This window comes from Sander vitreus, chromosome 8 (assembly GCF_031162955.1).
Source record: "Sander vitreus isolate 19-12246 chromosome 8, sanVit1, whole genome shotgun sequence".
NCBI classification, from domain to species: domain Eukaryota; kingdom Metazoa; phylum Chordata; class Actinopteri; order Perciformes; family Percidae; genus Sander; species Sander vitreus.
Genome location: NC_135862.1, coordinates 28,843,487 through 28,914,853, shown reverse-complemented (window position 1 = coordinate 28,914,853; position 71,367 = coordinate 28,843,487). Strand labels below are relative to the sequence as shown.

At 39.8% G+C, this 71,367-nt stretch overlaps 4 protein-coding genes across 6 annotated transcripts in view; 1 reads left to right on the top strand and 3 right to left on the bottom strand.

Annotated features, from left to right (window-relative positions):
* ano10b (anoctamin 10b) overlaps positions 1–13,850 on the top strand; it is a 17,243-nt gene extending 3,393 nt beyond the window's left edge. The window contains exons 4-16 of the mRNA XM_078257740.1: positions 1,854–2,027; positions 4,401–4,538; positions 5,646–5,762; positions 5,885–6,001; positions 9,169–9,495; positions 9,783–9,965; positions 10,173–10,228; positions 10,342–10,416; positions 11,670–11,834; positions 11,921–12,112; positions 12,214–12,351; positions 12,435–12,551; positions 12,637–13,850. Of these exons, the coding sequence (XP_078113866.1) occupies positions 1,854–2,027; positions 4,401–4,538; positions 5,646–5,762; positions 5,885–6,001; positions 9,169–9,495; positions 9,783–9,965; positions 10,173–10,228; positions 10,342–10,416; positions 11,670–11,834; positions 11,921–12,112; positions 12,214–12,351; positions 12,435–12,551; positions 12,637–12,657 (1,820 nt within the window). The 3' untranslated portion in view covers positions 12,658–13,850. The remainder of the gene's footprint in view (positions 1–1,853; positions 2,028–4,400; positions 4,539–5,645; positions 5,763–5,884; positions 6,002–9,168; positions 9,496–9,782; positions 9,966–10,172; positions 10,229–10,341; positions 10,417–11,669; positions 11,835–11,920; positions 12,113–12,213; positions 12,352–12,434; positions 12,552–12,636) is intronic.
* A 4,145-nt stretch (positions 13,851–17,995) lies between these two features.
* On the bottom strand, positions 17,996–40,396 carry snrkb (SNF related kinase b). Its single transcript, XM_078257739.1, has 5 exons — positions 40,120–40,396; positions 38,640–39,035; positions 37,927–38,321; positions 23,183–23,324; positions 17,996–20,586 (listed from the first exon to the last, which is right to left on the bottom strand). Exons 2-5 carry the CDS (start codon positions 38,873–38,875, stop codon positions 19,521–19,523), a joined length of 1,839 nt encoding a protein of 612 aa, XP_078113865.1. The 5' UTR covers positions 38,876–39,035; positions 40,120–40,396; the 3' UTR covers positions 17,996–19,520.
* Positions 40,397–41,902: 1,506 nt separating this feature from the next.
* On the bottom strand, positions 41,903–57,123 carry LOC144522559 (putative E3 ubiquitin-protein ligase HERC3). Of its 2 annotated transcripts, XM_078257737.1 has the most exons (23): positions 56,736–57,123; positions 55,143–55,260; positions 54,541–54,617; positions 53,723–53,929; positions 53,507–53,598; positions 52,552–52,682; positions 51,872–51,996; positions 50,334–50,404; positions 50,084–50,202; positions 49,873–49,932; positions 49,685–49,790; positions 48,333–48,528; positions 47,136–47,284; positions 46,896–47,012; positions 46,605–46,703; positions 45,810–45,923; positions 45,510–45,650; positions 45,190–45,359; positions 45,027–45,087; positions 44,523–44,593; positions 44,231–44,414; positions 44,045–44,141; positions 41,903–42,965 (listed from the first exon to the last, which is right to left on the bottom strand). In XM_078257737.1, the coding sequence occupies exons 1-23, from the start codon at positions 56,950–56,952 to the stop codon at positions 42,748–42,750; spliced, it is 2,940 nt and encodes a 979-aa protein (XP_078113863.1). In that variant the 5' UTR covers positions 56,953–57,123; the 3' UTR covers positions 41,903–42,747. The 2 variants fall into 2 exon arrangements, with proteins under 2 accessions (XP_078113863.1, XP_078113864.1); XM_078257738.1 differs by lacking the exons at positions 55,143–55,260; positions 56,736–57,123 and having other exon boundaries at positions 52,552–52,699.
* A 1,533-nt stretch (positions 57,124–58,656) lies between these two features.
* Positions 58,657–70,819, bottom strand: LOC144522558 (putative E3 ubiquitin-protein ligase HERC3). Of its 2 annotated transcripts, XM_078257734.1 has the most exons (23): positions 70,536–70,819; positions 70,251–70,368; positions 69,975–70,051; positions 68,455–68,676; positions 68,197–68,288; positions 67,746–67,876; positions 67,448–67,572; positions 67,277–67,353; positions 67,079–67,185; positions 66,888–66,947; positions 66,294–66,399; positions 65,797–65,995; positions 65,011–65,159; positions 64,751–64,867; positions 64,524–64,622; positions 64,136–64,303; positions 63,885–64,031; positions 63,529–63,695; positions 63,343–63,409; positions 63,143–63,213; positions 59,902–60,085; positions 59,663–59,771; positions 58,657–59,298 (listed from the first exon to the last, which is right to left on the bottom strand). In XM_078257734.1, the coding sequence occupies exons 1-23, from the start codon at positions 70,762–70,764 to the stop codon at positions 59,081–59,083; spliced, it is 3,039 nt and encodes a 1,012-aa protein (XP_078113860.1). In that variant the 5' UTR covers positions 70,765–70,819; the 3' UTR covers positions 58,657–59,080. The 2 variants fall into 2 exon arrangements, with proteins under 2 accessions (XP_078113860.1, XP_078113861.1); XM_078257735.1 differs by lacking the exon at positions 69,975–70,051 and having other exon boundaries at positions 70,536–70,627.
* Positions 70,820–71,367: the final 548 nt, after the last annotated feature.

The window sequence follows — 71,367 nt, the reverse complement described above, 5'->3', positions numbered from 1 at the left end:
AAGCCGTTCCACTCCCTATTCAGCCCCATTGTATCGAATTTGGTTGCAGTTCCACCAGAGTTCCACTGGGGGCGATCGCGGTGCAGTGCTAAATGAATGGGACTCTATGGAGCTAGACGGCTAAATTTGTCTCTTTCGCCTGATTGTCGTTAAGAAATCTCAGATTTGATTGTAGTTTTTGCAAGTTCAACATGGATTATAGGTCAAAAGTTGAATGAACGAGTACTAGTGTCCTTTCGATTTCTTACAGGTTGAGTCGTTGTTGCCCATAACACGCTAGCATTCTGCTAATGAATGCTGATTGGTCAGTGAAGGACTGATTACGATCGGAGATCCCGCTTGACGCCATCCAAAGCAGAACCAGAATGTCAGAGTGAATATTTCGGCGTGGTCTTTAAAACATTAGCAAACCTCTTTCTAGCACATGTATTAACAAGGAGAGCCTAACCTGTCAGCTGTGTTGTCGATGCTTCGAGAGAACAAAGGAAGCGACTCAGAGCTTGCCGTAAAGCAGTATCCCTGGCCGTATATGTGTATGACGTCACTGACATTTTAAAAGGCTTTTTAGAACAAAAAAGCCACTTTAAAAAAATCTAACACCCAGCAGTGTGTATTTTCTTAGCCTCCCCTTTCGAATGCAACATTCAAATTACTAGACAAAAAATGATATCCTGAGAAAAGTGGATTTTGAGGGGTATAGCTCCATAGAGTCCCATTCATTCTGCACTGGCCTGTGAGCGCCCCCTATATGGAACTCTGGTGGAACTGCAACCAGTTCAGAAGCCGGAAGTAACGAGAGAGTGGAACTTCTTCCCTTATTAGAAATTCTTTGGTCAAGCATTAGCATTAGCTACTTGTCAACCAGCAACTTTACAGTAGGCACTCTAAAGTTGCTTACACTCTTCGGTCCCCCTACAGGTTGGAGGCGAAATTGTCCATTACTGTTATCATTACCATTATTGTTATTTCTCATTCGAACGAGTTGATGAACCACTGAAACGATTTTGGAAACATTATTTTAAGGTACAAAAGAATCTTTGGTGTTGGATTGATCGATATTGAAATCTATCAATATCAATAAATAAGGTCTCTGTTGTATTACTGCAAAGTGGCATGTAATCAATGACAAAACGATGCCATGTAGCAAAAAAAAGTTGTATTATGTTTACTGAGTAAATGTAATACCCCCCCATTAAAATAAATAAATAAATAAAAGAATCAAGGTTTGTATTGAATCGTGGGTCAAAAATCGTGATACGAACCGAATCGTGGGTTTGGTGTATCGTTACATCCCTAGTATACTGTAAATGATGAACAAGACATTTAGAATATTTCAATTTGATGAAATGGTGTGATCACAGCGTATTTCACTAAATGTAAACATTGTGTAATTGTAGTTGGAACAAAGCAATACAGCAACATACAGTTCATACATATATTCCTCTTCTGTTCTTAGCTCTTAAAGGCTTTTGTTTTGACAATTCCACCTTTGGGCTCTTCTTCATTATCATTTATTTGCTGATGACACTCAACATTATTTTTCTTTTCTAACGAAAAGACATGCATCTCATTAGTTGAATGTCACATCAACAAAAAAAAGCTTGACCTAGCTTAGACATAACTCCTTAATTTCTCAGGAAATCACACCAAAATCATGCAAAACCCAGTCAGTTACCTTTATCAGCTGCCAATGTCATTAAGTTAAAATCTTTACCACTACCTGTATGTTTGGATAATATATCAACTACTGAAACAAAGTTTGTGAAGGAATGTGACCAATGTTAAGTCTGTCTACAAATGACAAAAAAATAAGTGTTTCAATACTCCCTCTTTTCCAACTCTTTCCCCCCCAGGTGCTGCATTACTGGCCCACCCAGGCGAGGATGCCAGTGGTGATCTCATCGTTGTCTCTGCCCCACGCTGTACGTTACTTAAAGCCACTGAAGAGTTAGGTCTATGTAAGACTTACCGCAACAAAGACATGGAAGCCTTTTCCTACAATGACAGAGACCACTTTAAAGATTCAGGTACAACTGTCCAGCTTTGAATGTACTTTACATGTTGAAACCATAAAGAGAGAGGGAGTGTATTTGAGTTGTTTTAAGGTCCAATATGTAATATATTTTCTGTATTAAATCAAAAAATACATCATCAGATATTAAGGAAACATGCTAAGTTGAAATACTATCTTCTCTGAAACAATGCTAACCCCAGTATTTTCTCCTTTGAATGTCTGTTTTTGTTTTGGTCTGTGTGTTATGGCCCATTTTGACAGGCCTGTACTACGAAGCAAGATTTGGCCTTAACGAGGTAACTTCAGGTTCAACCCAGGGTTTTGTGTATCACGACGGTGGATCATTTGTTACCGGGTTAAATCGCAGTGGTAACTTATGCTGAACACCTAACCTGCTCGGGAGCAGGTTATGTTGGAGATTAAAGATCAACCAGTGTAAAAGCACCGTCTACTGACCAATCAATACTCAATTGATAACGGCATCAACGTTCTTGTCTTGATATGGTGGAGCTCAGTGGGCGAAGAGAGAGGTGCGCTCATAAAAGTTAAAACATTTAGAGACCAACAACCCCTTATGGGTATTTTTATGAAAGATATAGATTTTGAGCGGAGGGAATTACGTAAAGGCTATTTGTCGGCTTCGTGAGCTGTGTGTTGCCAATGTGCACATCGGTTTGAATTATGTTTTTATATTTTGTATTTGCTCTCACGATCGCTTACCACTGCCAGGGTTGCAACTAAAATAATAGGCAGTTTATGGAAAGCACAAGTAATTATGGTCAGATCTTGTGCCTGACTGATAGGGAAGTGATATTGATAAGCGTTGTGATTTACGCATTTATGCTTTTTTTTGCCAGCTTTCCTTCCTGTTTTAGGAAGCAGCAACTGTATTGTGTTTTGCCTGTAAAACCGTGTTTGTGTTCTTCATATTTATGTAGAATTATAGTTTGCTCTTCTTATGTAAAATGTGCGGCTCTGGTAGATGTTTGTGATTGGTCATGATTGGTCCTCTTTTATGTGAATGCGCACGTTGCTGGATTGGGAAATTCTGGGTTGACTGAACTAGTTGATAACCACCGCCGTGACACTGGTTATGCAAGACCGCGGTTGTTAGATTAGGTGAAGCCGGGTAACTGAAATAAATCCAGGGCATGTTGATCTTGATTTGTAGTACAGGACTCAGGGTTGCCAGACATGAAACGCAAACATGCAACGACAACGTGCTCCAGGCATGGTAGAAGCAACTGGATTAACAGAGATAGATTCATTCTACCCAACCTAAAAAAAAACTCGCCATCTTTCTAAACAGTTGCATGACCAGAGACGTGGTAAAACATGGGTAAATAGTGGTGTTAATGGCACAGTGGATATGACACATGGTGTGGGAGATCTGGGTTTGATTCCCACTGCGATACATCAACCAATGTGTCCCTGAGCAAGACACTTTAAAACCCCTAGTTGCTCCAGAGGCGTGCAGCCTTTGATATTTAGCAATTGTAAGTCACTTTGGATAAACGCGTCAGCTAAATGACATGTCATGTAATGTTAATATTGGAGATGCATTTAAAAGATGGAGACAGCTAAGAGCCCAACAACGAGCCCAAAAGGACACAGAGTTGACTAATATCCTCCTGAACAGATAAGCATTGAGATTTACGCTAATTTATCATGGCTACTAGTGGGGATGGGCATTTTCAGTTATTTCAACATTCCTGTGCTCTCATGAAATTATATAGTACTTGAGTTAGTTACTAACCAAAAGAAATTGAGACACTGTCGGTGAAGTGATCCCGACCATTGCTGGCTAACGCCGCCATGCTAACACATGCTAACTGTTAATGTTACCGGAGGACCGGGGTAAGCGCGCCATGGCTATTTACAACCACTTTGACAGAAATATGACAGAAACTGTAAGTTTGACTTCCTCATAATGGAAACATGCAATTTAACTTTGGCAAAACAACGGTGTAGCCTGAATTGTTGAATTGGGACATGGCTTACATTTTCAACAGGTCGCTCTGCAATGTATGGTATGTTACGTTATGGAATATTCGGTAACCTCGGACAGACCCAGGGTCTTGGTAGGCGGTGTCTGACGGTACCGGTTGGGAGTGTGATGAACAGTGGTAATAATAGTCACAATAAAAAACTATGACTAGAAATACTAGTTGTAGTAGTTCATGGCGTAGCAGGGCACTGCAGGGCGTAGTAACATTTTAGCATGTATACATACTAAACATCTGCATACGTACTTACAGCCTAGCAGCATGGCTGTAGACTCTTAGTCTTGTTCTTTTAAAAACTATATTTTTCAATTTGGTGTGTGTTTGTTTCCATGCAGCACTGGCTATATTTATGTATCTGTGTATATCCATGTGTGTGACAGACAACATGGAGGTATTCCTGACCCTGGCGGAGAGGCAGTACATAGTGAGGTATGAGCTGGACGGTATGCGGGCGCAGAAAGACCTGAGAATACCCGGCCTGTCTGACAGCTACATACTGCCACATCGTGCCAACATCTGTGAGTTCTTTCGCTGTGTGTTCAAAACTGTATGGGAAGACAGGATGCACACAAATTTCCATCGAGATAAACACTTTATTTATGGAGCAATGTAAAGACAATATACTAGTGAGGGGGAGGAATTCTGTGTTTTCAATTTATGACTTACTGTATTTTGATAATTTCAATGAATCGATCCAGACAAAGATGCAAATACACAGACACAAACAACAACTCAATAGATGAAGATCACCACATGTTAAGACTTTCTTTATAATGCACACATCTCATCACATTGTAGACTCCCATTCAGTTGTGTTGAGAGCAATCTAATCATCAATTAGGATTGAGGTTTTTGGACATAATGACAGCAATGTTGTAAATATTATTTAACTGCTATCTCCACATTCAGCCAGTATCCAGATATACTGACCTCAGCTGTTATTCTCTTCTCACATTCGATCAAGAAATTGCTTCAGTCAGCATCACCCTCAGTGTGTGTGATGTACTGTATACTGTATGTGTGTAACTGTATATGTGTGGATTAGTTGTTGCTACTGTCCCTCTTTTACCCATGTTCTCAGGTCACTCTACTTCAATCAGGAGAGACTTTGTTGCAGATATGCAAAATGTATTTGTACATATGCAAAATATGAAATGTACAGAGTCTTTGCAGATTAGACTCCATCGTTATGAAATATATTTAAAGGGGTAGAAAGCCAAAAGATATTCCCCCCGATGGAGTCTAGACACTGGTGGTGGTGTGAGGGAGCCCAAAGACCGGACCGAGGAGCCGACGGGAGCGATCTGCCAGAGGAGGACCCAGGGAGCCGTGTGTGATGAAGACTAGAGGTGGAAGGGGAGGAGGAGGGTTGTGCTCTCTGCCTGAAATGACAACTGAGCAGCAGAGAGAAGACAGGTTTAAAACAGGGATGTCATGCTGTGATTGGCTCGTGAAATTCATGGCCCCTTCTGATTGGTTAAAAGAAAGTGAACGCCTCTAACAGCTGTTCAGTTTTAGAAGAGAGAGAAAAGTGATAAATTAAGAAGTCTTCCTGAAGGAATTTGTGCTGTGCTTCATTTGTGAGTGTTTTAATTTCATGTGTGTAGAACTTAATGTTGTTGCAGGGCGCAAGCTTGTGTCAGCTGGTGTTATTGTGGACACGTTTCCCCTCCACAACCCGACCAAACTGAGGGATCTCAGTAAAGCTTGGTACTCTGGGAATCAGCTGGCTCAGCCGCTGGGTGGGTGACACACATAGAATTCACAATAGATGGCTGTGTGGGTGACAGTTTCTTTTTCCTGCCTGTATGGCAATGAACCATGCATGCACTTACACCAGTCACCTGTCTGCTACTTTATCCAGATTCAGTCAATGAGTATTTTGGAAACCCTGTGGCTTTCTACTTCAGCTTCCTTGATTTCTACACCTGGTCTCTGCTCCCACCAGCGATACTGGGCCTGTCCATTACATATTTCTCAGGTAGGTGTGTGGATTTATCATTTATTTTTGTTCATGTATGGCATTTATTATTTACATATTTAGCACTCAATACATGATTTTACCATTAGAATATGTATTCTTTTCAAGGATTTGCAAGCAACTAGAGTTCCTTAATCACAAGCGTATTTGTACCTTGATATGAATCTTATATATACCATATATATATATATATATATGTAGATACCGCCTCAGGCTTGTGGCTCTGCCGCCGCCATCTTGGGACAGACATCTGACCCGTTCTGACCATAAAGACTCATAGAAAGACGTGCTGCTTTTGGATCTTCATGTGAAAGAAATGCCAAACTAAGCAACATGGAATAACATTTCACAGATGAAAAAGGTGTTTTACAAATTTCTGTTACGAACATGTTTAATTTAATATCACAAGAGGTAATGTTAATCCTTCTTTTGTCAGGTAAAGTACTTTGGATTAAGTAATTAGTAATATCTCAGTAAGATGCTGACAATGAGCATGTGTGTGTTAAAGCATTAGTCTTGGGTTGCCAGACAGCATTCCGGGATGGGAGAAAAATGTGCTCTGGTTTATTGGTATTTCTTTAAACCAATCACAATCGGTCTTGGCCAGCGCTAAGCGCTGGAAGGAGCAACTGTGCCTCTGCAAAATAGCTGCAAGAAGGAACTTGTTTTGGTGGACCATGTGTACGTTCAACAGTTGTTTTAGTCATGCAACAGAAAAATTTGATTTAAGCTGAACTGCAGTTCCTTGATGCGAGTCAATCCCCATAGACTCCCGTGTTAAAAAAATCCCAACTTTACAGCAGAAATAAACATGTTTACACTCTGGTAGAAAAAACTGTTTTGGTCTCTATATCTAACTTCCCCCCTTATGACAACTGTACGGGGGGTGAATTGTTATATAACTCACCCGTTTAAATTATACAAAGGCTTAAAGCCAGGTACTACGGTATCTATGTATATACATAGATATATGTGTGTATATATATATATATATATATATGATATATTACAATATGACATATTACAAGTGAAGCAGCTGTTTCAGCTTGAAAAGACTCAGTACTATGACGCTCATTTGCACTGGCCAGTGTGTGATGCTTTACACCAAAAGATACAGGGGACAAGAGAGGATTGCACTAATACCAAAAGTCTGCCTTGCTAATCTTATCAATGGAAGCCAAGGATGGTTGTTGGAATATTTTTTTTTATTTAATCCTGTTATCTGAAAAACTAGATCACAAGCTAATTATCTTGTTTTTTAAGATAAGTATTCAGTATCAACAGAAAACTTTAACAACTTTGTTATCATGGTAATGGTAATTAACTCATGATCTTGATAATTTTGATAAAATGAAATGATTGCAGCCCGGCCATTTTTGGCTTCCATACCTATCTTTCACTACTCCTGGTAAAAAATTGTTTTGCTCACTCATCTGTAAAGCTTGCCCTGAGGGTGGTAACAGAGTAAAAATGACTTTTTTAAGTGTTAGCATGTTAATTGCCTATAGTTATTGTCACAGGGGTGAGTGCAAGGCAGAACGGAATAGGACCCAAATGCAGACAGACTAGGCAGACGGGAAGAGTACAGGTGTTTATTGATAAAATGAAAGCACATGAGCTCACTGGCATGGATAGAAAAGTAGCCAAACAGAAGTAACAGAGTCCTCGGGTAAATAGGAACAAGGCAGGAAAAAGGTGCAGGCAGGCAAAGATTCCCATTAGGTTCAGGATTCAGGATTCATGAACTCAAAGTCGCTTTACAGGGCAGGTAGATAATAAAAACAATGCACAACAAAGCAAAACTTTCAAATTTTAAAGCAAAAGATTCAGGCACAGATGAAAAGGGAGAGGGCGTGGGGCTATGGATAGGCAGAGGTGAAGAGATGGGTCTTGAGGCGGGACTGGAAGATGGTGAGGGAGAGATTGGGGGAGTTCCAGAGCCTGGGAGCTGCCCTGGAGAAGGCTCTGTCCCGAAAACTGCCGAGGTTGGACTTGTGGATGCAGAGGAGACCGGCTGAGGTGAGTAAGGTATGAGGGGGCCAGATGGTGGAGGGCTTTGTAGGTGAGGACCAGGATTTTGTAGGTGATCCAGTTGGAGATAGGAAGCCAGTGGAGTTGTTTTAGGAGTGGAGTGATGTGGTGGGCGGCTGCGTTCTGGACCAGTTGGAGTCGGTTGATGTTGGTAGAGCTGATGCCAAGGAGAAGTGAGTTGCAGTAGGCCAGTCGGATGGAGATGAAGGCGTGAATGAGTCTTTTAGCAGTGCGGGGTGTGAGAGAGGGTCTGATTTTGGCGATGTTGCGAAGGTGAAAGAAGGAGGTTTTAATGACATGACGGATGTGGGGCTCAAGGGAGAGGGTGGAATCAAAGATCACGCCAAGGTTGCGGGTTCTGGGTGTCATTGGCGTAACAGTGGAAGTCCAGGTTGAAGTGGCGGAGTATCTGACCAAGGGGGAGGATGTAGATGATGAAGAGGAGGGGGCCGAGTACGGAGCCTTGGGGAACACCTTGAGTGACTGTGGCTGTGGCAGAGGTGTGGTTATGGAGAGAGATGAAGTGGGATCTGTTGGAAAGGTAGGAGCAGTGCCAGCTGAGTGCAGTACCGAGGTCTTTGAGTCTGGTGAGCAGGATGTTATGGCTCACGGTATCGAAGGCTGCACTCACTTTCAAGGAGGATAAGGATGTTGAGGGAACCGGTGTCAGCAGAGGTGAGGAGGTCATTGAGGACTTTGAGGAGAGCGGTTTCTGTGCTGTGGAGGGGGCGAAAACCAGATTGGAGAGGATCAAATTGGTTATTGGCATGTTGATGGGTTTGTAGTTGTGAGGCGACTATACGTTCCTGCATTGGCTTCCGCTTGTCAGAAACGCACACGGTGAGACACTTGTTTTTTTAATTAATCTTAATTAGAGCGCTGAAACGACAGACCTTAAGTCATATCACTACAGGGCTAAAAATATCAATTTTAGTAAATCCATCTTTCTCTGAACAGAGGGCTGCTCATTGGTGTTTACAGCACAGTCTCTCATTGATGTTCCAGTTATTGAGGATGGGATGCTCAGCCCCACAATGTAATTCAGGCTGATTGATGATGTATTTTAACTTGAGTGCTGCTATAAGTTGAAAAACAAACCAACCAACTGGACACAGAGTTTTTCTTGTCCATCACAGGTGAGGTTCAAAGGGAGATAGGGAAGCCAGGCTCAACAAGTGTTGAAGATGACTCAGCACCAGCTGTCACCGGTCACATGATCCAGGCGATCTTTAGCATGCTTTGGTGCACGGTGTTTATGGAGCTGTGGAAGCGTCGGAGCTCCACCCTGTCCTACCGCTGGGGGACCCTGACACTTGCTGACCGCTTCGCAGAGCCTCGACCCGGTTTCCACGGCGACATCGGGCTCAACCCAGTGACAGGTCGTATGGAGCCGCTCTTTCCTGATTGGCAGAGGGACCTGCGCATGGCACTGGTCTCAGTGCCAGTGGTGGGGCTGTTTCTAGGTACAACTTGAATTTTAAATGTGAATTGAATGAACTCATCAGCGCACGCTACTGAGCTAAAAGGTATCATGATATTATCATGATATTAATAGTTGATTTATAAGTAAAAGAAGTATCAGTGACATTTTCCAAAGGTCTGCTGCGTGACCAATTTAGGATGAAGCAATCCAGAAAGTGTTTGAATCATATGAAAGCACATAGATGCTCTGCTCTATAAAATTAAAAAACACTCTTCTCAGCTGTATCTTCGTCCTCATCATGTCTCCTGCCCTGTCACATCTCTGCAGGGTTGGTGGTACTGGGGATGCTTTGTTTCTACTGGGGGGAGGCCCAGGTGCAACAGCTACACAAAGACTGGGACTCCCTGCTGTCTCAGACTTCGCTCTACATACCCTCAGTGCTTCACATCGTCTATACTAATATGCTAGGAAATGTTTACAGGATGGTGGCACAGTCTCTGACTGAATATGGTGAGTTAGATGGAGGGGATGCCATTGGGAGAATGAAGAATACATGAATACAGTGGCAATAATGTTTGTCTTATATATATATATATATACAGTACATAATATACGCTTTACAGAGAGCAAAAAAAGAATTGAAGATAGTCATTCAGCCAATAGTATTGTTCATAACGCTTATGATTAGCCAACCCTTTCCCTTATATTTCCCTTTAGAGAACCACAGAGAGGAGTCTGCCTTCGAGAACCATCTGACAGCCAAAGTCTTGGTGGTTAGTTCCTCTCCTATCATCTCCTCTCCTCTCCTCTCCTCTCCTCTCCTCTCCTCTCCATTAGCTCTTACCCAGCAGGCTTTTTAACCAGGCTCTTGTCTCTCTCCCCCCAGTTCACCTTCTTCAACAACTTTGCAGTGCTCTTCCATATTGCCTTCTTCAAGCAGGATGTGCCTTTGCTTCGCAAGGTAACAGCTCTACACTTCTTCCACTGGTCTCTGTAAAGTGTTGGGACAGCAGGGACAGTAATTTAGTAATGCAATTTAGCCTGACAGTTTTCATATTAGCCATATTCCTGTTGTCAGGGGGGGTTATTTGTTTTCTTTTGCCCTAATCAATCTATATCAAGTGATGTAACCGTCCTGCCCGCATTATTTCTAGTTGACAGGAAAGCTAGCGTAGTGTTTGCTGGGACAAATTAACATTTTTTCATTTTTATATAGTTAAAATTGATTGATTTAAGAGTAATTATTTCTGTAAGTGGACCTTTGTCAACTTTTACAGCCGTGTCACTTGTTTACACTTGTTGCCATTTTTCTGTTGCCATTTTCATGAATGAAGCTAGGTAGCTAGCTGGCTATGTAGGAAGATTCCCACTTTTAACCGCGCCTACAAAGCTTTGATTGGTCAGTTGTTTCTCTAACCTGTGGAAACAGCTGTCAGTGAGCACAACACCAGGCGTATTTGGGTCACTTGATAAGTCTGAGATGTGGGCGGCAATTCAGAGGTCTGGAACCAGAATAGAGCAGTGCTCTTCATAAACTTCATAAAATCTCCATGTGTAAAATCAGTGCCTTTCAGAATGAGTGTGACCAAAAAAAGTAAGTGAATGAAATAAAAAAGCTCTCTAATTTATTAAAATTTATTGAACATTTTCTGGTACAGGATATAAAATCCTCTATTTCAGACTCAAACAACACAAAAACAAAAATGATATAAACAAATTTGAAGCACATTGATTTCATGATTAAAAATTACTTACATTTCATAAATAAGTTACATAAATTACAAACAAACTTTATAGTTGTACATTACATCTTTTGACAGAATACAAAATGTAATCTAACCTATTCTTGAAAAAGTTAACTGAGGGGTAGTCTATATCCTCGACGTTCCACTTCAGGGATTGCTCCAGTGCCGCAGGAAATTCCGCCGGATGCATGTATTTTCGCCAATGTCCGTCACCCTCCGCTTTCTTTGTGTTGGAATTTTAAACTCCGGTGGATTTATTAGGACTATGGTTAACTGAAATGCCAATAAACCAGAGCACATTTTTCTCCCATGCTGTGTGGACTAGCCAGACCCTCCTCTGCACTGTGGAGGAAGGTTTGGCAAAGCGAGACTAACTGAAGAGGAACTCACAACTTCTTCTGGAAGCTCATTCCGCACAAAGGGTCTCTGAGTGACAATAAGTTCATATATTCTTTTTGTCTGTCTGAAGCGTTTAGCGTCTCTGCTGATAGTGTCCCAGCTGGTGAACCAGGTGACAGAGGTGGTCATACCCTACCTGGTGGACCGCTTTATCAGCGCCCCCAATAGAGCAGAGAGTGAAGACGACCCACAGGAGGACAAATATAGGAACCAAAGCACCCTGCCTGTTTTTCCTGTGAGTGTACTGTATTCAGAAAAAGTCAAAACAGGGATAAGAAAACACTCTGGCAGTGTATGACACAGCTTCTTGTTTTGTCACAGGGCTTGTTTTCAGAGTACATCGAGCTCCTGGTGCAGTTTGGGTATTTGAGTCTTTTCTCCTGCGTGTATCCTCTGACGGCCGTGCTGCTGCTCATCAATAACGTAACGGAGATCCGAACGGACGCCTACAAGATCTGCAAACTCTTCCGGAAACCCTTCTACGCCCCTGTGGCCAACATGGGCGTGTGGCAGGTCAGCACAAAAACACACAACGCACAATAGAAATGAGACACAGCCAGTATGTCGCACTCAATTATGAGTAAAACAGCACACATCATTGTCTTGTGTTTCAGATTGCTTTCGAGGTCCTGAGTTTTGTCTCCGTTGTGTCCAACTGCTGGCTGCTGTTGCTGTCACCACAGTTACAAAAGCTGGTTCAGGAGGGCGGGATGAGCGGCACAAACATTCTGCTGTCGGCGATTTTAGTCGAGGTAAGGGGGTTGGGGGGGGGGTAGTGAGAGTCACATAAAGAGGAACATCACCCTGACATTTTTACCTCTGTGTGTGTTCGCAGCATGTGCTGATCTTGGTTAAGGTGGTCTTGGCGGTACTGATCCCTGATGAACCGGACTGGATCCGGAAAAAGAGAGAGCGTATTGAGTACACGTCCATGCGGGCCTTGAGAGAGCAGGTTAACCCTCCAACATACATTTCATTATTAAGCATTTTGGCGTTCTGCTTCATTTATGTGACAACCTTTCTTTCTTCTCTTCCAGAAACCGCATCAAGAGTCTTGATTGCGTTGAGGTGTTGCTTCATGTTGTCACACCAGAACAGAACATAGTACCCACTTCAGCGTTGTGTGGACTCACAGAGGAGAAGAGTCTTAGATCTCTAGCAAGCTAACAACGCATACTGCTGTGCCCCTAATTCACTCACCCTGTACACTTTAGTGTTTCTGCTGCTCTCACTTATTAACATGGTGCTTCTGCAATGTACACCATTTTAAATGCACACTCATATTACATGTACACTGCAAGTGCAATTGAAATAGCAGCAAAATGTTTTATTTTTTTTTATTTTTTTTCAATATTAGACTGCAAATTGAATTGTATTGGTTATGTGTGCTGAAACAAAGAATTTAAAAAAAAATGTTATGATAATGGAGGCTTTCTCAGGGTTTGTTTAGATTTAATGAGGGGAAACTGGAGAGCTCTTTTAAAATCACTATGGCTACAGAATGTACAGTCAATATTTACAATAGTAAGACAGACAGGACAGAGTATTTGATGTAAGGGCAGGGTCAAAGACCATTTTTTTTCTTTCAGGAGTGTTTTTGCTCAGATCACCTTGTCATAAACTACAGTGAGTGTTTAGGATTCATAATTATTATAAGACAAAGTTAAAACTTTATTTAACCTGAGGGAAACTGCTGTGCAGCAGTTGCAATACAAAGTGGGAAGAGTGCAAATATAAAAAGTGCAAATATAAAAGTCTGTAATAGAAATGAAAGTCTTTAAATCAGCTTTAATCAATCTTTTTGTAATAGGGTAGGCTCATAATAATAAAACCACAGATAATTATCACCCATCAGTGCAGTTCCTCTCAGCTGAACAGAGAATTTTTTTGCATCTTTTAGCTGATTGTTTTGGCTTTCTGGCCCGCAACTTTGCTGTTTTGATCGACTCTCATCAGCCTCAATTGAGCTGTTTTCAGTAAAAAAACAAAAACAAAACTCTGATAAACCCACTGTAGGCTACCAAACAGCAGACAGAAAAAGTAAGAAACTAGCTGGTGAACATAATGGAGCATTTAGCAGCTAAAGGGCCAGATATTCCCCTCTTGAGACCAAAGACAGAGCTAAAAGGAGAGTTAATATTGGCTATCAGATGGACAGAAACTCTAAAGGAATGCTAATGTTGTTCTGTAACTGCTGGATGTGTAAATAAACAACTGTTTGCTAACAAGTTAGCCATGTTAACCTCATAAAGGGATACTATTTAAATGTTGTGTTTACAGTGTGTTGCCCCCAAGTGGCCAAAAACAAAACTATTGCAGCTTTAATTTCAGAAAATCAATAATTTTGTCTATGGCCTCATCAAATAGAGAAAAAAACAGATTGGATTGTAATCCTTTTCAAGGGGCTGTACTCGACATTGAGAACATTAAAATAGCAGCAAACTAATATTTGCTATGTAAAGAGAAAGTGGAGTAATGGCGTCTTGAGCAGCGAATGAAGTCACACTTGGTCTGTGAGAGCTGTGTGGAGGCAATCCCAGCCTGCTGTTTTTTTTTCTACAGTATTTCGAGTACAGCCTCTTCAACTTAAACTTGCAGTCTGTGTTTTCAGTAGAAGTATGGTACCAGGTGAGTTTAGTGATCAGTCAGTTAACTTTAAGAAGTAAAAAACTGAGTCCTTATAGAGGGAGGTAAAGACTTTTATAGTGGAGTATTTTACACATTTATTTATAATTGTTTATTATTTGTTGTGCTGAATTCTCTTTCCTGTCTGAATTGATGTTTAAGAACTTAAAGAATTTGCTACTGTTGCGTAGTTAGTAGAAAAAGTTGCACTTGTTCCCTCCCTCGATGGTACTGCCCTCTCCTTAAATAATCACAGTATGGTTATTGGACCATGGCACATCTGTAACATGAGAGTATTACAGTGGGCTATGTGCCAAGATTCAATCTGCATTGAGAGTGATAGGGAGCTACCAAAGGACCGCTTTGTGCTTTGCTATTAGAAATTTATATTTTTATATGTGTGTATTTCAGCCTTAACTTGCTTGGCAATCTGTGGTGTGTCTCTAAGTATGACTGCTTGAGCACTGTGCTACAACTAATTCACCTTATAGTCTAACACTTTTGCATTCATACTATTAGTGTTGTTTCACCGTTCACCGCAGGCAGATTTGACTTGAATACACCGGGTAAGTCCACCATTTCTTGCTCAACAGTGGTGCATTGTTTACTACTGTATAGGAGTTATTGATTTTAGGAGTTAATATTCTTTTCAGCCACCAGGAGGCACTATACACCTCCCTTGTTATTCCACATGCAGCTTTTCACAAGGCTGTAGAAGGCCTGCCTCAGTAAAAATGCAGATGGCTGGTGAGACTTCTTCATGCGGCTGTACATCTGCACTCCTGACACTGACACTAATCATATTTGTGTGTGTGTGTGTGTGTGTGTGTGTGTGTGTGTGTGTGTGTGTGTGTGTGTGTGTGTGTGTGTTTGTGTGCTCTATTCTGAAGGGTTGTGATGAGTTAGTGATAAACATTTAAGTAATCTGGTCCCAGGATCAGGATTAAACAATGTTTGCTTATTCTGTCCTGCAATAAACTCACAGAAGGGAACTGGTTGTTTGCTGTGTCTGCTCTTTATGGAAAGTAAGTCGGTGAAAGGAAACAGTGGCCAACAGGAGCAAACGCACTGCAACAAAAAAAACAAAAAAACACCTGCAAATAGACGAAACACAAGCAAATTAAGAAAACATCTTCATTAATTTGACAACACACGTGCAGCATTTAGCAAGCCAGCTGCAAATACACAACACAACCAAATATATAAACACGCTGCAAATACAGAAACCACGCAAAATTGACTGTAAATATTAACAGTCTATGGGTTTGACAAGAGGCAACATACAAATGTGCATATTCATTTTTACGTTTGGCCCTAGTCTTTTACTGTATTATAAAAGAACAACAGGTTTACGTAGCTACCGTGTTAGGGACTGACTTCAACACTATTAGCCCATATATATTAGCTTATAGGGTAGGTCATTCAACATGCACTGCACTGCACTTACACAAATGACGGATGATTGGTTGAAAGAAATTGATCAGAGGAATATTGTGGGAGCAGTACTGCTAAACTTCAGTGCTGCCTTTGATGTCATTGATCACAAATTATTATTGAAAAAATTTGTATGTTATGGTTTTGCGCCATCTGCTTTATCATGGATAGAAAAGTATCTATCCTATAGAACACAAAGAGTTTTTTTCTTGAATGGAAGCTTTTCCGATACAAAAACATTTAGAGTGTGGAATTCCACTTTACTTTTTTCGATTTTTATTAATGATCTTCCACTTGCTTTAAAAAAAGCCCATGTGTCCTTGTATGCAGATGATACAACAATATACATGTATGCACCTACTATGAATGAAATAACTGCAACCCTCAACAAAGAGTTGCAGATAGCACTAGAATGAGTTACTAGCAATACATTATTCTTAAACATGTCAAAGACTAAAAGCATTGTATTTGATACAAATTATTCGTTGAGCTCTAGACCTCAGCTGAATTTGATGCTGAATAATGTAGTTTTAAGTTTGTGAGTTTATTTGATTAGGACAATGCACATTAATCAACATTTCTGTAAATGCGCCAGTGTTAGCCAGTCGGCTAATTTTCAACTGTAGTCCTAATTACCTAGCATGCATGGTGGGAAGAAACCGGAGCACCCGGAGGAAACCCACGCAAACACGGGGAGAACATGCAAACTTATTAAAAAAAAATTTTTATCCTTTCTCTGACATAACCTCGCCTTCCGTTGTGTTTTTCTGTTCAGCAATTTTAAAATTTGATAATGAATAACTATTTAAGTCATATTTTAAGCAAAAATGTCAAAATATTCCCTTGTGCTAGACAGAAAACTAAATATCGTTGGGGTTTGGACTGCTTGTTGGCAAAAACAAACATGTTTAAGGTGTTACCTTGGGCTTTAAGAAATTATGATAAGCATTTTACATTTGATACAGCAGATTAATTGATAGAATAATCTACAATAAAAATATTCATTAGTTGCAGCCCTATACTTAAAGGTATAATATGCAGTATTATTAAAACAATGTATAGACTAATACAAAAATAACCCTATGAGCTTATAAAATACAGCATGATGGGTGTGATTGTTGTAGATGAAACCACCAAACAGTAGATAGAGTGATTAAGATGAGCTCCACCTCCACCAACTATGACTTTAAAATTCCACTTACATGTTGCTCACGTTTCCTGGTTGGTTCATTTACCAGATTCCGGTGCTGACAAAAGTCCCGCCGGATGTCCCTCTCCTTCCGCTTTCTTTGTGTTCACTTTAAACTCTGGTTGCATCGAGCAACATTAACTAGAACCTCTAAACAATGTGATACACTGACAATGGCAAGTTTTAAAGAAAATTTGGATTGTGTAGCAAGACAGGCCTGCTTGGTTCTTTCAGACCTTCCTCTGCAGTGCTGTGGAGATAGATCTGGCAATGCGAGACTAACCGGTTGGTAATCCAGTCTTGTGGAGAACGGGATATTGAGTTTCTGGTGTGTGTGGGAGAAACAACACTGTACTCACTGTCCACATTCTGTATAAAAACATCACACTGCACACATTCATCCTATTGATTAAATCCATTTTAATAAATAAATACAGAAAAATAAGTTCATGGCTCGATAGAGACGTGGTCCTAGTTACAATGTAGGTCAGTAGACACAGACACACTGAGGAGAGACAGGCTGTGCAATCACACAGGAACAAATAATGGGATTTTATCCCTCTTCTGCACAGATTTTATGCTTCCATGGCTAATGAAATATGCGTGATAATCAAATTTCACGTGACATCCGCTCCTTAGCTTATTGTACAGCTTTGGCCTTCTTTAACCTAACAAAATGTTTCACTTCTGGTCTCAGCTTCTAAAGAGGAAAAATACAGTGTGCATGAGAAAATATAGGAACACAGGCATTATATGGTAAAATAATACCATACGGAGGGACTCCTCAGCTACACAATAACATATCATCATTAAACATACACATCATTCGGGCCAAATGGCCAACACATCTATCCATCAGTCCAAGAATACTGCTTGTAGAAAGCTACCAGCTACAGTAGTCATACTGTGTGCAATTCATCATTCAGTGGGTTACCTCAAGGTACTTACAGTTAAACAAGAACAATGTCCTGTCAGATCCAAGATACATGGAGGTATATTGTGATAAATAACAGTAATAACATGCACAAAGTCACATATCTCTTCAGAGAATTAATATCTTTGTCACATTATATAAAACAAAATCAAGAAAATTCATATATCTGCACATCCAAAATAAAACTGTTATGATCAAATATTATTAAAATAAAAACAAGTTCAAATACAACGGAAGACCTGCATCCCAATCAATGATCCTATCAATAGTAGTATACAGCATGTTAGGACACGGCATTATATCAATTAGACTTCAGGATTAATAGAACAGAAAATCATATCATCTTAGGCATATATTACACAGTATCATATAATATCATATATCACATCATAACATTCTCAGTCTTTCTTTAATATAGCTTATAGCTTATATTAAGAGCTTTTAAACCAATGAGAGAAGCAGGTTGTGCAAAGGGAAGAGAGGAAACAAGTGCTACTCTGTAGCAAAAGCTGGTTCATTGGTTTATTCTAATTCATATACTAGAAATTATGAAATCATGGATCTACCGAGTGCTAGACCATTCTGTCTTTTAGAGCTTTTTACAGTTAGAAATAAAATGACACAGTGGCCATGTACAGTATGAAACCCATTTCTTCGTTGTAGGCACCTTTTAAACAAACAAAACAGACTTAAAGCTTATTCAATAAATACTGTTGCCTATCTCTTGCCGTCATCATCTTTCTTCATTCTCCCTCCCTCCTCCCTGTAGGTCCAGTATTGTTTCTAAGCTACCAATTGGACACAGTCTAGTCATTGTATCTCTACGGTTGCTCCTGTAACAGGAACAAATGTGCAAGGTTCTACTGAGTCTGACTACTGTGTAGGGCTGGGCAATATATCAATATTATATTGACATTGATGATATGAGGCTAGATATCATCTTACATTTTGAATATCTGCTCGTGTAGTATTCTATTATTATTTCATGTATATTGTTTGCTATTATTTAATGTTTACTCTGTATGTGTGTCTAATATTTTGCTGCTGCAACACCGTTATTTCCCATTTTTTTGGGATCAATAAAAATCTATCTATCTATCTATCTATCTATCTATCTATCTATCTATCGATCTATATCGTAATATCGTGATATGATACAAGTGTTGTCTTTTCCTGGTTTTAGAGGCTGCATTACAGTAAAGTGATGTCATTTTCTGAACTTACCACACTTACTAGCTAGTTTTATTATTTGCCTTTAGCCACTTAGTCATTGTATTCACATGATTGGTGATTATTTATCAAAACTCTCATTGTGTTAACATGTTGTGAAAGCACCAATAGTCAACCCTACAATATCGCCGCAATATCAATCGTTATCGATGTGTTTGGTGAAAAATATCGTGATATTTGATTTTCTCTGTATTGCCCAGCTCTACCACTGTGCTATACACCACCGCTAGCTTAACACAATGTTTATTACATGAGCAAAATTCTAGAACTCAGTGTTTGTAGGTATGAAGCTGTACATGTCCCATCCTGCACGTTTGGTGTTTGCATGCTGAGGGCCTCTGCTCTTCTGCCTCAAGGTCTCTGTAGCAGAAAGGCTCAGCAGGGAGCTCAGCCGTTTGCCATTTCATAAGGTGTGTGCTCTGTAGCCAGCCACCTGCCCACTGCTAAACAGTCTGCATGTCCCAAGTGAGCAAGCAGCACACCGCAGGCAGCACAGAGGCTGCTTTCACTTATAGCACATGGCAGCAGTTGTACTGAGTCAGCGGCAGGATCTTGGGCTTGTTGTGTGTCGGTATGTTCAAGGCCAGAGCTTTCTCACACAGAGGAAACTGAAAGAGTCTCTCACGCAGCTTTATGCTATGTCGTTTCCCCTGCTCTACCCTCGGAGCAGCCTCATCCCGGGTCCCCAATGCATTGTGGGATTGAGATCTGTCTGTTAAGAGGTCATCTCTTCCACCCTCCTCTGCTTTCTCGTCTTGTTCTCCTTCCCTTTCTGTTTTTTGTGCCTCTTTCTCGTTCTGGATGAGTCTGGAAGAGGATGCAGGGAGGAGAGGAGGAGGTTTGTTGGTGTTGTTGTTAGGTTCTGTCCCCTCGTCGTTTCCTTCCTCAGGGCTTGTGGAGTCTGGCTGCCCCTGACAGCACGGTACCCCCAAACCAGGCAGAGATGATGGTGGGGCTTCAGGTGTCTGACTGATCGGCTTGTCTCCATTTCTGACTGGCTGGTCTGAAATCACACACCCACCGTCTTCTTTCTCTATTTCCATCGCCATCTCTTCCTGCTCCTCCTCTTCCTCCTCCTCTATTATCTCCACTAAGCTTCTTAATTTCTGCTTTTCTTCCTCTTCCCTGCACTCTTGATCATCTGCACCATCAAGCATCTCCTCAGCTTCTTTCTCTGGCTCTGCTACTAAACCTTCACCCTCCTTTGCCAAACTGCCTTCCTCCTCCTCCTCCTCCTCCTCCTCTTCTTCTTCTTCTTCCTCCTCACAGATCTGCTGTAGCGCAGGCAGGTTCTTGGTGGCCGGAGGCTCTTCAGCCGGAGGTGGACGGAGGGTGAGGCTGGGCTGCCAGGGGCCAGGGAAAATCTGCTGAGGCGGGGGCCTTGCGGCGAGCAGGTCCCCACATTCAGGTACTCCTGAGCGGGGAGAGCAGGGGGAGAGGGCCCCTGAGAGCCAGTGTGGGGGGGCCTCTGGGCTGAGCAAGGCGTTATCCAGCCCTTGCAGCCAGTGATGAGCCTCGATCTCCTCGAGTGAGGCGCGGCAAGACGGGTCCTTCTGGAGCATCCTGGAGATCAAACTGACCGGGAAAAGACAGAGAGGTTTATTGTTTCATGGAAAGGATATAAGCTGCTTGATTGTTTGCTTTACATTTTGGTGATCAGCCATTACAGCAACTGAATTGGCACAGAGAATTACCCGATTTATATCTGATCTAGGTCATCTCCATGCATAAGTATACTAAAATTGCTTGAAGCCTGTATGAGTTCCTAATGTCCAGAAGGTTGTTCTGTTCTATTCTGCTCCTTTTCTGAAATCAAATACACCAATAAATGAAAGGCGTTCATTCAGGGAGCTTTCAGAGCAAGAACTGCATGCAGATACAGCTGTTGTATCATGCACCACACTAACCACTTTGTCATGTTTCACTATTTTCAAATTGCCAATTTCAACATCCTGGGTGTATATAAGCTCATGTTTAAAAGATAACGTTGGTTTTGTTCAATATTTTTCTCATTGCCAACAAAGCCAATCCAATGAAAAGACCAAAACAACAATGTGTTAGTCCGTCTCTCAATACTTTCTGACTTTCCTTCCCTGTCTTTGGTCTTTTGGTCCCATGCCTATTTATTCCTGCCTCAAGATGTACATCTTACATTTAATTTTTTAAGTCATTTCCTAAAACAGCTGGGCACTGTTGATTGTACCAAACATTATTCAAACATGATTAAATAGTCTATTTTAGGGGAAATACTTTCAGCTGCAGATTAAGATGCATGTGTTGCTCTAGTGAGTATTTATGCCACCATATTGTTGTAGGATTAACTAAAAATAATACAGTCTACGGTGTTCATGGAAATGAAGGAACATGACTTGGGAGTCATGTTCCTTCATGAACAGTGTAGCTCATTTATGTGTTTTTAACACAGAGGAATACGATACATCAGGCTTACTATACACAGACTTTGAATCGAATCATTGGTTGGTTTTGGTCTTTTCACTTGGTTTGTGTGGAGTAGCCTGCTGCACCATCTGGTCATTACCTACACATTTTCACTTTACCTCCAGGGTTTCTGCCAGGTTCACCAGGTTAAATGTAAGATTATTTAACACCTTTTTAATACCACAGAATGCGATTTCATACCTGTTTCACGGTCAAGCACATTGGAAAACCAGTAAAGACAGAAAATTCTCAGCAGTATATAACAATGATTCCTAATAATTCATTAAATTCAGACAACCTGGATAAGCAGCAGAAACTGATTGGAGGGATTAACCAATAAAAATGATTAATTTATAGTAGCAGTAGTACAGTGCTTGCTAGAAGTCTGAGGGTGTTGTCTGAACAGCCTGCTGCGCATGCAATCCACTGCCGAAACAATCCCACTATTAGTTTATAGTGAGGCCTGCAATCAGATACAAAAAACATTTTATAACTAACATCCCTGTCTATGACAGGCATGAGAAAATGATGAAAAAATACTTTTGTAAATTACTTTTTAATACCTTCTGGGGACTTTTTTGAGGTGACTTTTAAGGACCTGCAGACACCCTGTACCAGTGTTTGGATATCTATAGCATATGTAAAAGGGGTCAGCGCTTTTTTAATGTGGATCTGAATTTTTATTTGGATTTGATAAACACCTGCTAACCATCCACTTCCATCCATCCATCCACTTCCATCCATCCATCCATCCGTCCGTCCGTCCATCCATCCATCCATCCATCCATGAAGCGGGGTACACCCTGGACAGGTCGCCAGGCAATCACAGGGCTGACACATATAGAGACAGAAACCATTCACACTCACAGGAAATTTAGAGTCAACAATTAACCTAACATGCATGTCTGTGGGCTATGGGAGGAAACCGGAGAACCCTGAGAAAACACAGGGAGAACATGCAAACTCCACGCAGAAGGGCCCAAGGTGGCCAGTGGGTTCAAACCCACTGTACCACTGTGCCACCCCCATCTACTTTCTCTATTGATTATTTCTCTGTTAAGTCAATAGTGAGCTAGTAACATTATCTGGAAGATAAGGTGAGCTTTTTTTGTTTTTTGTTTTTATCTCAGAGTAAATGTAATTTACTCTCCAAAGCTGCAACAACAGATCAAACTGTATTGATGTTGACCCTAATGTTCTGTGAGCTGAGCACAGTGTGTGTGTGTGTGTTTTTGTTGGCGGTGTAATGAGTGGAAGTGAAGTGGAAGACACATACATATGAGTTTTACTTACTTTCAGAGGTGTGTGTGCCTCTGGCCAGATTGAAATATGGTTTAAGGAGATAGATGTTTTGTACTGAAGAAAACAATAGCAACTATTTGACAGATAACACTCACTGTTTAAAGCCACTGTATTTGCAGCCTCTGAGATAACTAGGACACTAACAGTATCTGAAACTCACACTAATGAGATGATTTTACGGTCAGCAGCTTCTGAAGACAGTGTGACCCACAACATCTATTCCACAGCAGAAAATCTCAGAAAATCTCTCTGGGAGCAGAATAAACCTTTAAATGAAGAATCAATTTACAATCAAGAAAATAAAACCTGCAAAGATAATAAAATCATTTTATGTTACAGATAACCCTTTGTTTTCTGAAGCTGTGATGAGTGAGGAACCTTAATCAACCGTTGCTATGGTTTAGCCTTAGTGTCATCCATCAGTACTCACTCTCTGCAGTCGTCTGAAACATGTTTGGGGACGCAGTAGCGACAGTCCAGAATCATGACCAGCGTCTCGCTGTCGTTGGTTTCCTGGAAGGGAGGGACTCCACACACCAACATGTACAGGATCACCCCAAGGGACCAGATATCTGAAAAAACACAAAAACGTGCCTTAAAATAGCTAATCATGTCATCTCCCTCTGCTATCAGATCATATTTAGAATTCTTTGAACATCATAGTCCATGAGTGATATTTAAAAATAAATGTCCCTTTTAAATATGAATTGAAAACACCATTGCAATTATTTTCTAAAACACACAGATGAGGTGAAAATCTGATTCTGTCTTACAAATCTACATAAAAGGATCAACTGTGGACACACACACACACACACACACACACACACACACACACACACACACACACACACACCCTGGTGCTGAACGACAGTGCTGACGGTGTGTTCTTTTCGCGTCTCCTCCCTTTTCCTTCCTCCTCACCCCCTCCCTCTCGTCCTCATGCAGATGCTGTGAGAGGAGGTCCATGCAAACTCAGAACAGCCTGAACCGGGCGAGAACACTGTGGCCACCGGTTCAAGGAAACACACACACATACACACACACAGAGGAAAGGCAGCTGAGGGCTGAAGGCCATAACAAACAGAGAGCCTGTTGTGGTGTTGTGCTATTCTGAGAATGATCAAGCTTACTCTCTTTTTTCGGTTTCTCCTTGTGTTTCTCCCAAACATTGCTGTTCACACTGTGTGTTAACCCTGATGTAATACTAAATAGAAAAATGGTGGATAATTGACATTATTGACATAATTGACAACATCACTGTGCATGTGTTTATGTTCTTAGCCAGAATTCAAAAACATACCTACTGAACTAAAAACCGTGATCCCCAAACCGTGATGTGAACCGATCCAAGAATTTTGTGAACTGCTCCACCCCTAACGAGCATACATGATCTTCAGAGGATGACTCCTGTGATCCCTGACTTTCCTTCTTTTCTGTATCAGGTCAAATTTTCACTTATTCCAATACTTTCTTTTATGACCAAATAAATACCTGCAAATCTAATAACATTCCATCAGCCTCAGCTGTACTAAATGTTTAGAGCAAATTAGCAACTATACCTGCTTAACATCAGCAAGTTAGCATTGTCATTGTGAGCATGTTAGCATGCTGATGTTAGCATTTATCTCAAAGCACAACCTCACAGAGTTGCCAGCATGGAAACAGTGTAAGTATAACTAAGCATTTTGACATTCATTATTGACTGCTGACAAAAGAAAATCTTGGAAATCTTGATATGAATTTGTTAAAAAAAGAAAGTTGACATCAACATTCTTTTCTGAGAATATACGTACTATTTAGATAAGTTTGAGCTATCAAACTAGTTCACACTATTTAATTTTTTTTTTTTTTAGGTAACAACAATCATTGCATTGCAGAGATCTTAGCCTCGCATTGCCAAATCTATCTCCACAGCTCTGTGGAGTTAAGTCTGACTACACCACACATACGTACATTCTAGGATAGGAGAAAAAAAAATGCTCTGGTTGTTTGCATTTCTTTAAACCAAACACAATCGTCTGGTGCAGCGCTAAGCTCTGGACGGTGGCTCTGCAACATGGTCTCTGGAAGGAACTTGTTTTGGTAGAACATTTGCACCCCGCTAAAGAAAATGCCACATACAATATTAAATGAAGTTAACTGTTCATACAATACACTAATGTGTGCTATTTAAAGCTTTAGTGCTAGCTTTTTGATAATGAACGTCCCTTACATTCAAGCCATTTCCAAATGAGGTGCTACAAAGCTTATAAAGACTATGAGCTCCACACAACTCTCTCTGTATTTGTCAGTATGGCTATGCGCAGAAACTCGAGTGAAGGTAATTACCTCCTCTGAAGAGCCCATCATGTTTTTTTAATCCTCCATGTCCTTTGTGGCTACTAGCAACTGCGTGGAGGAGGGGTGGTGCGCGATCACGGAAGGCTTGTATCATGCTGATGCGCCGTCAGTTTTGTTTGTCATTCCTCATGGGAGTGACAAAAACTATGCACTACAGCTTTAAATTAGCTGGATACATGGTTAAACGTATTTGCTCTTACCAGTGTTTCGCTGTGTGTACTTCGTCCATAGCAATCCCCACTAATCAGTCCCAAAACATCCCAGTTAGACATGAAATGCTGTAAACATGTTCTTTAAATCTTAACAATCATTTCCCAAAAGAACCAAGCAGGCCCGACTTGTTGCACAATCCAAATTTTCTTCAAAACTGGCAATTGTAGCTCGAAGTTTGTTGTTGTTTCTCTGAAGCGAAGGGATTTTCAGAACGGCAACACACAGAAAGCAGAAGGTGAGGGACATCACGCTCTGGATGTCAGGCAATTATCCTGGAAACATACTTACGTTGATCCATACTACAGAGATCTGGACTATCTGCATTTTCATGACACTTTACAAAGAGATTAATAAACAATAGTTGTATCAGCAAAGACTTGAGTGGCCGAACACAAGCCGGTGTGGTTGATGGTGTGTCCTCAAACTCATTACTTATACAAAATGGTGTCCCTCAGGGGTCCATTTTGGGGCCCATTTTATTTACTATTTATATAAATGACTTGTGTCAGAATGAAACAAAAGCAAAGTGTCATTTTTATGCGGATGACACCATTTTGTATTGTTCTGCCTCATCCGTAACAAGGGCCTCAGAGGACCTGCAATCTGCTTTTAACATTATTCAGAAGAATCTCCATAAACTGAGACTTGTATTAAACTCTGACAAAACTAAAATGATGTGCTTTTCTAAATCAAGGAACACAGACGATGCTTGTCAGATTGTTTCACTAGATGAGAGAGTAATTGAATGCAAATATCTTGGCTTCTTCTTAGAAGGAAGTTTGTCCTTCAAGCAGCATATAGAGTGTCTAACAAAAAAACTTAGAGTAAAGTTGGGTTTCTATTATAGAAACAAAGGCTGTTTCTCTGTTAGTGCGAGAAAAACACTTATACAAGCAACATTTCTGTCAATGCTGGATTATGGTGATATTTTATACATCTTCTCTGAAATTGCTGGACTCAGTATACCATGCAGCACTAAGATTTGTAACTAATTCTAGTTTTCGTACTCATCACTGTAGCTTGTATGAGAGTGTTAGTTGGCCTTCTTTGCATAATCGCAGGTTGGAGCATTGGTATATTTTTCTTTTTAAGGCCATACTGTGTAAACTGCCTCCTAACTTATGTTCTCTCCTGACTCCTAAAGTCACTACCAGGAAATATAATCTTCGATCATATGGGCAAATCATGTATGACATTCCCCGAACGCGAACTGTTTTCGGTGAAAGTGCCTTTACATTTTTTGCACCCTCATCCTGGTATAAACTGCAGAATCATCTTAAATTAGACTACCTACCAACATTGATACAGTTTAAAATCAGGATAAAGGATTATTTGAGTACTAAATGCACATGTGCTGCTACTGAGCGCTGCTGGCGATTATGTTGAGATGATGTTAATTTGCCAACTGTTTTTTGTGTTGTTTGTTTTTGCTGTATATTTTAAATATGGAACTTTTGTACTGCTGTCTTGGCCATGACTCCCTTGAAAAAGAGATTCTGAATCTCAATGGGATTTCTCCTGGTTAAATAAAGGTTAATAAAAAAAATACACAAAAAACACCTGCCTTTGTAAATAAACTTGTTATAATATCCAAAGCAGATTAGATTAACAGGAATTAAAAAACTCTTTCCGAACACAATTAAATTCAAACACTGTAGTTCATTCAGATCCCTATCCATGGATTCGCCCACGTACCAGTCCCATGTGTGATAAGCATTCAGCCATTGTCCCACATTATACTCATGATGGTCCAAACATCGGCCCTCAGTCCTCGCCACACTCGTGCACGCTCAATTTAGTCTAAAGACGTCTCATGCAACAGAATGATGAAGCCACTGAGTGCTGGGACTGGGAGTGTACTTTTCTCTGCTCGATGGGGAATATCACATATTCTCACCATGTATTAGTGGACTGGAAACAACGCACACACGCTCATACAAGCACGCACGCACTCACATACTCTCACACTCTCTCTCTCACACACACACACAACAAAAATTTGCCTTAAACTGCAAATCATGTCAGGCCTAAAAAGCCTACAATTCTTCTGCTACAAGATCATATTTACAATTCTGTGAACATCAAAGTTCATAGATATTTAAAAATAAACATCCTTTTAAATTTGACTTGTAAACACCCCTCTAGTTATTTTCTAAAGCAGCAAACAGATGACGTGAAAATCTGATTTTGTCCTACAAATCTAAATAAAAGGATCAACTGTGGATTATGGTAAAAATAACAGCATTACTTATTAAATCTATTATATCTTGCCTCCACCATATCATCAACAGAGAACTCAAAGGTCAGGGTGAACAGAGTGCTTTTCTTGCCGAGTGGTACGAAAGATTACATTAGGTTATTTCTCAATGAGCTGAAAATATAGGAAAATGCAAGGAAAGTGCATGAGTAACAGCACCAGTTCTATGTGTCTACAGTTTGAGGCTTAAGTTGCAGATTGTGGCAGGCTTGGTGCTTGTGCTTGACCCCGGACTCAAACACACACACACACACACACACACACACACACACACTCACACACTTACTTCCTGGTGCTGAACGACAGTGCTGACAGTGTGTTCTTTTTGCGTCTCCTCCCTTTTCCTTCCTCCTCACCCCCTCCCTCTCTCGTCCTCATGCAGATGCTGTGAGAGGAAGGCCATGCAAACTCAGAACAGTCTGAACCGGGCGAGAACACTGTGGCCACCGGTTCAAGGAAACACACACACACACACACACACACACACACATACACACACGCAGAGGAAAGGGAGCTGAGGGCTGAAGGCCATAACAAACAGAGAGCCTGTTGTGGTGTTGTGCTATTCTGAGAATGATCAAGTTTACTCTCTTTTTTTCTGTTTCTCCTTGTGTTTCTCCCAAACATTAGAAATAGGAACACTGCACATGCTGTTCACACTGTGTGTTAACCCTGATGTAACACTAGAAATAAAGCCAGATCACGTCTTATAACTGCACTCCATTTATAAAAAGTGATTAAAACACAGTAGCGCATTAATCTTAAAAGATTGTGGATAATTGACTTATCACTACATTTTCAGTAGTTGAAGTTCTTTTAACCGTCAATTTGATAATTTGTAGGTTTCTTCACACATTTTGTTTTCTCCCCTGGCTGCTGTATTCAGTTCCGAACAAAAAACTATTTTAATTTTTTTTTTACTTTAGAGGGGTTCTATGCATTTTCCACAAATTATTGCATCTACATGTACTGTATGCATTTTTCATGTGTTTATGATTAACAACAGCACATTTTGTCTCATTATTTATTAGCCATGCTATAGCTGTAGCACTATAGATGGCATTGTTGGTCAGTCATTCAGTCAGTCAATCACTCTGGTCTGGACTGAAAGATCTCAATAACTATTGGATGCATTGACATCAAATTTTGTATGAGCATACATGATCTTTACTATGAATAAATATTCCAATACGTTGATTTATGACCAAATTAATACCTGCAAAACCAATAACATTCCATCAGCCTCGGCTGTACTTAATGTTTAGCGCAAATTTGCAAATGTTATAATGCTAAACTGATGGTGAACATGGTAAACATTATACCCGCATGTTAGCATTGTCATTGTGAGCATGTTAGCATGCTGATGTTAGCATTTATCTCAAAGCACAGCCTCACACGACTGCCAGCATGGAAACAGTGAGTATAACTAATCATTTTGTCATTCATTATCTTAGATTGCTGACAAAAGTGGAAGTACTTGTTTAAAAAAAAAAAGAGTTGACATCAACATTCTTGTCTGAGAATATACGTTCTATTTAGATAAGATAAGGATGCAGCATCATTGCTTGTGCAATCACATTAGTTCACACTAATATGACAATATAATAATATATGGCCATTATAAAATACATATAATAATATGTTTTAGGTCACAGACAACCATTGCATTGCAGAGATCTGGATTATCTGCATCCTCATAACACTTTACAAAGAGATTAATAAACAATAATAGAGTCGTATCAGCAAAGACTTGAAAAAATGGCAGATGACGTCAAACACCTGCCTTTTTAAATAAACTTGTACATTATAATATCCAAAGCAGGGTAGATAACATAGATAACAGGAATAAAAAAAACTCAACTCTTTCAGAACCCAATAAAATCCAAACACTGTAGTTCATTCAGATCCCTATCCATGGATTCTCCCACATACCAGTCCCATGTGTGATAAGCATTCAGCCATTGTCCCACATTATACTCATGATGGTCCAAACAACAGCCCTCAGTCCTCGCCATACAATGTACAGTCATGTGCATGCTCAATTTAGTCTAAAGACGTCTTATGCAACAAAGAAGAGAAGCCACTGAGTGCTGGGACTGGGAGTGTACTTTTCTCTTCTCGCTGGGGAATATCACATATTCTCACCATGTATTAGTGGACTGGAAACAACGCACACACGCTCATACAAGCACGCACGCACTCACATACTCTCACACTCTCTCTCTCACACACACACAACAAAAATTTGCCTTAAACTGCAAATCATGTCAGGCCTAAAAAGCCTACAATTCTTCTGCTACAAGATCATATTTACAATTCTGTGAACATCAAAGTTCATAGATATTTAAAAAATAAACATCCTTTTAAATTTGACTTGTAAACACCCCTCTAGTTATTTTCTAAAGCAGCAAACAGATGACGTGAAAATCTGATTTTGTCCTACAAATCTAAATAAAAGGATCAACTGTGGATTATGGTAAAAAATAACAGCATTACTTATTAAATCTATTATATCTTGCCTCCACCATATCATCAACAGAGAACTCAAAGGTCAGGGTGAACAGAGTGCTTTTCTTGCCGAGTGGTACGAAAGATTACATTAGGTTATTTCTCAATGAGCTGAAAATATAGGAAAATGCAAGGAAAGTGCATGAGTAACAGCACCAGTTCTATGTGTCTACAGTTTGAGGCTTAAGTTGCAGATTGTGGCAGGCTTGGTGCTTGTGCTTGACCCCGACTCAAACACACACACACACACACACACACACACACACACACACACACAATATATATATATAAACCAGATGTTGAGATAAAAAGCTTGTGCACAGAGTTCAGCAGTACTGCAAAGAGGAACAGAGTGAATGATCCTGTTTCTTTTGAGGGCCGCCCTTTTGAAGTGCACATTTCAAGACCAAATACGTCATAAGGGGTCAACCAACTCAGCTCCATTCCAAAGGGACCTCTAAGTTCAGAAAAAAAAAAGTTCAGGCCTTTTTTGCCCACATATGGAAGACAAAACTGACTATATCAGCATGAATTGCATGGTCATAACATTAAATTATGCATTCAGGTCATCATCACTGATAAACATTCTATATGTTATAAACCGGACCAAATTAAAGCCATTTTTCTCATGATCTCGACAAAGTCCATTTTTTTCTGATATGATTATCTTCTAACTCTGATAGAATGATCCTGATAAAGCTGTGAAGCAGATGATTATTATGTACATGTATTGTGCATGCAGATGTGCATTTTTCTTTTATAGGCATCATTGTCACTATTTATGTTGTGACCTTCTAGTTACAGTAGAGTAGCACAGGTGTGATAACCACTCTGATTTAACATTGCATTATTTCTTGGGAATCAGATGATTCATGGATAATTTAAGACATGTTACGTGTTCTTAAAATGGGTGTGTGTACAGCGATTTAGTACTGTACCTACATAACTGTGGGGGATTTGCGAGAGACAGATTCTAACATAATTTTGAATTTTAGTCTCTATTGTGAGTTTAGCTCCAAAATAATAGATCCTACATTTCCTATAATGCAACTCAGTAGCATATATTGTTAGACCCTCCCTGATGTCATCATCAGGGTTATTTTCTCAAACTTTAGAAATCTTCTCCAAAACCGAGAAGACATTACACAACTGTTTTCACAGGCTTCGTACTCTCCATGACAAGTAAACTGATCGTCTTATGTAATATTGGTGAAGTGCCTCTGTAAAAATTGAACAGACTTTGTTATTCAATAAATGCAACATGGTTTTGGACAAAACAGAAGATTTCGTGAAATAAAATATATTCAAAGTACTTCTCCTTTAAGTTTGTAGTCAGAATCAATGAGGTGGACAGTTGATGTCCACTTCATGTGTCTTAGAGCAGCTTTACGCACTCACACACACATGCTGCTCGCAAAGGACTTATTTGTGTTTTAAATTTCCCCCAAAGTGATGTAAATGTTTTTGGGATTTTGTTGCTAAGAGGGATGATCTGCACTGTTTTATTTCTAACTCTTGGTGGTGTGTTGGTGCTGGGCTTTGCCAGCTTTGGAAAAGTCCTTGTTGATATGAACAGTTGAGCCTTCAGGTTGATATGAAAACATTGACAAAGAGGTTTTGTCTGTAAAAAACCTTCATGATTCCATGCTGCTTCCAGCTGAGCAACAAGCAACCATCAGCTGGAGCAGAGAAATTAGTGGAATCTGCCATTTACTGTTTTAGAAAGTAGCTTTTTCTCCAATTAAACTCAATTTCTGCTGCACTCAAAAATATGTAAGTGGTGTAGCATTGCCTGCTTGGCTCAATTATCCAAGTTTATAAGACAAGTGGACCACATAATAAATAAATAGGCCCAGAAATGAAACCATGACCACATGTCACAATCACATTCAATGCTATTGAACACCTCATAGCCTAAAAAAGAGTGTGTAGCTGATGCCCAGAGAGGCTTACAGTATCTGCCAAAAGCAGAACTTTCTCCTGCTCAGAACATAGTCCACCAATTAAGGTCCCCCTGTCTTCTTATCTGACATTTACTGTAGGGGTGGGGGGAAAAAATCGATACAGCATAGTATCGCAATATTTTCCATGGCAATACTGTATCGATACACAGACATCGATCTTTTATTATATATGTCTTGGTCAGTTTATCTGCTTGACAATCCCATTTTGCAGCAATACAATTGAAGTGAGATAAACAAACAGAGACATTTATCTTTTTAGATAAAACAGATGTTGACAAAGTTTCCTTTAGGGACATAATTTGAAATTGGGAAAAATTTGAAGTTGGAAAAAAAGGTAATTATTGCAATATATCGCAGAATATTGCAATATGTTGAAAATTGCAATAATATCGTATTGTGACATAAGTATCGTGATGATATCGTATCGTGAGGCCTCTGGTGATTCCCACCCCTAATTTACTGTAACTTTATTGCCAAGCACTTCTCCATCATAACTCACCAAACCTTTTCATATTTAGATTCAGGCATAGCACATTCATATACATCAGAGATGTTCACAAGTCAAAGTTTTTGGAAGTCCAAGTCGAGTCTCAAGTCTTTGAGCTCGAGTCCAAGTCAAGTCTCAAGTCTTTGAGGGGCAAGTTCAAGTCAAGTCTCAAGTCTTTTGCCACAAGTCCAAGTCAATACTGAAGTCTCTGGCCATCTGATCTAACACTGTTTTGTTAAATCTTATGAATTAAAAGCACATCCTGTAGCTACCTTCCATACAGTAGGCCAGCAGAATCAAAAACATTTGTAGGATAACTTTATGGGGTCTACTGCAATGTAGAGATGGTCCGATACTCATTTTTTGCTTCCCGATACCGATTCCGATACCTGAACTTTCAGATCGGGTCGATACTGAGTACTGATCCGATACCAGTGTGTCATATATTTTATTATGTTTTAACAGCTGTATACTACTATCTCTGTATGGATGCGATATTATGTATAACAGCTGTATACTACTATCCCTGTATGGATGTGATATTATTTCTATCTTTGTTGTCAGTCTGGCTCAGGTTAAACTTTTTCTGAAACATGAACGATGAACGCCCCAGAACCTTCTTTTATTCTGCAGTTTGACAATCAGTTATAATGGAAAAAGAACATAAATAAACTACTTTAACGTAGATTTTCTTTAGGGCTTTATTACGTGGTATCGGATCGGTGTATAAACTCCAGTACTTCCCGATACCGATACCAGCGTTTTAGGCAGTATCGGAGGAACATCTCTACTGCAATGCAATCTGAAGAAACACAAATTAAGAACTCTTGTTTTAATTTCATAACTGTATTTTTCAACATTTTGGTATCTGCACCAAAGAATGCATGTTTGTCTGTGTTACTAACTGGCTGTAAAGCCCAACCTCAACATGCATTACATTTTTCAGTGTTCAAAGTTTAAGGGAAACATCTATATCAAAAGTTAATAGAAAAACATAAACAAAATAGAAAAAAATAGAAATACATGAATGAATTTAGATTTCAAAAGCAATAATTGCATGAAAACAGGTTGTTGACGAGTCTCGAGTCTGAGTCAAGTCTGTAGTCTTTGGGTCGAGTCGCAAGTCAAGTCTGAAGTCAGCTGTTTGTGCGACTTAAGTGCGACTCGAGTCCGAGTCTCAGACTCGAGTCCCCATCTGTGATATACATACAAACTTTAATTTGTGGCCTCCTTAGTCTGTGACAAACCATACCCAGTTCTAACAAATCTTAAGTTGTGATCACTAGAACAAAAGACCATTTGGCCAAGACAAACATTTATCATTAATAACTATTGTAGTCTCCATTGCCATACCTATCTCCACCACGCTGTATCAGTACTGGAGTATGGTCTGGCTACACTGCTTATCATTCTGGGAAAGAGGAAAAACACTCTGGCTTAATTGCATTTCTTTAAACAAATCACAATCGTCTTGCACACGTTGGATGCAGCAACGGTGCCCTTGCAAAACAGATAGCGGAGATAGCAGAAGGGGGGAAGAATGCCTGAGCGCAGGATGTCAGGCTTTATCCCAGCACTGTACATACGGTAAACCAGACTACACCACTAGTGACGTCCTTCCACTAAAGTCTGTGAACCTAACGTGAAGCCTAACATTAACACTTAGACCTCAAAAACGCACATGCTCAGCACAGTAATGGGCCGATATAATGTAACTGTAGTATTAGTAGCAGTGTTTATCTTTGTCAAAGTCAAGAGACCCAATTGACCCACGTGTCTCTCCTCCACATCATATGACTATCATCTCTCGTACACATACACGCACGCACACACACGCACACACACACACACACACACACACATCCTATAACAGAGCATGCATATACTGAAAAGACTCCAGCAGTGAAGGAACCACAGTGAATTAAACCACATTCTGTTTATAGACAGAAATATCAAAGAGACACAGAGAGCAGCCTCTGTGTGTGTGTGTGTGTGTGTTTGTGTGTGTGTGCGTGCGTGCATGCACGCATGTGAGTGTGTGTGTGTGTATAGAGATGGGTTTATGAGTCACCTTATTAAGCTGAGATCACTAAGGGACATCTCTTCCTCTGTGCAGCTAAGGATTATCACCAGACCCGGACTGGCCATCGTTAGCACCGGGGGAATACTTGGTGGCTAGCCAGCTGATAGGCCCGGAGTGTCAGACCAGTGTTAACCCTAACCTTAGAGACCTGTGGGACCGCCGGCAATTTCGGCCGACATTACTGTCTTTATAAGGCTGTAGCGGGCTCTTAGATGAAGATATTTGTATCATATGAAACTAGACGATCTAAGGAATTAATTGGTACCAACCAGGTAAAGCTAGCCTGTCTGAATGGGAGCTAAATAACGCTATAAGGTTAGGCTAAATTTTGGCGAGGGAAAAATTGGCAAAGCCATTTTCTAAAGGGTCACTTGACCTCTCACCTCAAGATATCTGAATGAAAATGTTTTTCTATTGGTACCCATGAGTTTCCTTTTTTACAGACATACCCACTTTATGCAAAACCCATGCCGTCTCATGCAGTATAAATGTGTTATTTATGCCAATTCTAAAATGGTGTATTTTAATATTTCTACATACTGGGGTTGCTAAACAGTCTTGGAGCTGCATAAATTGAATATGGCTGCAAAGCTGAGACCCCTGTGGATTAAATTAGCCCAATTGTATTCATGTGTGATACTGTTAGTCCCCATTGTACCCATTTTATTGTCGTGAATCAATTTTTAGAAACTTTACCTCACTGTATAAATCTACCTATTATGACCTCTAGGATAATCACAGCCTCATAAAACTGTACAACCACAAACTTGAGACCTAGCGCATTCAGAGGATGTGTGGCTTTCATAGGTATATTGACAATAAGGGGGTTTCTCAGCAGTTTCCTGAACATAAGCACTCGCCATCCAATTGAAGAACAATTCTTGCAGAAATCTCCAAATGTCAAAGGTTTTTGATACCAAATCACAACACATATTTTTCTATGGTGTTTCCCAAGGTCTTGATGTCTTAATGTAGTATTTTGGAGGGATTTCTGACCATTTTTGTCAATTCTCACGTGCCCAAAAATGGTTATATTTCAGCATCAAATCCCTGTAAGTAATGCTATCAACCCAAAAGTTGCTGCAACAGCTTATGAGACATAATTGAGCATGATAATGGCCATCATAAGAGTAAACAGAAAAAAAGCATAACAGCATACGTGGGCTGTTGTGAATGTGTGAATATTGGCCTGGACAGCTGTTAGATTCCTGGCCTGAATCCTTCATCATCAGTCTGGCCCTGATTATCACACACACTATATGTACAGTATGGGTGTGTGTGTGTGCGTGTGGGTGATGGAGGTGTACATTTCTAACAAAGTGATGATGTAATCGTGATATTCACAGGTTGAATCATGTTAAAATAGAACCGAAAAGTGCACTAGAGTTGAGGTGAGGCAGAAAGCAGTCTTGGAGGATGTAATAACATACACAAATGGATTTAAATGGACGCCTTTGTGTGGACACTTTTAGAAACAGGAACTCACATGAAAAAAGGAACTAATGCAACAAATAAGTCATGTTGAAGTTATGGATGTATGTGAGCAGTGTTTCTTCATCGCCACTCCTTCATCATGCCATTGGTTAACAAAGAAAAAACATTACACCAAGACTATTAGGCTATAAGCAAGATAATATGAGAAAAAGAAAACCCAAGACCATTAGTTTCTTAAATAACACTTTCACTGGCTTTAACACATTTGCAACTCATCCTTGCCATAGGCAGTAAAACAAATGCTATAGATCTGTCCACAAGAACACCTAATTGCAGTTGGGAAACATTTGTATTCAGTGTGGATGCTTTTGTAGTCACCAGAAAAAAAAAGAGGCCAAACCCTGCCAAAATCCATCCTAGTCCAGCTTAGCAGACAAGACCACCAACCTCCCTGAATCCAACATGCTGTGTGTCCCACCAGGGACCAAATCCCTCAGTTTTCCTTCTGTTCCTATGTCAAATCCTACAATCTATTGGCCAGCCTCACCTCTAATGTTGCACAGATCCCAGCAGTACAGACCAACCTTTCTACTATGGATAAACAGTGATGCATAGCACTATCTCTTTCTGCCATCTATCTCTGTCTATCTCTCTCTTTATCACACACACACACACACACACACACACACACACACACACACACACACACACACACACACACACACACACACACACACACACACACACACACACACACACACACACACACACACACACACACACACACACACACTTGCTATGCAGTGTGAGAGACCAGTGGTGAGCTGCAGTGTTTGGTTCTACTGCAGAACTCACTGTTGGCTCATGACTGGCTGGCTTGCTTAGACTGACCCAGATACACACACTAATCCTTTATGGACATACACACACATAGTACAAACAAGCATAGATCCATATACACACAGGCAACAAACAAATACAAACTCATAATTATGAAAGGGCATACAGAGCAGGATACACACTTAATACAAGAAAATACACACGAGGGGTCGGGGGGTTGAGGGCGGGCGCACACACACACACACACACACACACACACACACACACACACACACACACACACACACACACACACACAAAGAACCAGCCCTCCAGTTGAATTTGGCATAAGGACTATTTGTCATGTTATTAATTTGCCGTTTTTGTTTCAATGCTCATTCTCTGAAACACCACATGACAATAACAACTTCACCTCATCTGATAGTGTTCGAAAGCTGCACAACAGCCGAAGCAGCTTGAAAGTGTTCAGAACAAAATGGAAATCTGAACATCTACAATTACATGACAACTTGGCAAAACTGATGTGAGAACTAATGCGGGTTCAAATGCTTATCTCAGAACAGAATGACTAGGATGTTGCGTATAGCCCCTGGCTATGATTTGAATATATGCAAATGTGTTATGTCAGAATCAGCAGCAAAAACAATGTGTCTAACTAGAAGCTTGCACATATTGCTTATCTAAGCAAGTGGTTCCAACCTTTTTAGCGTGTGACCACTTGTCACTGGCTACTTGTCGTAAATAGTTTAACCAAAGAGTTTTTTCTCCTTGTATCATATAAATCATTCACCATAGGTAAAATTGTCTAGTAGTTCCAGAATAGGAAGAAATTAAGCTATGCTTAGAGGAAAGTCGGACATATTAAACATAACTGGATGTAGCACATGTATTTTATGCTTTTCTTTTCTGTTGATGACTGAGTTTTCTAGTTGGTTTCTGACCCTTCAGATTTCTCCTGTGTCCCCATGTGGGAGTTAGGGTTAGTTCAGTTAATGCCCAGATGCAAAAAAAGGTCACATTTTCGGTATCATTATCTGTTTCTCACCCACAGCTGGAGCATCATACTCTTCTCCCAGCAGAATCTCTGGAGCAGAGTACGCCAGCGACCCACAGCTGGTGGCCAACATTGTCCCGGGTTGGAATAGGTTGCTGAACCCAAAGTCTGTCAGCTTCACTGCCCCTTGCTGGGGAAAGAACACCACATTTTCGGGCTTCAGATCCCGGTGCACCACATGGAGCTGGTGGCAGTACGCCACAGCACACACAATCTGGGCAAAATGGCGCTTGGCGGTGCCCTCAGCCACGCCTCCCTCATGACGGAGGATGTAGTCGTAGAGGTCGCCCCCCTCGGCCAGCTCCATGACGAGGTACAGGGTGGTGGGCGTGTCGATGACCTCGTAGAGGCGAACCACATTGGGATGCTGCACCAGCCTCATGCACCTGAAAATAATTAGTAAGGAGAGTAAGATAATTGTCAAAGTAATCCGAGGAACTAAGAATATTACCTATTAATAGAGTTTTAAATAAGGATGATTTGAGTGATGCAACGCCTTCAGGGCACCTTATAATTTAGGCATTCTTTTTTTGTTTGTTCCATGTTTGCTCAGATTAGATTTAGATGATCAAACAGTCTGCCAAAAAATTGCTACAAAGTGCTCCCACTTTTGTTTTTCAACCAGTTTTTAACCTTTTTCTAAACTTTCTAAAATATTATATTATATATATTCAATATAATAATACTTAATTACTATTATTTACCTCACTTCCTGTAAGAGGTGGCTTGTTGCCATAACATCAAGTTTTGTCTTGTCAATCATCTTGACAGCAACCAGTTGCCCAGTGTTGACATGACGAGCCAGTTTGACCACAGCAAAGTGGCCCCTGCCCAATGTCCGACCCAGTTGGTACAGTCCGCTGAGATCAGAACGACTGGGGCTGCGACTGGGGTCCAGATGTCCATCCTGGGCTGAGGTTATTTCTCCAGAGGAGTCCATGTTTGAAACAAAGAGGGGGTTCGGAGGAAAAGAGCAATTGAACTGGAGGGCTTTAGGAAGATGGAGAAAGGGGCAAAAGGAAATAGTAGACGGAAAATAGTTAGAAAAATAGGGAAGAGAGGGTGCAGGGCAGCAAAGTTCCTCACTGATAGGGAGTTTCCTGTCAGGACAAAGAAAAGACAACGCAATGAGACAAAATGACAACATGATGATGATTTTGGCCTTGGCCCAAAGGGAAAAGGGCTTAGATTAGGTCAGTTGACACTAATGCCTCATCCCTTCAAGCACTGGACCAAAAATAGATTGATATTTCACATATTTTAACAAAGGCAGAGAAGACTGAACAAGTTCAAATTAATTGGTGAAGACTAGATTGCAATGTATACATTGCATTGTAGTAGACTGAGAGCAGTAGAGGGTAAATATTATTTTATTGTCTGATATTGAAGGGGCTGTGTTTGTCTCTATCTCAAATAACACCCAGCCAGCACTAATGGCATGCCAAATCAATACTGTAACAGGAAACCATAATGTGTGTGTGTGTGTGTGTGTATATGTGTGTGTGTGTGTGTGTGTGTGTGTGTGTGAGTGAGTTTGTGTGTCATTAGTTTGGCTAAGAGGGTCAGAAGGTGGCATTAGACCTGATGATGTCATCATCAGATCTTCCCCAAGGTAACAAGTTCAGCTGCCATCATTATCTTCATTACCATGGTCATCATCAATACAATTACCACTGTCAACTTCATTGAAGTTCTTTATAGATAATAGATCTTTATCCTATTCATCCTCATCACTGTCACAGCTCACCATCAACATCATCTCTTATTTATCACTATATGGCAGCACCACTATTCCCATTAAAGGCAACAGCAGCCTTTTCCCACATGTTTAAAGCCCCTCTCATAGCTTTACTGTGCCAATGGTACAGAAGTAGGCTACGTTAGGCCTCACCGTGTTTAAATGCGTTGATATCCTTGGCTGTACAGTTTTATCAGATCTAAAACACTGCGAAAACCTGCCTACGGGCTGCTACCCTTGTGGTAAGGCCAGCTGCTCTCTACTTGGTCTTAACTGCAGTCCCGACTTGGCACATACGCATGTACAGTAGTCATCCTCCTGGCTGCTGCTCAACACCTCCAAACAAACGCTACTAACAACCTCACTGACAGCGCCACAGGAATATAATGCCGCTGCTGGACAACAGAGGCAGCTATAAAAACACAGTAACGTCGGTACCAACTTACCATTGTTGTGCAAATATCCCGTAGCTGCGAGCTGTTAAGCCAAAAGTTATTTCTGTCACCCACAGCCTCACACTTGGTGTCACCGCTGAATTCAGACGTAGAAAATGACAGCACTGCCTTTTCGTTTTCTTTCATAATATTCCATGTTTGCGGTCCATGTGTGCACATACTTTTCCCATAAGTGTCTGCCTTCTGCCTCAATTCATTCCAGAGGCTCGAGCTGTGTGACCGCGCGCCCGCTTCGCGAAACGAGATACACACAAGAGTGGGACAGAACATTTCGTGCGCGCGCGTGCACGTACATACGCGCGTGTGTCCAGCTTCCTTCTGACGTCAATACATTCCAACTCGCTCCCGCGGCGCAGCAGCAGCAGCCAGCGGCCGCGAGCCTATAGTACGCATGCTCGTTGTCAGTGGAGCGAGGAAAATGACTGAATGAATGCTTAGGAAGTCCAAGAAATTATATAACTGACTAATATGTGGTTTTCTTAAAATAGTAAGGAGGCACAATAAGCTATGCCATAACACAGCTATACCGGTAACGCACATTCCTGAGATGCTTCAATGACAGGCTAGTAGGCCTAATGACTTTATTAATTTGGCCGGAATTCACACACAACCACACAGGGCCACGAGGGAAATGAAGACCTAAACAAAAAAGTGTTTTTTATTTATCCCCTTTTTGCCCTTAGAATGGGAGCGTCCTATGGACAATTCGAATAGCATTCCTGTACCATCTATATAGGGAGCCAGTGTGTATAGTATTTAGTGACCTCGTGGAAATGTAAAAAGTGTGTGTGTTTGTGTGTTAGCCTATTTTAATGTTAATTAATTATATGATGTTATATGTAGCATCACCTTACAAACATTCACATTCTTAAACGTCCTGCATATTATGTATTTTTGTTATCTTGTTTTAGAGTTCAAGCATTGTTATATTGAAAATATATGCATTAGTCTGATGGATGATCTCATCCCAGCTGCTCTTTGTTTCATCTAACCAGCCAACCTGCAGAATAACAGGGCCATCTAGTGGTCCCTTTCTTTCTTTCAATATTATATCTGCCTGCAACCTGCACACTATACAAAGGATAGGGTTTATATGGGGTTTTGGGTTTCTCTCTCTCTCTCTCTCTCTCTCTCTCTCTCTCTCTCACACACACACACACACACACACAGGTTTGTGGCACTATCTTTGTGGGGACCCGTCATTGACATAATGCATTCCCTAGCCCCTTACCCTAACCTTAACCATCACAACTAAATGCCTAACCTTAACCCTTGCCCTCACCCTAACCATAACCTAATTATATCCTTAATCCTACAACCAAGTCTTAACCCTCAAACAGCCCTTTAAACTTGTGGGGTCCAGCATTTTGGCCCCACAAAGCTGTCGGGACCCCACAAATATACTGGACTCCCGGTTTTTGGACCCCACGAATATAGTTAAACACACACACACACACACACACACACTTTTCAGATTAGGAAACAGCCACACACCAGTAGCAACGCCAAATCAGGCCTGATGTCAAGTATAAATATAAATACTTGGCAAAGTATTCAAAATGCCTTTGTGGTAGTTCCTGCTACAATAGTTAGACATTCCATTTCAACATAAGAGATAATATGTAGCCTATTATTGTTTTTGTATCCTTAAAATTGGAGAGTATTTGACATGTTTTGACTTTGGCGTCATCTAGTGGCAGTACCAAGAATGCATTTATGTCACTGCCTGCAGCCTGCAAACAGATAAAGGTAATGAAGACTCAGTCCACCTCAGTGAAAGACAACTTTGCATTTTTTTCAGAAAATTACAAATCGAGGAATATATATTGTATATAGTTTAAACATTTTGTGAAAAACAATAAGTTGTTTCTAATTTGTTGGTTACATGGTATGATATGCAAACAAAATATACAGTCATGACAAAACAATAAAACAACGGGCCCTTGCAGGAATGGAGTGCAACATAAATTTCCGAAACAAAGGTTGAACATTTTCTAAATAGACCCCTAATGTACACTATTGGCTTATCCGACTGTCATAACAATATTTTCTCCAACCCCATTTACTGTTCTCAATATACAATACAATTATATAACAGAACCATAAACTGGAAACACACCAACATTACCATACAGTTTAACTGACACCTTTTTTGACACATAATCAGCTAGAACATTAATAATCTTCACAAAGATAAGATAGTGTTGTATAGAAGATAGTGTTGTAATGGATTGCATTAGATTCAGCAAGTGTACCTAATAAACTTTTCCGTTTCCGTTTCCTGAGAAGATGTAAAAAATCATGATATTAACATAAATATCTTAAATTATCAGTTAAAAAACAACATGTTCTATTTTCAAAACAAAAAAAATCCCATAGAGCTTTAAAGTGCCTTCTGTTATGCTGCTATACCGTAGCGCTGCTAAGGAAGAATGGCTGCAAATTTGGTCATCCTTTTCAATGTACACACTTTAAAGTCATCAAGTCATGTGTATTCAGTACAGTGATTTAGTTTTAATACTGAGGTAGGGCAGGGAATGTAATCCTAAAATAGCAATCAGGCCCACCTTTTCCCAGCATAGATACAGTACACACTCCTGTACAGCTGTTGGTCCGCCATCACAAGAATCCTCTCTCTGTTATCAGGGCCTCTGTCAGCCTGTCTCGCATAATCTCCTTGGATGAGTATAAGGGCAGGTCCAGAATAGAGTAACATGTCAGAGAACTAGGGAAGTGCTGATCGTAGTGCTGACCGCCCTGGATTTGCATAAATTGAACCTTCATCTGGACCTGGTCCATGCCAAGAATAGGAACCCTTCTAAAACCAGTCAGGAACCCTGTAGAACAACCGTGGAGGGAAAGTAGGGATCTTCAAGTTACTTTTTGTCTATTACCATCTTTGTGCATCAACATCATATGCTTAGCACAGCAGCTATAGTAGATCCTTTATTTATTTATTTGAATGGATGGATGATAATTAACTTTATACCATAATCTAGGTGAATAATCGATTCTGATTGGCTGCAGGTGGTCCATTAAAATGTGATAAGAGAGGACACCTACTAAGAAGTTCCAGTGAAACTGTCTGTTTACCGTTCTAAATGTATTAATTATTAAAATAATGTCACAGAAACCACTGAGAGTGAATTGTGTTTTTTGGATGTTATTATCGTACTGTTGGTGATGTGTCGGTGTTTTTGTATGGGTGCTGCCTGCTCTTATTTCGCTGAGTCTGGAGCTCTGAGCACCGCAATTGCCTAGAAAAGGCGGCCGTGTCAGAGGCACAGAGGTCCCCCAGCACCACAGGTAGACAATAACCTTATTTTTTGTTTCATAAAACATAATCCGATCACAAGTGGTCCCTCAAGACGCATGTGGAGTGAACAATGTTTCCACTGCATAAGAACCTTATGAGATAGTAATGATTGTTCTAGGTATTTGTCAAACCCTCATGTGTTACCAGGGAAATTGAGTTATTGTTTGAAAACACTTTAGATTTTGATTGCAAATTGCATGAAGAAAGATCATTAAAAATAATTATTTTGCATTTGACCATGGTATAAGTGGGTTAATGCTCCCTGTGGTCCATTACTTCCTGATAATGGACACCTCGATGGGCATTAACCCTTACATAATGATAATACATTGGATACATTTTTCTCCTAACTCACTTCTTACAAATATTTGTTTTGACTTTTCAAGCACAGGTAACGAATTATGTTAATAATGGCTGCATTCCATTTAGGTGTTAAAGTTCCTATGCGCGGTTTCTGTCTATGCTGGCTTACTAGGACACTACCACAATTAACCATAATGCTGTTTGTAAAAAGAATATATTTTTCAAAGGCGCACATATCACTTGTTTGGTTAAAGGCCTTTGCAATTAAAAGCTGTTAACATTAGGTACAATACTTACAAAGGAAATCTTTCCTCTGGTCTTCAGTCAGTTCATCAAAAACCTCCCAAAACATCTGCCTGGTGGGGTAGCCAACACGAAGATCCCACACTGTGTTCTAATTAAAGTTTTTTTTTTAGAAAGCATGTGAAAATGTAGTAAATCAGTTGCAATGAAAACAAGAGGAGTTTGTGATTGGAACAGTACCTGTTTCAGTTTCGCCCAGTCATAGACATCTTGGCCCACCAACACTAGCTGCAGCTCCTCTGGCCGAAACAGCTTCACTAAATCCCTGTCACACACCTGGAAGAAGCCCCGCTTAAACTCCTGAAACACACTCTCCACTGATGTGTTGAAGGCATGACTCACGTAGGCATCCACAAACTCCTTCCTGTTTAGCACATTTAAGTTTCAATTCAACAAACATTTCTCTGAGACAGAGCTGATCTGGCTGCAGGCCACATACACAACTTTGATTTAAATATATTTAAAGTCTTACTTATTTTGACCTGTCACAGCCTTTCCAGGATTTCGGGGATCAAGGTCAATGTCTGTCTCATTCCAGTTAATCTGTTAATCAATTATGAGAGAGATAGGAAGTTAGTGGTATCGCTGCAAAACCTTTGGAATACTGTAAGAAAGATAAACTTTATTAAAAATCAACATTCAAACTCAACATTATTTAACACGATTAATCATTGACCTTTGGAAAGATGTTGAATTTATTGAACTTAAAAAAACAGTTAACAGTTAAACAAAGCAACGGTGAAAACGCCTTAAACTGTGAAATTTCCCTTAATGCTTTTCCCATTTGAACGTTTTGAATTCCCCTTCTGAACACGAGACAAAATAAGAGTTTACTTGCAAAATGTAATTTAACTTTTTCTGGATTACTGGATTTTTGTGATGGTTAGGAGCCGAAATCGAAAATGCGATCAGAATTTGATTAATTGCACAAGACACATTACTGGCAATAAAAAAAAAAAAGAAGTAAAACACCAACCAAGAAACACATGTCCAGGTTTTCTAGGTCATCTTCATAGTCCAAGACGTACTGCAGACTCCTTAAATACATAATAAAAAATGAAATAAAGAACTCAAATATTCAGGCACCAATATAAAACCAAAAATGTGTATTACTAAATTTAGATGAATAGGCTACTGACTTTCCAACACTTGGGCTGAATTCCACCATATCCTCCAGTGTCGGCTCTACATCGAGTAGCTTCTTGAACAGAGCCAGTGGGAATGGGAAGTGTATGACACTGTTGTTGTATAAGGCCAATCCACACAGAACCCCAACCAGGAAGAATTTTGTCTTGTCCTCTTCTGTTGCCTGTATTGATAAAAGTAATCAATGATCATGTATGGTGACTGCATATTGTTCCATTGTTGCTCATCATCATTTGAGGAAATATGTTAAATAATGTAAACCCTGAGTCTACGTTTCAATGGCCAAAGGTTCCTGTAGGATTTAAAGTCTTACTGTGGAGGGGAACCATGCCAGCGTTTCGGAGTCGTTGAACATGAACATTCTAGCTTTAGTTGACACCATTTCAAGAAACAAGTGGTGAAAAAGGTCTCTTTTGTAGACTTCTGTGAGCTTTGGGTCCTCATCAAAATAGACCTGAGAGACACAAAGTTATAATTCTTCCTGTTAGGTTAGGTAGACACTTAGATGAGAGTGAGAAAATAATTATAAGATTATAAGATACAATAAGGTAAGATACAAATATGTACAACATTTGCTTATGCTTCAACCATGAGGTCAAAACTAAATATTTACCACGAGTGGCTTCTTGAAGGCATTGTGATCAGCAGAAGCCAGTTGTTTGAAGGTGCCTTCCAAAAGTGATGCTCGCTTCAGCTTCAGTTCAAAATAAGGATTTTCCTGGGTAACCTGGGGAATTAGAAGGTCTTGAATCAGCCTGAAGGCGGGCTCTACATTATCCCATACATAAAGTTGTTATTGCAAACTTAGCAAACATTTGCATTTGCCTACAGTATTTACACATTCAGACAGAGCAACATTAGCATTCATTTGGAGTTGTGTTGTGTCTGTCCACCTGGTTAACCTTACTGCCAATATTCTGCCTTTGCTATCTTCTGTTTTGATCTCTACCAAGTCCTAGGAAAAATATTAATATTATAAATATTATTAATAGAAATATTAATAGTAGCTGCTAATTGCTGCTGGAGATGAGGTTGATAAGAGCGGCAAGCGTGAACCAATCCGGTAAAGATATAGGCTGTAAAACCAAAACAATGAGCTGAAAGATGCTTAAAGCTTCTGTAGAGCGGGGGAGACTTTCACATTACACGTTGTTATTTGATCCTTTGGTAATTAAAAATATTGATTAGTGCAGTATTACAATGATATTGATAGCGTAAATAGTTTGTCAGGTTAAACATTTTGCTCCTTTGTTAATGTAATAGGACAAACATTTTCTTACATTAAAACTAACTATAAATCGATAATACATAATTATCAAAGTTGATTTATTGGAGATTTCCTGACGACCCTGACAATATTGTTTGTATGGTTTACCTAACATAAGGTAAAGTTCCAGGCTCAAGTTACCTGAGTGCATATGGCATTGATGTGAAAAGCCATTATCTTTGATTTCAGATCCATCACAAATGGGAAGTTAAAAAGGATAAGTGGCTGATGATCCATATCCTGAAAAAAAAGCATATCATTTACTCAACGTTTTTTTTACTTGATGACCACAGGCTTTTACAAGATTTGGTGTTTTTTACATGAATGCACACTATATGAAAAGTGACCAACAACGTGAGAGAGAAGGAGGGAATGACTTGACAGCCATCCTTAGATGGGTTTAAATTAGTATTTTGTTTAATAGTTTTTTACCTTGATTTTTGACATTGAATGCCAATTCTGCAAATCCTCGCAAAGAAATGTTTCGCTAATCCCCAAACAAAAAGTTTTTTCTGGGATTCTCTGACGTCCTGCAATCCTGTTGTTGGCCTTTTAAACAGGTATATTTAGATAGTTAGTTATTTGAAGGATTGGTGGAAAATAGAAAACATTATTTGTAGAAAAGCTGAGATAGACATTCACAGGAAAAAAATCAAGACAACTGATACTAACGTTGTACATGTACTGGAGGACTAGTAGCAGGTTTCTGACTCTCGAGTTGCGAGAAACAGGCTCATTGGACAGGATCAGTGAGAGGGCCTGCTTCCACACCTTAACATGTCTAACCATGGTGGAGGATGACAGTGAGGCCCACCAGTCCCCTGTAAAAAGACAACATGGAGATTTGTAGACAATGTCAGAGCAGATGTCATAAATATGTCTGGAGTCTGGAGTGTGCTATCAGAATAATTATAGTTAAATATGAGACTTTACTTGTCTTAAAATATAATCAATCAATACATTCATAAAATAAACAATAATTATGAATTAGGAAAAATAAAAATGCATTTAATTATTTGCCTCAAACAACTCAAAGTTTAAAGCTACAGTGCGTAGTTTCTGTCTCCCCCATGAGGAATTCTAAGTAATGACAACAAAACTGTCGGCGCGTCCACATGATACAAGCCTTCGGTGATCGCGCACCACCCCCACCCTCCTTCACGCAGTTGCTAGTAGCCAAGGAGGACACGGAGCATTAAAAAAACATGATGGACTCTTCAGAAGAGGTAATTATATTCACTCAATTTTCTGCGTGCAAAAGTCGCCGGACGACACCATTTTCTGAACATAGCCATACTGAGAATTACAGAGAGTGTTTTGTGGAGCGGAATGGAGTCTTAATTAGTTTGTGTCAACTCATTTGGCAATGGCTTGAATGTATCGGACATTCATTCATATAAAAAAGTTACGCACTATATATTTAAAAAACAGTTTCAAGAACAACAAAAAAAGATTCAAATTTTACTCTTGGTTATTTCAATAACTAATACTAGTGCAATGCATGTTCTAAACATGCCTGTTTAGAATGGCCAATTGCTTGGCCTCAGTTAAATGCACATTTGTATAATTCATAGTTGCTTTTTTCAATTCATGATTGTATTAATTGATAATAATCAGAGAAAGTCTATAATTATTACATTGGCCCACTCCAGACTCCATACATGGACACAACTTATTACAATGAATGTACAGCATCTTATTAAAATGAAAAAACAGACAGGGCTGGGGTGTTAAAAACATTTCTTTTTGATTTTTTAGGTTTCACAATAGCTTTGTAGGATGTCCATGTTTTACTGTAGGTCGGATGAGCACACCATATCCTATTACTTGAAACCTCTCAAACATTCAAACAGTTATCTCTCACAGTACCTATGACCTGGAGGCTTTCAGCAGACAGTCTTTGCATGGCAGCAGCGACCGCCTCAGCGAGCTTCATGCTCAGTAGCAGTTTGTGTCTCTGGATCACATGCAGGAGCTCATTGAGAAGCAGGAAGATCCTCAACCCCTCCACTCCCACAGAATTCTCATCGAAAGAGAGAAGCAAGTGCAGGACAGCAGCCTCAACCTGTTGAGAACATATAATGTAATAACCAGTATTGGGCAGTAACTAATACTTAGTAATATATTACTGTAATATTATTATGCACTTTACAATAAGGGTACATTAATTAGCATGAATTTGATGCATTATTTACCATTAGTTATTGCCTTAACTAACTGTTAACTACAGTTAACTAAGGTGTCTATTTTGCCATTAGTTAATGCAGTAATACACCTTAACTAACTGTTAATAACAGTTAACTAAGGTGTCTATTTTAACATTAGTTAATTTACTAATAAGCCTAACTGGAAATAACAGCTAACTAAAGTGTCTAACTATCATTTACAAATGTTGTTAATGTTAACTAAGGTATTGATTGATTCATTGTTTAATGGTTTGTAAGATGCTATTTACATTAGTTATTACAGTAATAAGCATCACTTAACAGTTAATCATACAATATTAAACATTAGGCAAATGTTAACAAACGTCTCTTGATAACATCAACTAAGGGTTTACTTGTTAATTAAGGTATTTCCTAATATTACTAGGTGATTGATAAAGATGTTTGATAGCATGTATGTCTTAAGGTTCACAGCCAAGCCATCTCATTATGAGAAAACTGTTATTATTGTTTATTTACAGGTTATGGTTGTCCACATACTTTTTGTCCACTATATTTGTCCATCCTCCAACGTATGACTTACTTTTGGTAGAGGGTGAGATCAGTGAAAAGACTCCATATACTCCATGCAGAGGTTTGCTTGTTCCTTTGTTTTCATGTAGACATTAACTTAAAGCCCAACCTATATAAATTATTGTGCATGCTATATAAGCATTATTTAACCATAACTGGTCACTTGAATAATATATGATAATTTTTTGTCCCAGGTAGGCTTTCTTATACGATGACGTGACACGTACGCTTGTCATAATTTTGCTGCAAAAGTACAGTAAATACAGTAAGATAACGAGTAACGTAACGATACTAAGTAATATTGTTACTTTTTCAAGGCGTAATAAGGAGAGAGTAACATATTACATTTCCTGAGTAACTTGCCCAACACTGGTAATAACTGAGTAGAGTATTACTAAAAGGTTTTATAATTAAACTTCCCACTCTTCCTTGTTAATTACTGATCAGATACCAAACATACATAGTCACATTTTAGTTTCATACCTCTGCCAAAACATAATCTTTCTTCACAAGTTTCTCGAAAGCAGGTTGCACAAGTGACAAGTTCAAGCCGGAGTACTTTGGTGAGGTCTGGAAATGTTTATCTTTGCTGTGAAGATAACAAGTGAATTTATTTGTAATTTTACTCATCAGATACAAAGATGAGAAGAACATGCACAGATGATGTTTACCTTTGGTCAAGGAAGACTCGATTCATACAGGATGCAGAGGAAAACGTCCTGTGGATTTCCCTGTGAGGTTTTCATACAGTTAGTCAATAGCACTGAGAATACTGCGTCAATGGCTTAGGAGCCAAATGAAATAACAGTCATAAAACACTGCACTATTCAACCAACCAGTTATATATTGAGAAAATAAAAACTGCTACTGCATTATACTTACTTTTTTATCTTTTTTGATGATTTTAAATCACATTTAGAAACCCATTTGTCAATCATGTCCTCAATAGAGTGCTGTTTGACATTGTTGACACTGTCAGTGTTTGACTTCTCATCAGCTTCCTGTGAAAGAAACAAGAAAGAGTTAATGTTTCGTTTAGGGAAATAACTTTACAGTAGAAAAATGATTGGGGTTAAGGTATTAATACACCTCCCACAGTTATGGTCTGTATTGTACGTATTTGTGTTGGTACCTGAACAGGTGTGCACGTTGCAAACGAACAGTTCCCTCCTGCGTAGATGTTTCTAAGTATGGGAGTGGTGTCTGGAATAATAATAGAATACAAGTTATCTCTATCCTTGAAATAAGACTACTGTCACTCTCTTAAAGGTACAATATGTAACATTTCTGCATTAAAATGTCTAAAAACCACCATACCTATGTTATATAATTTTTGGAGTTGTGTTCTTACAAATGTTTCCACCAAATGGCAAACCCAGAGAAATCTGTTATTTTATTTTCAGACACGGCACGTTTCATTTAGTCGCCCGTCAGTGGCGTCATATAACCTTTCACCCTCTAGTTACTCGTAACTCCCGTCAAAACATGGCACCCAGATGATATGTTCAGGAGTAATTGTAAATCATACAATGTCACAGTAAAAAAATACTTGTAACCGTAATACTGCTTTTTCTGCCACAAGGCATCATTTTTTGATTAATTACATGCCACCTTGCAACACAGTAATACAACAGAAACCTTATTTATTGATACATATCAATATCAATCAAGCTTAACGTTACTACATGTGTTGGTTGACAAGTAGCTAACGTTAATGCTAATGCTTGGTGGGTAACATCATAGGGTTACAACATTGTTCATCACGCTCATAAAGTTATTAGTAGTATGATTGTTTTGACTACAGATAAAAGCAGTGCCAGACTAACCCACGAATAAGTTCACTAGTAACGTTAACGTTAGATGTATAGATAGACGACTAATCTAATGCTAATTTAGCCGACTAGCTAGCACACCCTGGTCTGTCTGCCCTGGCGTAAAGACACTTCATTCGGGATGAGTGCTGACAACACCCCTGGGACATATATAGCTAGTTACCGTTAGCCCCTAGCCAACCAATAGCCACCCAATATTACAGCAATCCTTATCTGGCCAGCACTTAACTTCAGTGCCAGATGCTAACGATGCTAATGGCAGTTTAATGAAGCGTCGGTAAACAGGCCATATCAGAGCCAGGCATCTAGTCACAACAGCAGCCATCCACAACGTTAGCTGCGTCTCTGTTAGCGCTACCGGTGTTCGTGCCAAAAATCTCCTCCCTGCCGAATTTCTCCCCCCTGCGCGTTTGGCTGTCTTTACAGTTAGCTAAATTAACCCGACAAAAGGTGGGTTAAGCACCAAAATGAATAGTTAAGAGAAACGTGAAGGGGGAGATCGTTCTGGGCAGCTTGGAGATGTTCTGCTGCTGTACTGCTGGCTAATGTTAGCTTGCTGGCTCACTAGCTAACTGGTCAGCTAGCTACCTATACAGATCAAATCAATAAAAATTCCCTCTCATTGCCAGGTCTTTCCCGCTTTCGTCACTTTTAAATCCCAGCTTAAGACCCACTTTGTTTTTTTACAATGATGCTTATATCTCCTTAATTAATAACATAATCATGAAATATTTAATTTTAATTTTTTTGTAATATTTTTTTTAAATTTGGATACAGTGCTCTATTAATACATTTGACTTTTCTTGACTGGAATCAGTTCTTTTAGAGATGGAGTTACCCTGTGGCAGTTGAACAGGTAGCGGCACAGACGGATGACTCTCCTCTCCATGTCCCAGCTGCCCCTGCGTTCCACACCCAAAGGAGTAGACCCTCTTGGAGTCTGTCATCACTAATGTGTGATGTCTGATTGAGAAAAACAATATAGCACAAACAGCATTTTAATGTCAACAAAAATGACTTTTCAGCATTTTTACAGCCTCTTTTTGCAGCCTCCAAGCCTCTATTTCACTAGACTATAGCTAGTGTAATAAACTCTCTACTGTTGATAGAAGGGGGCATGATCATCAGAAGGAATGTGTAATGAACAGAAATGCAACCTGAGAATATGAGCCAGTTGCTGAAAGTTGTAGTCAAATGTAGAATTACACACAGGAAGAGGCAGTCACACACCTTTCCTGTAATCTGAATTTCTTTCAAAATGTTAAGATATACAGCCTCATATTCAATAATATTCTCATTAATAAAGTATCTAATCTTATCTAATAGAGCTATGCAAAAATGGATTGCCGTTCTCTATCATTGTTTTCTGTGTGATTTTGAAGTGTTTGAATGAGGTCTTAACAAACTGATTTCAAGAAATATTTAACTGTGGCATTTGTGAGCAAAAACATGGGGCCATGTTTTTTTCACAATTGGTAATAAGCTGAATTGAATTTTAAGTTTATAATTGTACTGTACCGTCCACATGCAGTCTTGGTGACCTTTGCCCCCCAGAGCTCTGCAACAAGCCGGGGTCGTAGTTCATCTCTGAATGAGTTGTGCCCAAGCTGTCCATATTGGCCAGAGCCAAATGTAAACACTGCACCAGTCTGAGGAAGCAACCACACTACTATAGTTTAAAGTCACACTTATTGTTTATTATTATTTACATATCTGTGGGATCTAAGATGAGGATTTTTCTCTCACAAAAAACATCGATTAATAACCTTTTTTTAATCTTGCTTCTACTCCCAAGTATATATGTTATGATCAGTGTCAGTGTATGATAAAATAATATTAAAATATTAATAACTGATGTGTGATTGCCTCAAAATAATGATCAGTTTTGTATTTCTTTGTTTTGGATAATCCAACCATGCCTGTTGAATTTGGCGGTCAGTGCTTTGAATCCCTAAATGCATTTTATCTTTCATCAGTGAGTAGAGTTAGACCTCCATAGAACATACATGCTGTACTTGTGGAGCTCACAAGTAAAATGACCACACAGTACTGGCTGGTCTTGTGAGCGTGGGCATGTATTGGTGTGGCAGGAAACTTTTTCTGGATTTTATCGCAGTAGCACTTTATGATGGAATAACTGGCACCTTAATTATAGGACCTAATTCACTTTAAATTATGTGATATTTTTTCAGTGCTCTACTTAGTGTGAATTTCCTTGTTGTTATCGTTTGTTGTGCTGTGTGTCTGTTTGTCTTACATGTGTGGCTTGCTGCACCACAAATTGCCCCTCGGGTACAATATCAATAAAGTTGAAGTTGACATTTTTTGCCAGAAATTATTTAAAACATATTCCATTATTTCAGTGTCATTTGTAGAGTAAGTTATAACAGTTTGCTCTTATACATTTTTATACCAGCAATTAAAATGTAATAGGTTACAACATGGGACTGTTAGCCAACTTTCTTTGTCTAACCTTTGTCAAAATGGCAGTGTGGTTCTTTCCACAGGAAATGTGAATAGTTTTCTTCGAGTTCAGGTAATGAACTGGAGTTGGTGCATGTCTGTCTGTAGAAAAGTAATGAACATTTAGGTTTTACATGTAACAAAAACACTTCATATTTTCATAAATGATATAAGATATGATATAAGCTGTCATTATATAGATATATTGACAGCTTTTGTCTTTTACCTGTTGTGTCTCCCAGCCCGAGCTGTCCACAGTGGTTTCTGCCCCAGCCGAACACACCTCCAGAGACAGAGAGGGCGAAGCTCTGCTCTCCCCCTGCAGCGATCTGGACCAGGGGGAGCGCTGACAGGGATCTGAGGTGTTGGGGTGAATTGGTGCCAGCTGGCCCCTGGCCCCTGGAGTCCTTGCCCCATGTATACACCTGACCATCTGTGGAGAAATCACACTTTACTGACACCCTCCATCTTCGCCTTTTGTGAACCACTTTGCAATCACAGTTTTTATTTTTTATTTTAAATAATACATAAACAGATTTGACTATTATAATTAAATTATCTTGTCCTTTGCCTTCATCTCAGCCCCTATTGGACTTTGAGTCAACTTTTACTCTCCTGTCTCAATGCTGGCTCAGGTGTTTTTTTTCCTACCCAGTCAACACAACAAAGGGTTTACAAAAACAGCTGCTGTCGGGCGCCCAGATAGCTCAGTTGGTAGAGCGGGAGCCCATATATGGAGGTTTACTCCAAGATGCAGCGGGCCCGGGTTCGACTCTGACCTGCAGCCCTTTGCTGCATGTCATTTCCCCTCTCTCTCCCCTTTCAATTCTTTAGCTGTCCTGTCAATAAAGGCTTAAAAATGCCCAACAAATAATCTTAAAAAAAAACAATAAACAAAAACAGCAGTTGTGGGATACAAACTTTGATGAGGTGATTAACTGAATGTTGGAGGGGAATAAGCAGGTCTTCACTACAGCACCAGTAATTTGTGGGTAAAATGAATGATTGCCTATGACTCTCATTTCAACTTGTACTTTACTGTACCTTTGGTCAGGGCAACTGAATGCTGGCTCCCACAAGCAACCTGAGAAACTGGTATTTTACACAAAGCTTCAAGGGGCCTGAGAGAACAAGAAACAGAAAAGAACTGAGCTCAAATACATCAGGGCTGACTAGCATGAATCCAAGTCACACATGTCAAACTCAAGGCCCCTCGCAGATTTTCATCCGACACGCATATCAAGTTTTGGTCACTTGTTCCAAAGTTTTTGTCACTTTTTCCAAAGTTTTTGGGCACTTTTTTTTATGATGGCTGAGGAACTTTTTACTGACTTTTTTAGGACTTTATGTCAACCAAACTGTAAGTGAGAAGATATGATTATTATGAGACATGTAATAATACAGTCAAAGATATTTTACTTTTTCGATTTAATAAAAGCATGTCAATAAACTTTACATGTCTGGCCCTTGATTTGATTCTCATTTTCCAGTGTGGCCCTTAGTGAAATTGAGTTTGACACTACTGATGAAGTGAAGATTTTGCAAGACAATTTTTTCAGTCACATTGTTCAAAATCTCTAACATTTTACACATTTTGTTGCTAATTCAGAACAGTGATTGGCAGCATAACCTTAGCTGCTCCTTACCTTGGAATGTAAGTGCGAGTTGCGTCCACACAGAGAACTTGTCCTCTCTCAGACAGCAGTGTGACCATATCATCACCACAACTCACAGCCTGAATCTTCTCTTTACACTTCACAAATTCTGAAAGAACACAGACCACAGGAACACAGCAGGTGTAAGTGATGCGTCTGGTTATATGTCACCATTACTGCAAATAAGAAAACTTTCTTTAGTTAGAACTTTGTAAGAAGGAAATTATCGGTCAGACTCAGTTCATGTGTTACATACAAGCATTGCAAATGTGGGAAGGACAATATTAAGGGAGGGTCTGGGGGGGTCCTCCCCCATTTTTATTTTTTTAACATTGCAGATGTCATTTCCTGTATTCTCTTGCCTTTCAACAAGTGGTTTGATACTTTTATCTGGCTATACAAGAATGAGAAAAAAATATGGGTACATTGTGTAGGCTACTTTCATCCAGAGGAAGTGGTTGCCCACAAATCACATATTTTTATTTATTGATTTGATGTCTAAATTAGAGCTATCTTTAATAATAACCACTCATTGTTTATTTATACTTTAGGATTTCTTTATGCTTGCATGTAATTGCAATGTATGTTAAATGAATTTTTTGGATTCTCCAAAATACAATATGCTCATCTTCCAATCCTTTCTGCAGAAGAATCACCAGCACCTAAGGGAGGGGCATCGGACTGGGGGGGAAAAGGGGACTGAGTACCCAGGGCCCTCATGCGAGGAGGGCCCAAAAAGATGCTAGAATGAATAGCTGTGGGGCCCATAGAAAATGCCTTTCTACAGGGCCCAGAATTTTGTGCTACGCCCCAGACCTAAGGCCAAAAACTTTGCATTACTCATAATAAGTCATGTTTAAAGTCGAGTTTAAGCTATTTATCAACTTCCAAGTTTAAGGTAGCCTATTCCATACAGTACGTTTGGTTATCTGACTACAGATATAAAAGTAAGGCAGAATTGTTTTAGTTTTTTTTAGATCTGTTCATGTCTGAGTGGCGTTGAAAAAAAGATAATTGTGACAATGAAATACAAATTGTTATTGATCAGTGCATTTGTATGTAACTTTTATTTTTATTTTTTATTTCAGAAGGGACCATTATTCATGCATCTTCACATTATAAAATCTGGCACTCTTTAAAAAAAGTTTGGACACCCCTGATCTATATTCTCAAACCGCGATGCTCTGGACTGGAGCTCCCGTGTGTGTGTGTGTGTGTGTGTGTGTGTGTGTGTGCGCGTTCCAGTCTATGGGTGCAAGGTAGCAGTGAAAACGGTCTTTGGTGTTTTTTGCCCCCGACCTCTCCTCCCAGGCAGCGCGGCAATGGTTATGTTTAGGGTTAAGGTTGGGGTTAGCTGCCTGGAAGGCGCCGTTGGAGGCAAAAAACACCATCGAGCACTGAAAACGCGGTGTGGTGTTTCATTAATTTGGGTATTCTCTCAATATACACGCTGAGTGGATGTATTAACATGTAAACATGGAAAAAGTTTGGTGGTCCTAAACTTATAATTAAAAAAAAGAAGAAAAGTAGTGCGAGTAGCTCCGACGCCCATGGTTAAGATAGGAAAATGAAATGAATACTCACTCTGTTTTCCTCTGACCCTTATCCCATCGGTGCTCTCATTTGTGCGAATGATGGATGCATCTCCATTACTTTTGACGAAGGCGAGCACATTATGACCTGCTGACACATCCGTGATGTCAAAACTCAGGTTTAAAAAGTGAACTCCTCCACTTGTTGATATAGTTGAGCCATCTCTCAACCGAAAGCCCTGCTCACAGTCCTCTCCCCATGAAAACATTTTGGTGAAGTGGCTCTGGAGAACCGACAACTGATTCTTATGCCTCAGCTCTGTCAGTCAGAAACGAAATTTGATTGGTTGATTATGCAAACTTTGCTGTGAGCAACGGAAAACAAAACTTAAGCTACTAAACATATAATAAGCTATGATGAAACGAAAACAACACTCCCACTGAGTCAGCGGCAGGTGAAAAGAAAAACGAAAGGGAAACTGGAGTTGATAACGGACTAATAACTGCTGTTTACGCATAGCCTACAGTATTTGGACTGTGTTGATGATTTGATAGAGTAAATGGCAAAACTACTGAAATACTCAACTCAGGGTTAATTGGATGAAAAGCTCACACACTCAGCATGTTACTGAACTTGTCTCCTAGAATAGTAGTTCTCAAAGTGGGGTCCTTGAGGGGCTTCCAGGGGGTCCCCAGCAAAAACAGGAGTCACTTTTTCAATTCCATCCCAAAGTAACACGGTGACATAATATGACTAGCCTATTTGGTGTTGGGTGGTGGGTGTCATACACGTTCTGTAATAAAATATCTAAAAGTTTTAAAAAATCTTCTCAAATGGGGGTCCGTGATCTAAGCGTTTTAGAATGTCCCTTCTACGAGACATTCAGATGTGGATTTGTGTGAATACCAGTAGTGATAAAGTTACTCATAGGGATACTAATATTACGTTAACTATTAATGTAGTATTAAATATACTTCCAAGAAGGCTGAATTCCTATACAATCATATTGCTCAGCTGGAAAGAACCAAATATCCCACCAACAGAGGGGCGTTCTGTTTACCAGACAAAAGTCAGATACTGAGAAAAAAAACATAAGTTTTTACATTGTGTTTGATAGTTTTTGGTACAGTAGTTCCAAGTCTGCAATGGCCAATTTGAGATAACATTGTCTTTGGTTAAATATACTTTTTAGTAATCTCCACTCAAGTGTATATTCATAATTTCATTAATATAAACTTAAAAAAGGTAAAGGAGTAAAACACAGTGCCATGAGTAAAAAAGGACAAAACTATATACAGTATAACTATATAGTAGTAGTATCATCCTTGAAATTAATATGTGGACCAGAAGAAAAATAAACAGGGTCTTCAAGAAAAGTCCAGGGCCTTGTTGCTTCACTGTAGTGGGGACCATGCCGGAAGCATGGGTCATTCATGAACTTTCTCCAGCTGGTTTGATGTTTGGCGGTCTTCTCCGCTTCCTTCCAGGATGATGTTGTTTCCTTGAGTTCTGCCTCCATAGACCTTCTTCAGCTGTACCTGGGTCTTCCTGGCTTTCTTTTTCCATTGTGGGTTCCAGGTTAAGGCCTGTTCGGTCGTGCTGGAGGGTGGTTTCCTCATGGTAAGCCCATCCCAACCCCATTTCCTCTTTTTGATTTGTGTTTCAACTGGTTATTGTTTAGTGATTTGCCAGAGCTCTGTATTAGTTATTGTTTGGCTAGTAGATTGGACGTTTCGTAAGCATCTGTTTACGAAGATTTGAAGTTTATTGCTTGCTGCTTTTGTGGTTCTCCATGTTTCTGTGACGTTTGAGTTGAAGATACAGATTTCATTTTTTGTTTTGAACTCCATTTTTGTCTTAGTATTAAGGTATTAAGAAGGATGATCTTGCCTTTCCTATGTCCATCTCTTCCAGTGCCTGTTTAAAGCAGACTGTTTAAAACAGGTTCAAAGCTGTATTACCTGGAGATATGTAAGATTTGCTGCTGTTTAATTAAACCAGTTTCACAGTGCAAATACATTACAAATATTTTCTTACATTACATTTTTTAATGAACATGTAAAGTCTTTACAATATACAGAAGTATGCTTTGCTGTACACATTATTTACTGTATGAAACATTTTTGGTTTTACAAGGCCCTCGAAATTACAAACTCTATCACACTCTTTATGATCTGAGAAGTACCAAAATAAATAATACAATCACTTACTGAAGACTTCCCTGACCATAGTTATATACACATTCACTATGAGGCATGCATTTTTTATAGACACCCCACATGCTTAATCATCACAATTAATTTTAAAGTTTGCTTATACACAGTTACACTGCCAGTAGCTACAAAGGCTGCTCCTTGGTCATCCATTTACAAAGTGCTCTATTACAGTGTTAAGTCCTACTTGTAGATTCGTCTGTTGTTGCTCAGGGCCTCTGTCAGCTTGGTTTGCATGATCTCCTTGGTTGAGTATAAGGGCAGCTCCAGGGTTGAGAAACATGTGTGTGTCATAGGGTAGTACTGGTCGTAGGAGAGGTCCTGGACTTGTTGAACTTTGACAGTCATCTTGATCTTTTCCATTTGAAGAAACGGCACCCTTTCAAAGCCAGTCACAAACCCTAGTGGAGGGAAAAGTGGTAATCAGCAAATTTCTTGCGTTCTGCACTACCTTGAAGTCAGACTGCTGATTCAGACATAATTGTATCACTGCTCATGCTAACTACAGTATAACAGTTGTCCAAGCAACCACCGTTGTTGGTAAAACATCATCTACTTTCCCACTAACCAGATACCAAGTGTCGAGAACAAAACATGTAAAAACTTTCATAAACCATCTATATTGAAAAGGCTCTGGGTGGTAAAACAATATTGATAATTAACTTAATTTGTTTCCAATGATTAGTTGCTGTCCCTTGAGTCAACATCAGTATATAGCAAGTCTAGTAGTAGTAGCAGATTTATTATTTTCTTTACAATACTTACAAAGGAAAGCTTTCTTTTGATCCTCAGTTAGTTCATCAAAAACCTCCCAAAACATCTGTATGGTGGGGTGTGGTGGTGTGGTATTGTACTCCCCCTCATAAACTGTGTTCTAAAAGCAGTGAAACAGACTGTTACAATTACTTCTGTTAATTTGAAGTATTCAAATCAAGCACATGAGGAAGCGATAAATCAGGTGCAGAGAAAACTAGACCACGAGGAGCTCTTGTTTTGGACCTTACCTGTTTCAGCTTTGCCCAGTCTTGGAAGTCTTTGCCCACCAGCACCTCCTGCAGCTCCTTCGGTCGAAACAGCTTCACCAAATCCCTGTCACACACCTGGAAGAAGCCACGCTTGAACTCCTGAAACACACTCTCCACTGATGTGTTGAAGGCATGATTCACGTAGGCATCCACAAACTCCTTCCTGTTTAGCAGATTAAAGTTTCAAGTCAATAAAAGAGTTTGTCCAATTATTAACTGCTCTGTTCCACTTAATTTCAAGAATGAGTGATTGAAATCCAAACTCTTTGACAGGCATTTTACCGTGGAACTACAAAACATAATACAATATAGTCTCTGGCTATGGCTGGATATCTAGTTTTGGCAAACATGTCATTAGCATAGCGTGAGCGGATTTGTTGAGTTTCCTCGAAAAATAGCGAAATGCTCTGAATGAATTAGAAGAAGCATTACATGCATTATTGACGACATCGCAGAAGGCTATGGTTTATAGCCTTCTGCGATGTCGTCAATATGGCACGTAATAAAAGTTTTTTGGTGGTTTTGGTTCACGTTGGTTTAGATTAGGGAGCCTCCTAGTTTTAGCTTTATTACCCATGGCTACAGTAGTTAGCAAGCATTTACTCTGAGGTCTAACTTGGCTTGTTTACGTTTGTGAACGTCTTTGTCACCTTGAACGTTCAAGGAATGATCACGACTGTATAAAGAAAACTGGATACTGCGTTGGAGGGAGGGCCACATTCATTCCTATGAGAGTTGCTTAGTGGCACATGAAGCTATAAAAAAAGTTATAAAAAGTAAGTTTTGATTCAAAGTTTGATCACTAAATACAAGGGGTTATTTTGTCTTGTTTTTTTGGGGGGGTGGGGGCTTTTTTCCCTTTATTTCAGAGTGACAGTGGATAGACAGGAAAGGTGGAAGAGAGATGGGGGATGACACGCAGCAAAGGACCGCAGGTCAGATTCGAACCCGGGCCGCTGCAAAGGCCACATGGGGCGCACGCTCTTACTGGGTGAGCTAGAGGTCGCCCCTTGTCTTGTTTTTTATCGCTTAAATGCTTTGTTTAGGAAGGCTTTATTTTATTTTTTCATATTAACAATGGATTGCACAATTATGTGTTTTGTGGAAGAGGTCGCTCATTGCGAAAAACACCAAATTATCAGCAGACAGTTCCTCTCGGCCCTTTTGAGCTTTATGGTATATTTAAAATTATTGTTTGGGTTTTTTTAATAAGGCATGGATACTCGACCCGAGCCTGACGGGTCCCAACGGGTCCTGACGGTACCCGACGGGCCGGGCCGGGTTCGGACAGATATTTAGAAATGATGGTCGGGTTCGGGTCGGGCTCAGTCACATCAGTGCGATAAGGCATTTGTTGTAAAATGGTGCTGCGGCTCCTTTAAGAGAGCTCAGTGCGTGTGTAAAGTGGGCAGAAGAGAGATAGAGAAAGAGGAAGCAGACGTGTAGATGCGACCGGAGCAGAGTTGGTGGAATAAGTTTAAGGTTTGTACACAGTGTGTGCAGTGTCCGAGATAAACCCCAGACTGAAAGCCAAGTTCATTCATTTGCTCACCAGAAACGGGATTTTAACCCTGGAGGTAACGAGTCTCCCCTGGTTTTCTGATCATGGTCGGAATCGAAGCAAGCAGGAAAGGTTAACACATTGAACATTTTAAATTAAACAGCTTATTAACGTGCGCTTGTTCCCCCGTGTGCGCTGATGCGCTCATCTGTTGACATTTATGAATGCCTTCCTATAGCTGCTTAATAAAAGCTTTCCACACAAACAAATGTACGTGTCATTAGTATGAGAAAAAAAAGAGATTTTAACTGTGTTTAACTCGGACATGAATATCTTAATGCCTGTCGGGCTCGGGCCGGGTTCGGTCAAGGCTCTGTCGGACGCGGGCCTGGTTCGGACGGAAAAATTCGTCCCGATCAGACTGCTATTTTTCAACCCACAACTTCACTGTTTTGGTCCACTCTCACTGCACTCATAGCAGTGATAGAGGACTTGAGTCGCTATTCTCTAGACCAGGGGTCTTCAATGTTTTTTAAGCCAAGGACCCCTTAAGTGAAAGAGAGACGGAGCAGGGATCCCCTACTACATGTATTGTATAAAATGAAGTTGCATATGGGCCTACAATAACATGAATCCAATAATATGTTGGATTCATGTTAAGACTTTTAAATTTTTTACAATAATTTGGAGGCCCCCCTGCATTGACTCTGATGACCCCCTGTTGAAGATCCCTGCTCAAGACTAGTGACTCGAGTTGCTTTCACACACTGATGACTTGGACTCGAGGATTTATAAACTAGGACTCGGGAGTTGGATGAAGTTTCTGACTATTTTGATGTATAATAGGCAGCGATGGAGCCCTCGAGTCCTGGACTCGTGACTCCACTCAGACTTCAATTCACGGTCGGTGACACGGCTGACTGTAGTGACACTTTGTGTGACACCCCAGATTTTGTGTTACATAATGTATTAAAAGTGCATGTGTATTTATAGTGTATTGTGAACCCATATATTAATACTAGTGCTGTCAAACGATTAAAATAGTTAATTGCGATTAATCACATTAATGTCACTCACAATTAATCACAATTAATCGCACATTTTTATCTATTCTAAATGTCCCTAGATTTCTTTTTGTCCAATTATTTTTTCTCATTTTAATGCATGGAAAAATGGATCGGCTTGCTTTGTGCTTTTGTCGCCTGGCCTTGACGAGGGGACGGAGAATTCGCATCAGCTGTGTGCTTGGCCATCAAGTGGTATTTCAGACTGGACGTGCTGCGATGATAGCTCAGTTCATAACGACAAAACAGACAGATCACTTTGATCTTGTCAATGGAACCATTTGGCAACTTTTTAAAAGTAAACTTTCCATTCAAAATCTTACTGGCATCCATTTCGGTGTCTCGCGCTCGCCTACGGCCTACTCTTTGGCCGGCTCGCAAGCCCAAACAAGTGTATGCGGTGTGCCTGTTGTTTTGTTTCCGGTCTAGCTAGATCCGGTGTGGTGTTGTAGTTTTTCTAACATTACTAGTTGTTGCAACAGCATGTGAAAAAAACTACAAAGTTTGCTATGCCAAAAAGAATGTTAATCTCGCGATAAAAAAATTATGGGTTTGGTAAAATGGGTTTGCGTTAACGCTGTTAATAACACGTTTAACTGACAGCACTAATTAATACTAATGTCACAAATATTTGGGCAGAGTAATAAATGCTTACTTATTTTGACCTGTCACTGGCTTTTCAGGATTGTCAAGATCAAGGTCAACGTCTGTCCCATCCCAGTTGATCTGTTGATCAGTTATCAGAAAGAAGAAGATGGTGAAATCACTGTTTTGGTAAAAGATAATAGATTGTCAGTTGGATATCAGAAGGAGGATAAATGAGAATAGATTATTGACCATCTATAAAACACATACTTTGAAATCCATGTTGAGACTTTCTATGACATTGTCTTCGTAGTCTTCCAGGATTTCCAGTAGACTCCTTGAAACACAAACAAAGGAACATTTAATATGCTGTCCAATGTTTACAGTATGATAAGATAAATCAGCACCTAAAACCAAAAGTGTGTGTGATTTAAATATACAGTAATGTCATCTTACTTTCCAACACATGGGCTGAATTCGATCATATCCACCAGTGAAGGTTTGACACCGAGCAGCTTCTTGAACAGAGCCAATGGGAATGGTAGGTGTATGATGCACTGGTTGTACATAGCCAATCCAGACAGAAGCCCAAACTGGAAGTATCTCTTGACCTCCTGTGTTGCCTGTTGTTGATGGAAGAGACATTTTTTTTAATCAGAAAAATAGAAAAGAAATATGACATTTCTTTATGAGGTAGGACCTTATGATCTGAATTGAATATTATGTCATTATTATTACGTATCAACATTAGAAGGGAATTCATTAAATAGTGATTTCTGAAAAAAATATTTTTCTATATGAGGATGTTTTACTTTGGAAGGGAACCATGCCAGCGTTTTGGAGTTGTTGAACATGAACATCCCATATTCAACTGACACCATCTCGTGAAAGACTTCGTGAAAAAAGTCTTTTTTGTAGAGCGGTACATCATCGATTGTAAGGTTTTCATCAAAATCAATCTAGAAGACACAAAGGCACAAACTAAGAGTGGCTTATACAAGAGTAACTATACAATAATGCAAGTTTAGTGGCTTTGACTATTATATCAAAACTACATAATTACCACAAGTGGCAACTTGTAGTCACTGTGAAGAGCAACCGCCAGTAGTTCAAGGGTGTCTTCCAAAACTGATCCTCGCCTCACGTCCAGTTGAAAGAGCAGGTCTTGAGACAGGGGAATGCATCCATATTCCCAAAACAAATCCAAGTAGGTGCGTTGTATTGCTTCCACCTGGAATAAAGTTCAAGATTTCATTTCTCATAGCTTATTTTACCGTTGTTGTGTTGTGTAACTGACGCCTAATTTCAGTGTGTTTCTCACATGGAGAACATATTCTTTCATACTGCAATAATACACACTGAATAAAAAACAGGATTTCCTGGTGATTTCTTGATCCTGAAAGTATCGTGTGTAAAGGCTAGTATGAGGCACAGTTCAAGGCTTCAGTTACCTTGGTGATTTCAACATTCATGTCAAAAGCAAATTGCTTTGACTCCAGATCCATCAGAATTGGAAAGCTACAAAGGATAAGTGGCTCAGCATGCATATTCTGAAAGGGAAAAAAACATACAGGTCTTTCACATTTAACAGTATGTATATGGATTCAATGTATGTATATGTCTGAAAAGTGTCTGAAAAGTGTCTGAAAAGTGACAGAAACAAAGGGAGACCTTGTACCTTGCGTTGTGACCGTAAATGCCAAAGCCGCAGATCCTCATGAAGAAAGTCTTTGTCAATCAACAAACAAAAATCACTTTCTGGCATCTTTCGAGGCTCTGCAATCCTGCTGTTGGCCTTTAAAATAAGTGTTGTATTCATTAGGTTAAAAGTATAGCAAAGTGAAAAGCCATAATTTGTTGTAAAAGTGAGTAGAATTACTGCTTAGGGATCATTATTTGTGACAGTCATAGAAAATACAGCCTATAACTGATACTGACGTTGTACATGTACTGGAGGACTAGTAACAGGTTTCTGACTCCAGAGTTGCGAGGAACAGGCTCATAGGACAGGATCAGTGAGAGGGCCTGCTTCCACACCTTAACATGTCTAACCATGGTGGAAGGTGGCAGTGAGGACCACCAGTCCCCTAAAGAAGACAACATGGAGATTTGCAGACATTAATGTCAAAGAGCATTTAACAACTGAGCCAATGTTAATAACATACCTTCAAACTATTAAAGGTATAATCCTTGAAGTTTCAGTCCTGGTTGATTTGTGGACACCCATGGTTACCAGGGTTACAGCAACTGGGATTGCATAATATTCGTTGAGCAGCTACTTTGTTAGGAATACAACAGAACAGCAGCTGGTGTATCTGTTTACAGTGCAGCCAAACAAACTCACATTGTTTTAATCAAGATAGTCAATAATAATTGCGACTGTGATCTGATTTCATGCTGCACACAGCGCAAGTAGTTTTCCACACAACATTTAGTTGGTTATCTTGCTGAGGAGCTGGAGGTGTGCATGTTTGACTACTGTATGTAAAAAGTCAAACATGCACACCTCCAGCTATCAATAAAAACTGCTCTATGGAGAGGTAACTGCTCATTGTAAATACATTGAATGGCTAATGCAGAAAGTATGCAGACAATAAATAGTCTTAAAAATGGAGTTTGATTTCATGAAAACTCTATTATTATAACTTTAATGTATATAACATTATTAAAAGAACAAGATAAAAATGTGTTTTGCTGTTGCTCCATGTGTGGTGGAGACAGTACCTATGACCTGGATGCTGTCAGCAGACAGGTTTATTACAGCAGCAGCGACCACCTCAGAAAGCTTTGTGCTCATTTTTTGCCGTTTCTGTCTCTGGATCACATGCAGGAGCTCATTGAGAAGCAGGTAGATTCTCAATCCCTCCACTCCCACAGGCTTCTTATCAAGGCAAGGAAGCAAGTGCAGGACAGCAGCCTCAAGCTGTTAGTTAGAAAAAAGGAAAAGGAAAAAACATCAGGACATTTTGGTTATTTATTTAACTGCCTCAGACAAGTTAGCAGCCTTATAAATCTCACTGTGCCAGTAACAAATAAATAGTAGTAAATAAATAAGTAAAATGATAACCAGATTTATATTTGTAATTTTATTTATGTTATGAAAAAACATCAACCTATCACAGAAATACTGCAATTTAAGCACTGTGGTACGCCAGGAGATGGCCTTGAAATACTGGAGTGTTGGCAGCCATGTACACATTAGATCCATTTCAGTTACATACCTCTGCGAAAACATTGTCCTTCTTTACCAGTTTCTTGAAAGCTCGTCGTGCAAGTGACAAGTTCAAGCCGGAGTACTTTGATGAAGTCTGGAAATGTTTATCTTTGCTAAAAATACAAAGAAAAAAGACTAAGCTCACATCCATATTGTACCAGCAGCTCTATGTAGCACAGTGGTGCATTGAGATAAGTGCTAGCATGCTAACATGCTCACATTGACAATGCTAACATGCTGATATTTAGCAGGTAGGCTATAATGTGTACTGTGATAAACTTCTTAGTTTAGTACTAAACACAAGGTATAGTTGAGGCTGATGGGAAGGTCATTAGTTTGTGTGTATTGGACAAATTGAAACTTTGACCCGATGATGGTGCTAAAATGCGGTCAGGAAATTACCAAAGTAATTGAAACGTATCATTTGGGAACCATGAATGTCTGTGCCAAATTTCATCACAATCCTTATAGTTGTTGAGATATTCCAGTCTTACCGACAGACAGACATTGCTATCGCTAGAGCAATGCCGCTAGCACGGCTAGAAAGTAAATGTTATAATTCACCAGAACAAAAAAAGGGATGATCATCCACTGTGTTTACCTTTGCTCAAGGAAGCTTGCATTCACACAAGATGCAGAGGAGAACATCCTGTGAATTTCCCTGTGAAGATTTAACATTTTTAGTCGATTGCACTGACAAAACATCGTTACATGTAATAGCTAGGGATCCAAATTAATAGTTTCAGTCATGACACAGTAATTACATATAAACTTCTAATGCAATATACTTACTGTTTTATCTTTTTCCATGACTTTGAATCACATTCAGAGGTCCATTTGTCAATCACATCATCGAGACAATGATGTGTTACATCGTTGTTTGCCTCCTCATGAAGGTCCTGGCAAATAAAAAAGTTGGGTTGATGGTCACATCATTATACTGTACACTCGACCATCATGGTCTGTACTGTATGTATTTGTGTTTGGTACCTCATTAGACCTGCATGTTGCAAACGAACAGTTTCCTCCTGCGAAGATGTTTCTGACTTTAGGATCATCAGTGGTGTCTGGAATAATGATAGAATAAAAATGTAATCTCTTTCGTGAAACCATTCATTGCATTCATATTATTTAATTAACTTATTTTAGAAATGTAGTTACCCTGTGGCAGTTGAACAGGTAGCGGCACAGACGGATGACTCTCCTCTCCATGTCCCAGCTGCCCCTGCTCTCCACACCCAAAGGAGTAGACCCTCTTGGAGTCTGTCAACACTAATGTGTGATGTCTGAGTAGGTGATATATTACAGACATGTTTAATGTCATCAGAGACATAAAGATACTTTGATTGTCTAGTTTTTTGTATAGTTTTCATTGGAGCAGCTTCCAAGACTCTTGCAATATTTAAAGTAAAATTCTGTTCTCAGAATGATTGCATTTGTTAAAGGTGATATACTGTACCGTCCACATGCAGTCTTGGTGACCTTTTCCCCCAAGAGCTCTGCAACAAGCCGAGGTCGTAGTTCATCTTTGAATGAGTTGTGCCCAAGCTGTCCATATTGGCCAGAGCCAAATGTAAACACTGCACCAGTCTGAGGAAGCAACCATACTACTATAGTTTAAAGTTCCTTAGCACCTTGGGTCCACCCAACTTAATTTAAAACTTATTCCGTCATTCCATTTGTACATGGTTGTTATTTGGTGAGTAAATTGGAATTATTTTATTTATAATGTCTGATGCTGTCTGCGTGATAGAAAGCGCTCGTTTTCAAGCAAATATGTGTAAAGGTAAATGTGTAAAATGTGTTAAGTTAGTGGTTACAACATCTAATAACACTAACAATACTGTACACAAACTTGTGAGAAGTTACTAAGGAAAGAGTCGGGAAAGAGTACAAATCAGGAATCTAACCTTTGTCAAAATGGCAGTGTGGTCCTTTCCACAGGAAATATGAATTGTTTCCTTCATGTTCAGGCAATGAACAGGAGTTGGTGTATGTCTGTCTATAGAAATAAATTAACAAAAGTTTGCATGTCATGGAAATACAGTTGTATAGATACGTTTTAAACTAACTACTGCACATGTATTGCTTGTATATTTAATCTTTAAATGTATGTAAAAAATGAAAGTGAAGGAAGCAAATACAAATTGAACTTGTTGCTACAGTACCTGTTGTGTCTCCCAGCCCGAGCTGTCCACAGTGGTTTCTGCCCCAGCCGAACACACCTCCAGAGACAGAGAGGGCGAAGCTCTGCTCTCCCCCTGCAGCGATCTGGACCAGGGGGAGCGCTGACAGGGATCGGAGGTGTTGGAGTGAATTGGCGCCGGGCTTCCTCTTCCCCAGACCCAGCTGGCCCCTGGAGTCCTGGCCCCATGTATACACCTGACCATCTGTGGAGAAATAACAATGACTTTGTGAGCTCACTAGTGCCGTCTACAATACTGTAGTCTCGCACTGCCAGACCTTCCACCACAGTGCTGCTGAGGAGGGTCTGGCTAGTCCACACGGCATTCCGGAATGGGAGGGAAAAAAAGTGCTCTGGTTTATTGGCATGTCTTTAAACCAATCACAATCGCAAAGCACCGGAAGGAGCCCTGGTGCCTCTGCAAAATAGCCTCGGGAAGGAACCTGTTTTGGTGGAACATGTGTACGTTCAAAAGTTGTTTTAGTCGTGCAACAGAAAACTCAGATTCGACAGACTAGCTAGCTGTCTGGATTTACCCTCCAGAGATCTGAGGAGCAGTTAACCATAGAATCCAGGGAGTGGAACGGCATGAATATAGACGAACAATACTGTAATCTGCTTTTTTTATACTCTTGCCTGACATCTGGCCTCAGTCACTACTGGTGTATAGAAAATATTCAACACAAAACTGTGTGATGTGTTTTACTTCACTGCCCAGAAAGGACAACCGCAGCGAGCGCCCACGAAATGGAAGACCTACACGTTCAGCAGAAGGACTAAAACCCAACAAGAAAGTGACCGACAGAGAAGACAAACACAGATAACCATTGGTGTGGCTTTTCCTAGTTGGAAGGCGCTGAAAAAAGAACATTTTAGGATGTCACCTTACTGCTCTTCAACAGGTTAGTAATGGGTGTTGTGATGTATTAGGAGTAGGAATTATTGCTCTATCATCCAAGGCTTGCGTCATGTGGATGTGCCCACAGTGTTGATGTCATTACTTAGAATTCCTCATGGGGGCGACAGAAACTACGCACTATAGCTTAAAGCATTTACAGTATTTAGTTTTCACATATGTCAATGCACTGACTCATTCAATCATATGCACCGGATGCTGGTAGTATGTGGATACAAGAACAATACATACAACATGTTTTTGCTTATGACTGTAAAGAGCCAATAGGCTACTCCAGTGGTAGAAATAAGGATCCTAATAATCATAAAGGATCCGTTCACCCAAATTACACACACAAAAACACCTTGAAACATTGAAGTTTCCTTTTAAATGAAAAAAGAGAATTACATAAATAATATCAACAGCAAAATCTCTTTCTCAATCCTTACAAATCTTTGTAATTGTTTAATACTCTGAGCACCAATAAAGGCAGAAGGCTCAGACATAACCAAGGCACATAAAACCCAACCTATCTGAATGGCTGGATACCAGTAGTACTAGATATATTCCTCCTTTCAGCTTAAACATCAGTTTATTGTTTACTGTACCTTTGGTCAGAGCAACTGAATGCTGGCTCCCACAAGCAACCTGACAAATTGGTATTTTACACAAAGCTTCCAGGGGCCTGAGAGAACAAGAAACAGAAATAATGTATACTGTAAGCTCGAATACTTAGTTATAAGAGCTGACCAGTATGAATCCAAGTAAAGATTTTGTAAGACACATTTAACAAAAAGTCACATTGTTCAAAATCTCATCACATTTTACACATTTCTTTCAAATTCAGGAAAGTGATTGGCAGCATAACCTTAGCTGCTCCTTACCTTGGAATGTAAGTGCGAGTTGCGTCCACACAGAGAACTTGTCCTCTCTCAGACAGCAGTATGACCATATCATCACCACAACTCACAGCCTGAATCTTCTCTTTACACTCAACAAACTCTGAAAGAACACAGACCACAGGAACACAGCAGGTGTAAGTGATGCGTCTGGTTATATGTCACCATTACTGCAAATGAGAAAACTTTTCTTTGCAAGAGGTTGAGTTAACTTGTTATACGTAAATAAATAGCCTACTGGCAGGAACAGAAAATAAGACTGATGCTCACTCTGTTTTCCTCGGGCTCTTCTCCCATCTTTGCTCAAATTTGTGCGAATAATGAACGAGTTTCCGTTATTTTTGACGAAAGCCAGCACGTTGTTACCACCGGACAGATCCGTGATGTGATAACTGACGTTCAAAAGATGAACCCCATTATCTGCTGTAGGCCTACTGTCGACATTTGAGCCATCTTTTAAGCGAAAGCCCCGCTGACTGTCCTCTCCCCATGCAAACATGTTGTCACAGCGCCTCTGCAGGGCCCACAGCTGCTTTTTAGTACTCGGTAACGAAACTTAAACTGGACACAAACTCTGCTGTGAGCAACGGAAAACAAAACCTAAACCTAAAAATTATCAGCAGGATGGAACGAAACTACAACACGCCGGGTGTCACGCTGACACGAGTCAGGTGATTTTACCTTTAAACGAAGACAAATGAAAGTGAAACTGAATATAGACGGTTATTAATATAAATGACTATAAAGGAGTTTTTTCGTTTCATATACAAAGAGTGAACACTGCTTGGCCAGGGAGAAGTGACTTTGAGTTGCGTAATTTTGTTGTTTGGGAAATATGTAGCTAGCCCTTCAGAAAGTGACCCAAAAAATGTGCTTAAGAGTAGCTCATTATGTCAATAATAAAAAAAAACACAGGCGTAGTAAGGAGCCTCAAATACAGAATACACAACCTCTAATATAAATGTGCTTACAAGTTATTTTATTTTGATATTCACCGTTTTATTCCACTTTTAGCTCATTCTGAGGTAGCAGCTAAAACAGATAGCAATGAAAGACCTATGTAACTAAGTACATTTACTCAAGTACTGTACTTAAGTTTAAG

Coding starts and splice junctions, on each gene's coding strand:
- snrkb (XM_078257739.1), bottom strand. CDS start 38,875: ATGGACTCCTCTGGAGAAATAACCTCAGCCCAGGATGGACATCTGGAC. Junction 38,322..38,639: donor CACCTCTTACAGGAAGTGAG/GTAAATAATAGT, acceptor AATTATTTTCAG/GTGCATGAGGCTGGTGCAGC. Junction 20,587..23,182: donor GTTTCAGACGACTGCAGAGA/GTGAGTACTGAT, acceptor TTTCCCGGTCAG/TTTGATCTCCAGGATGCTCC.
- LOC144522559 (XM_078257737.1), bottom strand. CDS start 56,952: ATGTTTTCATGGGGAGAGGACTGTGAGCAGGGCTTTCGGTTGAGAGAT. Junction 54,618..55,142: donor ACTCGCACTTACATTCCAAG/GTAAGGAGCAGC, acceptor TTGTTCTCTCAG/GCCCCTTGAAGCTTTGTGTA. Junction 53,599..53,722: donor CGGGCTGGGAGACACAACAG/GTAAAAGACAAA, acceptor ACTTTTCTACAG/ACAGACATGCACCAACTCCA.
- LOC144522558 (XM_078257734.1), bottom strand. CDS start 70,764: ATGTTTGCATGGGGAGAGGACAGTCAGCGGGGCTTTCGCTTAAAAGAT. Junction 67,186..67,276: donor CAACATGCAGGTCTAATGAG/GTACCAAACACA, acceptor TTTATTTGCCAG/GACCTTCATGAGGAGGCAAA. Junction 65,996..66,293: donor AGGACAATGTTTTCGCAGAG/GTATGTAACTGA, acceptor TCTAACTAACAG/CTTGAGGCTGCTGTCCTGCA.